Raw genomic sequence first — 72,089 nt, 5'->3', positions numbered from 1 at the left:
TCGAATTACGCGAATTTTAATCGTTATTATACGTGTGTGTGTGCCTTATGTGTTACTTGTGCATGTTTACTTTATGTATTGTGTGGTGATCAATCGAATCGAAATTCGAAACTCAATCGAACTCAATCGAAATCAAGTTGTGATAATTGGTAGAGAAGGGATTACGCGAGATATAAATGATTGTATGTTAGATATAGTGGTTGGGACTAAAAGTAATTTGAATAGGAAACTCTATCGTACTCGTATCGTCTTTAATCGAAATCGAAATATCAGAAATCGTCGCATCGAACGTTCGAACCAGGCTGTGGATCGATCAGGCTGTCAGCCGATCGAACAGCCCAGTCGATCGGACGGACCGTCCGATCGAGCAGGCTGTCCGATCGGGATGCCTAGCCGATCGGCCATCACCTTTCCCTTTTTGGAAGCCTATAAATAGGCCTGTCATTGTTATCCTTTCCACTTTTGGAAATTCTCTGACCGACCAGCTCGTGCTCCCCTTCTTTTCTCAGATTTCTTCCGATTTTGGTAAGTTTTCATCCTAAATCTTGTACTTTCTTGATCAATACACACTCCTACACCTTTCTATCTTTCAAATTTTAACTTTTAACCATGAAATATCAAGATTCAAGCGTTCTAGGATGATGTCATCATGGTGTTCTTGAAGAACTTCATGTTTTGACCTCAATCCACCATGAATAGCTTGGATCTAACCGATTTCCACATAAACAAACTAAGATCTATCACAGATCTGGACAATTACATGGTGGGAAGGATTGAAAGAAAGATTTCCAACTTCCTTTCAACTCTTTTACACTTAATGCCTTCAAACCGGTGGAAACGAAGCTTGAGTCGACTCACCAATCATTCTAATGGATGAGTGGTTCAAGATTCGGATTCTGTCTACGAGGTTCACCGACTTCGGGATAAACATCAAACTACCGCTCCGAACCAGCTCACTGGCCGGACTTGAGTGATTCCTGTCCGAGCAGGGGAAACAAGTAAGAACGGAAGTTCCACAGTTCAGCTCGTTGTCAAACTACCTCAATATAACGTCAAGAAACCAAAACAGCCAAACGTTAGACGAACAGGCCGACCAGGTCAGGATGCTGACCGAACGGTTAGGCTGTCCGAACGAACAGCCCAACCGATCGGACAGGTCAGCCGATCGACCAGGCCAGCCGATCGGCTAGCATATGGCCCCACATTTTGATAATTTCATGAAGTTTAGTATTGAACGAAGTGATGTTAGATCGAATGACTGTTTGGCAACATTACTCTTCGGATCATGAGATACTATGCTTCGACCCTTAATCGATTTTCAACTCGTTCGAAGTATTGGAATGTCACCCGATCGAACATGCTGTCCGATCAGGTGACATCCTACTGAGGACTTGCTACTGAAGTGTCTAACCGATCGGTTAAGCCGGCCGATCGAACGACCCGTTCGATCGATCGACCTGAAAGGTAAGAACACTTCAATGTTCTCAAATACTACAACGAAAACCTCAAAAGGACAAACCATCATACATAAACACATCCTACTCAAAGGAAGAAACAATCCACTCGAACAGCCCAACCGATCGGCCTATCGACCGACCGGGCAGGCTGTCCGAATGGACTGGTTAACCGAACGGTCAAGCCGTCCGATCGGACCTACCGTCCGATCGACCAGACTGTTCGACCCATCATCACTTGTTTCCATTTTACGTGCTACTCATCGTTATGCTATCGAACTATTCAGGCTAACCCTACTCTCAAGCGCTCCCTTCAATCCATCAATGAATCGCTTTGAGTATACCCGATCTCTTTTTGCTTTTAGCACTTTTGGGTGTTACATACGTTACTTATTTCAAAACACAAACGAACACACTACTCAATTATTTGAACGCTAACCGATTCGCATGTATTACGTGACTAAATGAATGCTTGTTGTTATGTTTACACGTGGAATGTTGTCTACCTGCCTTAACGACGTAGTACTATAGTTTGGACTCAGCACTCGTTCACACGGGGGTTGTTAAGGACAATTACTTGCATGGATTACGGTGGTAATCATGTATTGCGAACTGTCTCGGACAGTCAACCCGCAGTCATTGGTATCGATAGATCCATGTCGATAATTAACATGCTTCGTTTTCCTCTGTGTACGTGCTGGTTATGCGTAAACTATTCGAACTCTATTATGCTATTATCAAACTTGTATGCTCACCTTTACATTATATGTATTGACTTTATTTTAACGTATGTGACAGGTGTTTAGGATGCTTGCTTGCTAGGAAAGCGAGGCTAGAATAAAGCTCTAGAGCCCCCCAACAAATAGTTGTCTGTCATGGTCAAGATAGGGGTCTTTAGAAGCAAACAAACTATTTTATTATTTACATTTAAATCTGAGTTGTTGGAACAGAATATTTGACTGATTGTTATCTGTAATAATTTGTTTTACTATTTGGGAAACGGTATGGGACGTTTTAATTAAACTAATTGGTAATGATAGTTGTTGTGGAAACTCCTGGACAATCTGTTTCGCTCAGTGCCATGCCCCGATGATTCCGCCATCGGTTGGGGTGTGACAGATTGGTATCAGAGCCATAACTATAGGGAATTAGGCTGGACACGACCTAGTCCGGGTCGCTGTCTTAGAGACCTAGACTATAGTTAGGAACCAACAGACCAAGCTTACGTGCTATATCATGTTACTCTTCACTATCACTGCACTCGAATTTTCAAATGGAATCAAGCGATTTAGTCAGGATCAGGTGTGAAAACCGTAAACTCTCGACTAACTTACTGGATTAAAGGATTCTTCATTACTTTTTCAATAACAAACGAGGAGAATTATACCAAATTAGGAGTGAAATCCATATTTTGATGAATAATCTCCTCAATTTTTCTAAAACAAGGAAGAAATTGCTAAGCCAGGGGTGAAACCCGAACCTTGGCAACTTATTCCAACTTTTACTCATCTCACCGAAGCTTCGACGGAACTCCAACGACCTGAACTCACGAGTATGACCTAGGGAATACATGCTGGATGCCCAACAATTGAGGCGAAAGCACGATCCCAAAAGTCGAAATGTGACGACAAGTCCATTGTGAATAGTCGAATCGCTTTGGGTAGTCAATGTCTAGTAGCCGCAGACAATCCATTTCACGATTTTTATGTGGTTTCGATTCTGAGTCCGCAGCCGCCGACTCTGATGACTCGTTGATTTTATGTGTTGTATGTGTTTAACTGTTTATATGTTTAAAAATTTTGAGGTTATTCGATTTTTGCTATCACTCGATCGACACGCACAACTCGCATTGCTCTTCTATCTCAAAACGATAACAAATCGCTACAAATCTAGGCGACACTATGCTATGATATACACTATACTATACTCGACATGCTATACTATTATACGATACTATTCGATATACTATACGCGATCACTATATACGAACGACACGCGAGCTTTGAATGATAGGTTTCTGTATTCTGACTGCATCTGTGATTAAATGTGTATGTGCTTCTATGCTTATGTGTCTCTGTGCTCTGCGTGCCTACGTGCTTACGTGCCTCTGTGACTACGTGGATCTGTGACTCTGTGCTTATGTGTTTATGTGATATGTGTTTCGACGCGTTCCTAAGCTTTAGTTAGAACTAGACGTGTGAGGTGGGATTCAATCATGTTGTGTTGAGTCTTGTGACGATGTCTGTTGTAGACAATGTCGTCTGGATCCCGACACCATCTTACTCGCCAAGAAAAGAGAGACAAGCGTCTCGCTGCTATCATCGCCAAGCAAGTAGCAAAAGCTGTGAGCGAGGTGTATGAAAACGTCAGCAAATCGTCTGAGGAGTCGCGAACTGAAGCTCCTAAGGATGCTAACAAGACTGTTTTCAGCTTCAAACAGTTTAAAGCATGCGGACCAAAAGAGTTTACCAGAGAAGATGGCCCTACCGCCATGTTTCAATGGTTTGATTCGGTTGAAGTCACTCTGCGCCAAAGCGGCTGTCCTGAAAATCTCCGCACCCTCAATGCAACCGGCGTCTTCCAGTCCCGAGCTCTAGACTGGTGGACGGCCGAACGAAACAAGCGCGGGAATGATGCAGCTTATGAGCTGACTTGGGAAGAGCTGAAGGCCATCATGATGGACGAATTCTGCCCTCCCCATGAACGCCAAAAGCTGGAGGACGAGTTTTGGAACATCAAGCAGAAGGACGGAGACAATGCTGCTTTAACTGCTCACTTCAAGCAGCTTAGCATCATCTGTCCCGATCAAGTCAAGACGCCAGACATGGCCATCAAGAAATACATTCGAGCTCTACCTGATTGTGTTGCCGACTTTGTTCACGCCGCCAAGACATCATCAATCGAGGAAACTTACTTGCTTGCCGCCGAGATCAATGACAAGCAGGTAAAGTCTGGTTTTTGGGATAAAAAATCCAAGTCTCTGTATCAAGCCACCATCACATCGACCGTCGACACCACCACTGCTCAACCCTCCAAGTCATCACGTCGAAAGAAGAAGCACAACAACAATAGCTCCAGCAACAAGAACTGCGCTGTGACAACAACTGCTGCCCCTCTGCAAGCCGTACAGGCTCAGCAGCAGTCCCATCACCGACCAGCTCCAGTGACCAATGCACCGCCAGCGAAGCGTGCTTACACAGGACCCCACCCGCTCTGCCCGACATGCTCATATCATCATTCGGTGGGAATCGCCTGTCGTTTCTGCGCCCACTGCAACTTCTACGGTCATTTCACTGCGAACTGTCGCTATGGTCCCCGTCAAGCCCCAGTTCAAGCCGCCGCTCATCAAGCTCTACTTCCAGCCCCTCAAGGCCAACCTGCAGCTCAAGCACCAGCGTTCAATGCTCGAGTCTGCTTTGCATGTGGTGATCCTAACCACTTTGCAAACATGTGCCCGAACCGGGTTGTAAAACAAGAGCCCCAACAGCAACAGCAGAAGCAACAAGCAGGCCGTGCCAGAACCTTCAACATCAACGCTCGTCAAGCCCAGGCTGACAACAATATGGTTAATGGTACGTTCCTTGTGAATGGTATTTATGCATCATGTTTGTTTGATACCGGAGCCGATAATTGCTTTGTGTCGTTTGAATTCGAGAAGCTCCTTAGTTGTAAGCGCTCTTATCTCCCCTCGTCATTCGAAGTCGAAGTTGCTACTGGAAGAACCATTGCCGTTAACTCTGTTCTTCGTGATTGTACCCTCGAGCTCAACGGTCACATCTTCCCAATCGATCTTATTCCGATGCAGCTCGGAAGTTTTGACGTCATAGTAGGCATGGACTTTCTTCGCGAAAACCATGCTGAAGTTGTGTGTTTTGATAAGATAATTCGATTCTCGCTCGCAAATGGTGATCTATTATGTGTGTACGGTGAAACAGCTTCGAAAGGTCTCAAGCTCATGTCATGCGTCCAAGCTAGCAAGTATCTCCGCAAGGAATACAGCGCTTTCTTGGCCAACATTGTAGTAGCGGAGAAGGAAAAGAAAAAGAAGGCCGAAGTCAAAGACGTTCCAGTGGTTCGTGAATTTCCTCAGGTGTTCCCTGATGATCTTCCCGGGTTACCGCCAAGTCGTGATATCGACTTTCGTATCGACCTTATTCCTGGAGCTAACCCTGTTGCTAAAGCCCCTTATCGACTCACGCCATCCGAAATGAGGGAACTCTCGAACCAACTCCAGGAGTTACTTGAAAAAGGCTTTATTCGCCCGAGCACCTCTCCTTGGGGCGCACCAGTCCTCTTCGTAAAAAAAAAGGATGGGTCGTTCAGGATGTGCATCGACTATCGGGAGTTGAATAAGTTAACCATCAAGAACCGTTACCCTCTACCTCGAATCGAAGATTTGTTTGATCAGTTACAAGGTGCATCGTGTTTCTCGAAGATCGATTTACGCTCAGGTTATCATCAGTTACGTATACAAGAGGAAGATATACCCAAAACCGCTTTTCGCACTCATTACGGCCATTATGAGTTCGTTGTTATGCCTTTCGGTCTAACCAACGCACCCGCAGTTTTTATGGATCTGATGAATCGCGTGTGTAAGCCTTATCTTGACCGTTTCGTCATCGTATTCATCGACGATGTCTTGATTTATTCCAAGTCGAAAGCCGAACACGCGCAACATCTACGTTTGGATCTCGTGTTACTCCAGGGGAACCAACTCTATGCCAAGTTCTCCAAGTGTGAATTCTGGTTGGAGGAGGTTCAGTTTCTGGGTCACATCGTGAATAGTCAAGGTATTCATGTCGATCCCGCGAAGATTGAAGCAGTTAAGAGCTGGATTACGCCAAAGAACCCGTCTGAAGTCCGTTCTTTTCTTGGATTAGCGGGTTATTATCGATGATTTATCGAAGGATTCTCTAAGATCGCTGTGCTGCTTACCGCTCTTACCCATAAAGACAGGTCTTTTGTTTGGGGAATTGAACAGGAATCTGCTTTTCAAACCCTTAAGCATATGCTTTGCAATGCTCCTGTTCTCACATTGCCCGACGGAAACAACGATTTCATTGTCTATTGTGATGCTTCCAACCTTGGTCTTGGTTGTGTTCTCATGCAATGGGACAAGGTTATAGCTTACGCGTCTCGTCAGCTCAAAATCCATGAGAAGAACTATACAACCCACGATCTCGAGCTAGGCGCAGTTGTTTTTGCATTGAAGATTTGGCGACACTAGCTGTATGGTACCAAGTGTACGATCTTCACAGATCACAGGAGTTTACAACACATCTTTAATCAGAAAGAACTTAATATGCGTCAACGCCGATGGGTAGAACTTCTCAACGATTACGACTATGAGATTCGTTATCACCCGGGCAAGGCAAATGTTGTTGCCGACGCGCTCAGCAGACGGAGTTATTTGCTCAGTATTCGCGATACCCAAGCCCAGCACAACCTCGAAACTCTCATCCGCGAAGCCCAGCATGCTTGTTTTAACGAACGCACTTTGAAGAAAGAGAGGATCTACCACGATGGAGCTCAACTGGTAAGCAAAGCAAATGGGATTTTCTATTATCTGGACCGAATTTGGATCCCCAAGTGGACCGATTTGCGAAAGATTATAATGGACGAAGCCCACAAATCCTGCTATTCTATCCATCCCGGTGCCGATAAAATGTACCAGGATCTTCGTTACAAGTACCGGTGGCCGGGTATGAAACGGGATATCGCCCTCTATGTTGGAAGTTGCCTAACTTGCGCAAGAGTTAAGGCCAAATATCAACGACCTTCTGGCTTACTCGAACAACCTCCAATCCCCATATGGAAGTGGGAGAGTATAGCTATGGATTTCATAACCAAACTTCCGCCCACGCCATCAGGTCACGACAGCATTTGGGTTATAGTTGACCGTCTGACCAAATAAGCTCACTTTTTGCCAATACGGGAAGACTATAAGGTAGAACGGCAAGCCCGAATCTACACCGACGAGATCATTTGTAATCATGGTACGCCTCGTGACATCATTTCAGACCGTGACGCTCGGTTTACTTCACGATTGTGGGAAACGTTTCAAGCAGCGCTCGGTACGTCGCTTAACCTAAGTACCGCATTCCATCCTCAAACCGACGGACAGACTGAGAGAACAATCTGTACTCTAAAAGACATGCTCCGCGCGTGTGTTATAGACTTCGGTGGTAGTTGGAACAAATACCTACCGTTAGTCGAATTCTCGTACAACAACAGCTATCATGCCAGCATACAAATGGCACCATTCGAGGCGTTATATGGAAGAAGATGTCAATCGCCCATTGTGTGGCACGAGATCGGTCACTCGCAATTAACCGGTCCCGAGTTACTACAAGAAACGACTGACAAAATCCTCCAGATTCGTGACAACTTGTCGAAAGCCAGGGATAGACAGATAGCTACGCCGATAGAAGATGCAAGCCCCTTGAATTTGACGTTGGCGACTACGTACTCCTAAAGGTATCACCTTGGAAGGGTGTGGTCAGATTCGGCAAGAAAGGGAAACTAGCGCCTCGATATTTTGGACCTTTTAAGATTCTGGAAAGAATTGGAAAAGTCGCCTACAGACTCGAACTACCGGAGGAACTTAGTAACGTCCACCCGACTTTCCATGTGTCAAACCTCCGAAAATGCCTAGCTGATCATTATCTGATTGTACCGCTCGATAACCTTCAAGTAAACGAAACGCTACACTTCGTGGAAAAGCCTGTTGAAATCATGGATCGCCAAACCAAGCAACTCAGACGCTCGCGCATCCCTATCGTGAAAGTCCGATGGGAAGGCAAACGAGGCGCAGACTTCACTTGGGAACTCGAAAGCGACATGAAGGCTAAGTACCCGCAATTGTTTAAATGAAGATCTGAAGCGTGAAATTGGTAATATCATGCACGGTGCTGTGCAGCTTCGAGCCTAATTTCGGGATGAAATTCCCTAAACAAGGGGAGGCTGTAACACCCCGTGTTTTCGAATGTCAAAGTCAAAGTCAAAGTCAAAGTCCAAGTCAACTTTGATTTCTTTGACTATAATTAGCCTATTTTATGCTTTATTTGTATTATGTGGAGTAAGTGTTGTTAATCAGAGAAATCGAAGTAATCGAATGTTTAATCAACGCGAAACGATTTACGACTGTGAATAGTAGGAAGTAACAATGCGATAAAGTTAATCAATCAATGATAAGCTAATCAAATCATCATCGAACTCGAAGCTTGAATTACGCGAATTTTGATTGTTATTATACGTGTGTGTGTGCGCCTTATGTGTTACTTGTGCATGTTTACTTTATGTATTGTGTGGTGATCAATCGAACCAAATCGAATCGAAACTTGAAACTCAATCGAACTCAATTGAAATCAAGTTGTGATAATTGGTAGAGAAGGGATTACGCGAGATATAGATGATTATATGTTAGATATAGTGGTTGGGACTAAAATTAATTTGAATAGGAAACTCTATCGTACTCGTATCGTCTTCAATCGAAATCGAAATATCAGAAATCGTCGCATCGAACGTTCGAACCAGGCTGTGGATCGATCAGGCTGTCAGCCGATCGAACAGCCCAGCCGATCGGACGGACCGTCCGATCGAGTAAGCTGTCCGATCGGGATGCCTGGCCGATCGGCCAGCACCTTTCCCCTTTTGGAAGCCTATAAATAGGCCTGTCATTGTCATCCTTTCCACTTTTGGAAACTCTCTGACCGACCAGCTCGTGCTCCCTTTCTTTTCTCAGATTTCTTCCGATTTTGGTAAGTTTTCATCCTAAATCTTGTACCTTCTTGATCAATACACACTCCTACACCTTTCTATCTTTCAAATCTTAACTTTTAACCATGAAATCATCAAGATTCAAGCGTTCTAGGATGATGTCATCATGGTGTTCTTGAAGAACTTCATGTTTTGACCTCAATCCACCATGAATAGCTTGGATCTAACCGATTTCCACATAAACAAACTAAGATCTATCATAGATCTAGACAATTACATGGTGGGAAGGATTGAAAGAAGGATTTCCAACTTCCTTTCAACTCTTTTACACTCAATGCCTTCAAACCGGTGGAAACGAAGCTTGAGTCGACTCACCAATCATTCTAATGGATGAGTGGTTCAAGATTCGGATTCTCTCTACGAGGTTCACCGACTTCGAGTTAATCATCAAACTACCGCTCCGAACCAGCTCACTGCCGGACTTGGGTGATTCCTGTCCGAGCAGGGGAAACAAGTAAGAACGGAAGTTCCACGGTTCAGCTTGTTGTCAAACTACCTCAATATAACATCAAGAAACCAAAACAGCCAAACGTTAGACGAACAGGCCGACCAGGTCAGGATGCTGACCGAACGGTTAGGCTGTCCGAACGAACAGCCCAACCGATCGGACAGGTCAGCCGATCGACCAGGCCAGCCGATCAGCTAGCATATGACCCCACATTTTGACAATTTCATGAAGTTTAGTATTGAACGAAGTGATGTTCGATCGAACGACTGTTTGGCAACATTACTCTTCGGATCATGAGATACTATGCTTCGACCCTTAATCGATTTTCAACTTGTTCGAAGTATTGGAATGTCACCCGATCGAACATGCTGTCCGATCAGGTGACATCCTACTGAGGACTTGCTACTGAAGTGTCTAACCGATCGGTTAAGCCGGCCGATCGAACGACCCGTTCGATCGATCGACCTGAAAGGTAAGAAAACTTCAATGTTCTCAAATTCTACAACGAAAACCTAAAAAGGACAAACCATCATACATAAACACATCCTACTCAAAGGAAGAAACAATCCACTCGAACAGCCCAACCGATCGGCCTATCGACCGATCGGGCAGGCTGTCCGAACGGACTGGTTAACCGAACGGTCAAGCCATCCGATCGGACCTACCGTCCGATCGACCAGACTGTTCGACCCATCATCACTTGTTTCCATTTTACGTGCTACTCATCGTTATGCTATCGAACTATTCAGGCTAACCCTACTCTCAAGCGCTCCCTTCAATCCAACAATCAATCGCTGTGAGTATACTCGATCCCTTTTTGCTTTTAGCACTTTTGGGTGTTACATACGTTACTTATTTCAAAACACAAACGAACACACTACTCAATTATTTGAACGCTAACCGATTCGCATGTATTACGTGACTAAATGAATGCTTGTTGTTATGTTTACACGTGGAATGTTGTCTACCTGCCTTAACGACGTAGTACTATAGTTTGGACTCAGCACCCGTTCACACGGGGGTTGTTAAGGACAATTACTTGCATGGATTACGGTGGTAATCATGTATTGCGAACTGTCTCGGACAGTCAACCCGCAGTCATTGGTATCGATAGATCCATGTCGATAATTAACATGCTTCGTTTTCCTCTGTGTATGTGCTGGTTATGCGTAAACTATTCGAACTCTATTATGCTATTATCAAACTTGTATGCTCACCTTTACATTATATGTATTGACTTTATTTTAACGTATGTGACAGGTGTTTAGGATGCTTGCTTGCTAGGAAAGCGAGGCTAGAATAAAGCTCTAGAGCCCCCCAAGTAAATAGTTGTCTGTCATGGTCAAGATAGGGGTCTTTAGAAGCAAACAAACTATTTTATTATTTACATTTAAATCTAAGTTGTCGGAACAGAATATTTGACTGGTTGTTATCTGTAATAATTTGTTTTACTATTTGGGATACGGTATGGGACGTATTAATTAAACTAAATGGTAATGATAGATAGTTGTTGTGGAAACTCTTGGACAATCTGTTTCGCTCAGTGCCATGCCCCGATGATTCCGCCATCGGTTGGGGTGTGACATCTTAACCCGAATGCACGCTTCACAGCCGGTCCTTATAGAAGGAACCCTGCGAGTAATCTTAGTCTTCGAGTTATCATTAGAACTACCGGCTTCCTGAGGCGAGTCAATCGCCTTAAAGGGTTTAGTACCCTCTTTTGAGCATAGGAAGTATTTATTATGTATGACACCCTTTTGAGGCTCGTATTGAGTACCCTTCCTAGCTGTGAAACCTCCCGCCTTTGTATATCTTTGGTAAAAAAGAAAGGCATTTTCGAGCGAATCAAACGTCATGTGCATCTTAGGTTTAATGGAATCGTCGACATCTGGTATAAATGTCCTCCTTCCAGAGTTTGGGGACACGTGAACATCACCAACCAGCTGGTATGTAGAAATATCTACAACAAAAAATCGACACATCTGTCATTTATAAAACAGTGATAACAACATGTTTCTGTATTTGATAAAACACTATATGAAGATAGAACACTATCTGTTTATTGTAAGACACTATAAATTTTAATTAACAATAATATGTTGATTTAAATCACTTAATGATCATAAAACACTATGAACCAGAAAATTAAGATGTCTGTACAGAATATAACACTATTGATTGGGGATAAAACACTATGAAAGGAAATTAAGATGTCTGTATAGAATATAACACTATTGATTGGGGATAAAACACTATACCTATAAATATAAAAAAAAACTAACTCTGTTCATGATAAAACACCAAAACAAAAACTTACCCTAAACATTCAATGTATAAAACACTATGAAAGGAAATTAAGATGTCTGTACAGAATATAACACTATTGATCATGCATATGACACTATACATCTAAATATAAAAAAGATAACTCTGTTCATGATAAAACACTAAAACAACAACTTACCATAGACAATTCAATGTATAAAACACTACATAAACACGAAATCAAAGCATACTAAAAACCTGTAACACCGTATACTAAAAAAAAACTTGTCTGTCAAACATATATCACTAATGATCGAAACATGATAACTCTTAACAGATTCAGTATGACACACATGTACCTGCATCGCTGGAATCCATTGAAATTGATATAAAACTCCAGAATCGCAGAAGGTTAACAACTGTATTGTATCTGCCGATTTCATAAGACCTCATGTATTTATAATTGATGAAGAATGATGCGTACATGAAAATCTTATTGGATCTTGCAAAAAATTACATAATTCGAAACAATCCCTGAAATATCTCATCGCCAGTTTTTTTTGAAGTTATCTTGGAATCAATTAATTGATAAGAATGGAAAATTACTAATACACCTTTTTGAATTAATTAAGATAAAGGACACTTGTCATTCCCAAATTATTTCTCACACTTCTCACAAAAGTTGATTAATGTACAGGATCCTAAACCTATGTACCAACGCATAAACATTTTTCTTTAAGAATTTTGCATTGTGGTTGTTAAATTTGGCTCCAACCAAAACCGTAAATCAATTGAGGATATTAGAAAATTGTTTGTAGGAGAAATAATATGGAGTAATATATCTTGGGGAAAAGAAACTATTATTCCTACAAAATCCTGTTCATATTGTTAACCCTGGGCGTAAGTAAGTTTCATACCCATATAAATAAAACCCAATTATAAATTTTCTAGATCAATAAATATAAAAGAATCAAGTAATATATACTACCTTTCGCAAATTTTGGCTCGTAACAGTATGGGAATTCATTTCTTATACACGTAACGTAGAATCAACCACCGACTGCCAATTGCAACATAAACACCCACGCCTGTTCCGTCACTACTAGATGGTTTAAAGATCACAAAAACACAACTACAACAGTGTTTTTCTCTTGAATCGATCAAGACAATTGCCTTATCCGGTTTGGAGGCCAGAAGAGAAAAGAAACAGCGGCAAGGAAAGGATTAGCGTTTTGAACAGAGCACTTTCATGCTGATAACGTGTTGTTAAACAACTAAACCTAATCTATACTATATAATAAAAGAAACCACTTTTGGGACACTTGTCATCATATAGGACATCTTTTATAGATAATTATTATTTTAGTTCAATCTCTTATAGATAAATATTATTTTAGTTTAATATTATTTAGTTTTATATCTTATATTATAGATGTAATTGTAATAATTTAATTTCATATAATAATTTATAATAAATATTAACATGTAAAACATCTGACGTCAACTTTAATCACTTTTTGAGTATCTTCATATACAATATAATTGTATCGTTTAAGTACGTTATTTTTAGTAATTCCAAAATATAAAAACCAATCAACGTAGTATGTTTTCTCTTTTTTTTTTTGAAAGACTAATATCATTCCACCAAACACTAGCAAGATGCTAGCAGAACAACATACAGGAGACGAAATTACAAGAACTCAAAATTGTTCCAAAGATCCTCCTTTAAATCTAAGCCTTTGGTCCTGTGTTTGATCCAGAGAAAGCCTAACACCTTCACCTCTTCTACAACACTCCGAGCGTTGGTTTTTTTTACCTCTAATATTATTTATCATTTACATATTTACGGAGTTTTAAATAAAGGGTTAAATTTATTGAGACTTCGTTAACAAATTTTGCAACAACAGAATAATCTATTTTTATCACGAAAACCAAACTTTGTATTAATATATTAAATATTTTGATTTTCACTATACAAAATTACATTTACTCGACCCATGTAATACATGAGGTTTTTTAAGATATAACTTTTTATTATTTGATATATAAAATTAGATTTATTGAATTCGTACAATACACGGGGTTTTTTAAGGATATATATATATATATATATATATATATATATATTTATTATTTACTACAGAATATTACACTTATTCAAACCGTGTAATGCGCATATTTATAAAGATATATTTTTTATTATTTGGTAAACAATATTATAGTTATTCAACCCGTGTAATACACGTGGTTTTAAAGATATAACTTTTTTATTTGGTATATAAAATTACATTTATTCAACCCGTACAATATGGTTTTTATAAATATAACTGTTTATTATTTAATATATAAAATTATATTTATTCAACCCGTGCAATAAATGAGGTTTTTAAAGATATAAACCACTTTAGGGACACATGTCACTCATTGGAGCCATCTATTTTTTAGCCTATTAAAATTAAATAATTATTTAAAATTAAATAATTATTTATGAGATATACGTAGAGATATACTATTTAATATATATAATTATGAGATATAAATGGACCTTTTGTAGAGGCGCTTCTGTATATGTGTAGCTGGGCTTCTTATATAAGAAGATCTATTTTACTTACCTAGTACAGAGACCCGTTCAGGAATTCAATGAACCAAGCCCTTTTTTTAACTCAGTGATAGAGTAATCCCATGGTAACGCGTAAGCCCTCGGTTCAAACCCAACAAGGGGCTTTGTTTGATTTTTTTCAGTCGTAGTATTCATATTCATATGAAGAATAGCGATATTCTTAATAGGAATCAAAAAGTAACCAACTGTATAATGAGTTATATTATATTAGTTGTTATCACGAATCAGGATACGTCATCTGTTGAATCACCAAATCTTCCTATTTTCAATTAGGCCAATGAAATCCATTGTAAAGATTAGAAATTGTAAAGATTAGAAATAAATAAAGGAAAAATAAGTGGACCTGACCCATTGAATTATGACTATATCCGCTATTCTGATATTCAAATTCAATAGAGATGAAATTGGAACAAGTTGACCCCTTTTTATTTATTTTCATTTCTTTGGACTCCGCAAGAATTTGTCGATATTTCCAACTCAATCGTCTTGTTCTATAGGAATAAATAGGAATACATTGTCATTTCGTTCCTTCACAGAGAACCATTTATTCTAAGCCACAAGATTAGAATTCACTATCTTTCTTTGATTACAGGATCAAGATTAATTTATATCTATATAATATAATATTTCTATTTAGATTTATAACTATCAGATCGCGGCTTGATGTACCAAAAATTTTCATTTCGTTGCATCCAAGATTTTTGTTCCGGCAATCGTATGAAGAATGGATGCAGGATAAATACTCTCATTTCCAGTCTCCTATTTATTGAATATTGTTATTGTATTAAGTATTGAAGTGAAGTAAAAAATTGGAAACTATCTCTTTTCTAACAAAGAAAAAGAAATATAAAAAGCTTAGTAATTTAGTATACATAAAAATTAGAATAGAAAGAGAGTTCTTTTTCTTAATCTCATGAACAAGATCTAAGAATCTATTTAGTTGATGGAAAAGGATGGGGGCAGGTCTGAGGATCAACCGGTAGTGGGCGAGGGGATTGCTTTTTCCTTGAACAGTTCTTTCAAAAAACGAATAGATCTGATTCATGAGTCATAACAAGACAATTCATGATTCAGATGCTTAATAATAAGTAAGGAATAATCAATTTGAATTCATGAATTTACCTGGGTGGTCAATTTATGGGCCAATCCAATAAAGGATTTTTATCTTCGAAACCCATTGTATTGTAAGGGGTAGTGCACGAGAAAAAAATCATGCAGAAATGATCGACTCTTTGGACGCCCCGAAAATACTATGAGGTGTTCGGAAATGGTCGAAGTAGTTGAATAGGAGGATTACGATGACTATAGCCCTTGGTAAATTTACCAAAGACGAAAATGATTTGTTTGATATTATGGATGACTGGTTACGTAGGGACCGTTTCGTTTTTGTAGGCTGGTCCGGCCTATTGCTCTTTCCTTGTGCCTATTTCGCCGTAGGGGGTTGGTTCACGAGTACATATAGATTAAAAACTTATTTAGAAAATGTACTATTAATATTAAATTATTATTTTTATAATATATTTCCTTAGATATAGGAATAGGTTACATTATAGTTTGAGTAAACTTCCGTTTTGCTCCCTGTGGTTTGGTCATTTTAATGGTTTTGCTCCAATAGTTTAAAAATAGCCATTTTCCTCTCTGATTTTTCTAACTTATCTATAAGACATTTGAACTAAAATAATAATTATCTATAGGAGATGGTCTAATATGATGACAAGTGTCCCAAAAGTGATTTCTTTTATTATATAGTATAGATTTTGCTTCCAGCCTCTAACTCCATCAGGGAGGAAACTGGCGACAAACTCGAAAGATTAGGGAGCAATTATATTGTATATGAAGATTCTCAAAAAGTGATTAAAGTTGACGTCACATGTTTTACATGTTAATATTGATTATAAATTATTATATGAAATTAAATTATTACAATTACATCTATAATATAAGATATAAAACTAAAATAATATTTATCTATAAGACATTTGAACTAAAATAATAATTATCTATAAGAGATGGTCTAATATGATGACAAGTGTCCCAAAAGTTATTTCTTTTATTATATAGTATAGACTTATTCAACCCGTGTAATACACGGGGTTATAACCTAGTAGCAATATAAGGAGAAGAATAAGAGAATGAGGGAATGTAAATGTTATTGATGTATCATACAAATAAAATAGCTAGTATTTATAGGGCTTGACATTAATACAAATACATTAAAGTAATAGGAGTTAAGCATGTGGAAAGTCATAATATTATAACTCATTCATAATACACACTAATTTTTCCATTTTTCCAAACACACTGGGTTTCTATAAACTCACAAATGTAAGCTGGATCCGCCCCTAATGTACCTCTAGCCCGGTTTGATATTAACTTGAGTCAAACTCGGTTTGATAGTTATTTTAGTACACAAAAATTGATAGTCAATCTTAAAGCCACATATTAAACCTAACCTAATCCTAATAGTAAAATCATGTAATAGTGGCCACCAACTCCTTCAATCCATTTTCACACCCCCCTTTCCTACCTTGTTCACAAATCACCAATTTATTTATATTTTTTGCAGGTTCAATGTGGGGTTCTTCACGTCCACTTGCACAGATTTGACTTTTTCAATGCCATTAAAATAACATAGATTTACATCTTCCCCAACAGCTAATACCTGCCACATTCACAAGTCATTTAGATTTCCACGTAGGACTCACCAACCCCCAATTTCTTACCAACTTTTTTGCGTATTTAAACACCGAATCAAAACCGTGATTAACCAGAATCAAATTTTTGTGATTTGGGTTTTTGGTTGGTTGGAGATTAAGGGTGATGGGTAGTCTCGGCGTGTTGAGAAAAACAACAATGGTGTGTGTGCCGTTGATGAGTCATTCCGTCGAACAGTTGGTGGGTGATATGTTTCAGGCCAAGAATGAAGGTGCTGACCTTGTGGAAATCCGGCTTGACTTCTTGAAGGAGTTTGATCCGGTGAAAGATCTCCGGACGATTGTCGGTTGTAGACCGCTTCCGATTGTCGTCGTTTACCGGTATGTGTAATCATCAATGAACTTCGTACAAGTAGTATGTTAACGTCGTATTCTCACCTTTTATGTCTACCAGTGTTTCTCATGGTTTTCTTAAAATATAAGTTATCAGAGCATGTGTAAAGGGACATTATCATAATGCTTCTCCTTTGGGTACGGACACGTGACACTTGGGGCATTATTAGAGGCGTAAACAAGCCCAGAGGCTCGAGAGCTACTCTTTATCGGCTCGGTTAAAAGCTCGAATGAGCCGAGCTTTAACGAGCTCGAGCCCGAGCCTGTAATAGAGCTCGTTTAGTTATCGAGCCCGAGCCCGAGCTTGAATACTTATACAAAACTCGTTTATAATATAATACTAATGACGATAACATTGGCGAGCCGAGCTTTGGCTTGTTTAAGCGATATTGAAGCGAGCTCGAGCTGGACTTTTAACTCGTTTGAGGTTGTTCTCAAAATAGCCCGAGCCAAGCTCAGCTTTGGGTTTTACTTGCGAGCCCAGCTCGAGCTCAAATAAGTAGGGTCGAACCGAGCCGAGCTCGGGCTCGACCCGGCTTGTTTACACCCGTAGGCATTATGAACGTGAAGTTAGAAAGGGCTTAATGGTATAATGCTCTTGCAATGATTACGTAATTATTATTATTTTTTAGAAAAATAAAATAAAAAACAAAAGCAAACAATTCTATTGGACAAACCAAAATCATCTGGGCGTTTCTACAAACACGCCATTCGAAATTTTGGACGAATCACACCCATGGGGGCGGTGTACATAGCGTTTTGGGGCGTGAAATCATAAGAACACGCTCACTTCATGTTACCACTGTACATGGTAATTTTAATATCACTTTTTTCTAAAAAGACAACTTGAAATGTAATTAATTTTTAAATGTAGAGCATGATATTTTATCTTACTTCGTACATATTTATTTTTTTGTGGATTATTACATGTCAACTAGCATATAAAAGATAATTTAGAAACTCAAATTATTCAACGTGTATATGTCTTGTGGTTTAAGCCATTCAAATTTAAATTAGCTGTTAAATTATATTAAAATTCTTTTTTAGTTGGCTTTTGTTAACCTGTCAAAACAAATTTCCAAATACAAAAAGGCTTATCATTTTCACTAATTTTTCATGTAATTATTATATTTTAAAAAAAAAACATTTTAACAGAATACATTGCGAAATGTATAGAAACGTGTTTAACACCATAATTTTTTATTAAGGATTCGTTTAAGCATGGAGAGAAATGGATTAAGTGACTACTTAATTGATTAATTATGTTTTGTAGTTATTTACTTAAAATTGAGTTTTCACTTTTTATTTCAAGCTGATTTGTTTGAATGGTACTCAATCCATTTACGTATTCAAACACAAAACACATATTATTGTGTGACATTCTTGACTTTTGGAAAAAATATTAACGATGTTTAATTTTATTTGTTGCTTGTAGTTTACCTTTCAATTTCATGTGTGTGTATCTTTTTTCCAGCTATTAGAAATTTATTATTATTATTTGCATCTATATAGAAAAAACAAAATCAGAAAAGCCAACTACACAGAATCTGCAGATGCTTTTGTCTTTATTTCTACTTGATTTTCTATGCCAACTTGCAATTTGCTCATGGTTTCCAACACATGTTTTTGGTGATGTTATAATACTGATGTATAATGACATTTTTTATTATTACTTAAATAAAAAAATATATTAAATTTAGGAAAATGTATTATTTCCTAATTATGAAATTAAATTTTAATATATTCAATTTTTTTTTATATTTTTCATAGGTAACTCAGATATTAATTTCATGATTATATAAGTAAACTGATACACTTATTTGGATCCAATGATTTTATTTATTTAATATATGAATAATTGGTTTATCTTTGTGAGGGGTTATGGGCCCCTAGCATCATTGTTAACCACAGTTGCAATATCCAAAACTGAAAATTGTGTAGGACCTTGATACATTACAATTGCACATCACCAGCAGCTACCAATCCCCACATCACCCTTATCAGTTTTGAGAATTCTATCAATTGTAAAGCCCACATTAATAAATATTTTTTTCCTATAAACATTATGTATCAACCCAAGGTTGATGGGTTGAACCTGACACGAACCAAAAAATTATACAACAGCAAACAACAACTAGGGCTGTAAACGAGTCGAGCCAGGGTGGGGTCGAGCTCAAGCTCGAAATTAATTCAGGCGGCTAAACTTGGCTTGAGCTTTACGTCGGAGTTAAACGAGCCTAAGAACGAGCCAATGAGCCGAGCCATGGGCCGAGCCGAGCTTAACTCGAGCTGGCCTTGGTTATAAAAATGAGCCAGCTTGGTGCACGTCATCTTAAATTGAGTTTTTTTAGCTAGTTTTTCTCGAGCTTCTTTCGAGCGAGCTACGAGTCGCAAGCTTTATGAACAACCCTAACAACAACCATACCCAGAAATCATGTCACAAACATGAACCGCAAAATACACATGTATTCGTGGGTTCACACACAAACATGACCCGTTTAACCTATACCCATATCTTTTTATTCATTTCAAATGTTGGCCACAAAAATATCCAAGTATTTTAAAATACAACACATATCGTTTAGCTAAACCCCTCACAAAGATATTGGATATTGCACTTGTGGTTATTATTAAAATAAAAAAATTATGGATCCAAATAAGTGTATCAGTTTTTAAAATAAGAAGATAAAACACATTTTTAAAAAGTTAAATAATAAATAAATGGGATAAATGGACCCATGAACCCGCAGGGTTGACACGAACACATATCGTTTAGCTAAACATGTTCGCAGGTCAACCTGGAACTGACCCAAACCAGTTTCGACTAAATCTAAGCCTGCAAATTTCATGTTAATTTCACGTCGTCTTAAAAAAATCAGATCCCTACTCATAAGCAGTAATAATGGCACCCAAAATAGTATTTTTCCCTGTTTCTTGCATCTGGCTATCAATTCCATTTGGACAGTTTAATTAAATATATTAATCTTATTTTTAGACCAAAATGGGATGGTGGTTTCTATGATGGTGATGAGAAGTCAAGGCTAGAAGCACTTATGCTTGCCAAAGAATTAGGAGCAGAATATATTGACTTGGAGCTTCAGGTAATGATCAAATTATCCAAAAACTTTATGTATACATAAATATCAACTTATTATTGTCTAAGCAGTCAATAGTGGTGCTATAGCGGTTAGCGGACCTCAAGGTGTGTAGTGGTCCAAATAGCGGTGGCCTATAGTGGTTCCGCTATTAGCGGCGCTAAATACCGCTATAGCGGTGGCCTATAGCAGTTATAGCAGTAACGGTGTTTGATTGTGTTAATTCTAGAATTAGATACTTCAAAGTTACTATTAGTATTTGATTTGCAACAGGTTTTTGATAATGGAATGATATTACTATGAATTTTGATATTACTATTAATATTTTTCAAAGATATATTTATATATACATACATGACAAAAAATATAACGTGCGTTATTATCATAGAACGTGCGTGATTATAGTCCCATGCGTGATTATGTGGTCCCATGCGTGATTATGTGGTCCCATGTGTGATTATGTGGTCCCATGCGTGATTATACCCCTGATCCAACGGTTACCATTGTCTCCTACGTGATGTATGATAAGGCTTTTTGTATGTTAACCTTACTCTAGGGAAAGTATAATGTACTTCAAGGCTTAACCTACATTAACATACATGACAAAAAATATAACGTGCGTTATTATCATAGAACGTGCGTGATTATAGTCCCATGCGTGATTATGTGGTCCCATGCGTGATTATGTGGTCCCGTGCGTGATTATGTGGTCCCATGCGTGATTATACCCCTGATCCAACGGTTACCATTGTCTCCTACGTGATGTATGATAAGGCTTTTTGTATGTTAACCTTACTCTATATATAGAGTAAGTATAATGTACATCAGGGCTTAACCTACATTAACATACATGACAAAAAATATAACGTGCGTTATTATCATAGAACGTGCGTGATTATAGTCCCATGCGTGATTATGTGGTCCCATGCGTGATTATGTGGTCCCATGTGTGATTATGTGGTCCCATGCGTGATTATACCCCTGATCCAACGGTTACCATTGTCTCCTACGTGATGTATGATAAGGCTTTTTGTATGTTAACCTTACTCTATATATATATAGAGTAAGTATAATGTACATCAGGGCTTAACCTACATTAACATACATGACAAAAAATATAACGTGCGTTATTATCATAGAACGTGCGTGATTATAGTCCCATGCGTGATTATGTGGTCCCATGCGTGATTATGTGGTCCCATGTGTGATTATGTGGTCCCATGCGTGATTATACCCCTGATCCAACGGTTACCATTGTCTCCTACGTGATGTATGATAAGGCTTTTTGTATGTTAACCTTACTCTATATATATATATATAAATACATAAATTATGCATGGTATAAAAATTACCGCTATATCACCGCTATACCACCGCTATAACCTATATATCATATAGCGGACCTTGACCGCTATTCGATTTTGGACCGCTATAACTGCATAGATTATTGTTACTATTATAAGGTTGTGATTTCAAAGAATCTTAATATTTTTACTTCTATTCAGGTAGCTTCTGATATCATGGAAGAACACAAGCTTGGTCAGCAAAGCAGTTCCAAGATAATAGTATCTTGTTTTGTGGACAGAATCACATCTTTGAAGGAGGATTTAAGCCATCTTGTAACAAGGATGCAATCAACTGGTGCACATATCATCAAACTTGTTGCGACCGCAGCTGATATCACAGAATTATCAAAAATCTTTCATTTGCTTTCACATTGTCAGGTACTTATTTTTGTATAATTTTTTCTAGGGGAAAGTTACTGTACAAATAAAGTTAAGGTACTAAACGTACGAATAGCATGAAAAAGCAAAAAGCACACGGTGGCATTTTTATAATTATCTGCTTGTAGGGTAATTATCAAAATTACTCTACAAATGATACTGTAGAGTAATTTTGTAAAATGTTCTTGTAGAGTAATTTTGATCTTGTAGGGTAATTATCAAAATTACACTACCCCCCCCCCCCCCCCCCCGGGAACAAAATTACTCTACAAAAGATCAAAATTACTCTACAGGATCATTTGTAGAGTAATTTTGATAGTTACTGATAATTACGAAAATGCCACCGCGTTTTTTGTCTTTTTCTTCAGTTCGTACGTTTTGTACGTTAACTTTATTTGTATTTGATCTTTTACCATTTTTTCTATTGCCAAATGTCTTGAAGACTCATGTATGTTTGTATCCATGCAGATACCTTTGATTGCATACTCAACGGGGGAGCGGGGGCTAATTAGTCATTTACTAGGTCCAAAATTTGGTGGTGTTATAGTGTATGGATCACTTGAAGGAAAACAAGTAGCTGGTCTACCAACACTTGCCAGCCTTAGAGAAGCGTATGGAGTTGAGAATATTGATGCGGATACGAAGGTGTTTGGGCTAATCTCAAAGCCGGTTAGCCATAGCAAAGGCCCTATTTTGCATAATCCTACTTTTAGACACGTGGGCTTCAACGGTGTTTATGTTCCAATGTTTGTGGATGATCTTAAACAGTTTTTTAATGTTTATCAAAGTCCCGACTTTGCGGGTTACAGGTATGTGTATATTCTTAAATGTTAACCGTAACATTTCTAAATCAAGTATTGCCAAGTTTGACTTTTGATCATTACTTGAAGTGTTGGAATACCATACAAGGAAGCAGTGATGGAATTTTGTGATGAAGTTCACCCTCTTGCTCAGGTTGACATCAACATCTTAAAAATTTAATTCTTTTTTTTTAATTTAAAAAACTAATCGTTTTTTTCAAAAAAAAAATAAAATAAAATAAATAATAATAATAATAATAATAATAATAATAATAATAATAATAATAATAATAATAATAATAATAATAATAATCATAACTTATGTAATGTTGGTTCCTTTGTACCAAAATTTAACCAACATTGTATCCTTCTCCAGTCTATAGGCGCGGTTAACACTATTGTAAAAAGGCACAGCGATGGGAAACTGATTGGCTATAATACAGATTGTGAAGCTTCTATAACAGCAATTGAGGATGCTCTAAAAGGTACTAAAAAGCAAACTTTAATGTCGGTAATGAATAATGTATGGGTTAGATGGGTCCTGTTCACAGGTTGGCAGGTCAAACCCATCACGAACCCGAACATGACACAAGTTTTCACGGGTTGACACGAACATGACCCTTGTAACCCGAAAATTTATGTATTTTGCATATAGTTACTTTGAAATTACAAATTTACAATCACATATATAAATCTGCATAATATAAGTACGTTTAAACTATTAAACTTGATGCACAATCTCTTTTATTTTATTTTTTTTAATTTCGCACAATATATTCATTTCGTTATAGTCATGACATAAAAGAACACTATAAAAGATAAATAATAAAAATATGACTGGTTTAGTGGGCCAACCGGCCAGGTTGACCCGAAAACAACCCGTTTAGCAATCATGTTCGTGGGTTCGACCAGAAATTGACCAACCCCGTTTAGACTAACTCCAAATACGCAAATTTCACAGTCCTAGAATCATAGTTGTTAAAAGCCATCGTCTCTTGCGCCTAGGCCCGTTTTTCAGGCGAGGCGAGGTAGTTGCGCTTTTAAGTCGAGGAAATTGCGCTTTAATTCTCTACGTGATGGTTCAGGCGTAGATTCCGGAGAGTTTCCGGCCAAATTCTCTAAATTCCGACAAGATTCTAGCCATATTTCTACTTTTATCCAAGGAAAACTACTTTTCTACGCTAATACACTAATATTTTTAGAACCTTTGGTTCTAAATAGATGATATATAGTTTTATATAATAGATTTTTTTTATTTTATTTGAAGAATAGTATTCTTTTTTCTAATACATAATATAGTTTAACTTTTTTTCATTATGCGTATAATTTTTCTCAGGCCCTCGCTTTTTTTGCGCTTTGCGCCTAGGCCCCAGGCGAGGTCTATGCGCCTTAAGTGCGCTTAGCCGCTTAGCGCCTTTAATAACTATGCCTAGAATAAATAATTATCATGTACATTTGCTCATATGATGTTACTTTTTTTCTTTAACTAATAGTAATCATACTTTAATTGCAGCTCGAGGTCTCGTAAATGGAGAAGCATCCCTCCCTTCCCCTCTTACCGGAAAACAGTTTGTGCTGGCTGGTGCTGGTGGTGCAGGGAGAGCTTTGTCATTTGGCGCCAAAATTAGGGGAGCCCGCGTTATAGTTTTTGATATTGACTATGGTATGTGTTTATATATTTATCAACTCTTAATGTTTGACTTTGAAAAGTCAAATATACCTATACCTATATTAACAATGATATTCTTTACTGTCACAACGATTTTAAGTATATTATATATACCTGCTGAATAATGAAAATTAATATTACATTTTTTGTTTTTAAAGATAGAGCAAAATCACTAGCTCTAGCTGTGTCGGGTGAAGCTCGGCCATTTGAAGAGTTGGCTAACTTCAAACCAGAGAAAGGTGCAGTCCTCGCCAATGCAACACCAATCGGGATGCACCCAAATAAAAACCGAATCCCTGTTCCCGAGGTTTGTTATCCTCCCTCATATTAACTGTTCTTGGAAAATTTGAATGCTCTTGTTGGGGTTGTATTAGTGACGACAAGTGCCTTCTTTCTATTGTTTTAGGAAACCTTGAGAGATTACTCTGTTGTCTTTGATGCTGTTTACACCCCTAGAAAAACTACACTTTTAACAGACGCCGAGGCTGCGGGCGCTATTATTGTTAGTGGGGTCGAGATGTTCCTCCGGCAGGCGGTTGGGCAGTTCAATCTTTTCACTGGTGGCAAAGGTACTTTTAAAAAAAATGATATTTAAAAAAAATGATATATTTATAAATAAATTGATCATCTCATGTTCTAATGTGGGTCCTTTTGTGTTTTTATCATCTGATATGTGGCTTCTTGTTTGTTTATTGCAGCACCTGAGGAATTCATGAGAGATATTGTTTTATCAAAGTTCTGATTGATTGATTGATTTAGAAGAAAATATATTGATTTATGATTAATAATCAAACAGATCCTAGAGTTCAGTATCAAATGAAGAGATTTTGATATGAACATGGGTTGCTGTTGTTCATTGTTTGGATACAATCTGGTGTATATTTGTAGACAGACCCCTTATGTTGTACCAACTCTTGATCATCTCTTGATTTTTTATTTAATATTTTTTATCCTTGTACTCTTATTTAAGCTAGACCTCTTTACATATATAACCTTGGTTTAAAAAAAAACCAAGAAAGATCAATGGTACTTAGAGCATCCACGTCGCAGATCATGTGGATGCGTCCGAAATCCCAAACCAACCCTCAAAGACTTGATTTGCCTTGAAAGTGTGGTGTGCAAGCCGGTCCGGGAAGTTTGGTCCGTCACCGAGGACTTGGTCCGGATGGTTTATGGTGGGTCCCTTCCTCATGATTGTTGAGGTTAAGTAAAGAGAAAAATGTTCGGATAGTCCCTGTGGTTTGCCATTTTTCACCTTTAGTCCCTAACTTTCTAAAATTACATCTATAGTCCCCACGTTTTTTAATTTCGTTCCCGGATAGTCCCTGGCGTGAATGGGGGTTAGTTTTTGGTGTTAGGTGCGTATGAAACAACAAAAATACCCAATACCCTTACCGTCAAATTAATAATTAAAAAGTTAAAAAAAATTAATTAATATTTTACAATTTACAGTAGAAACTCTATAAAATAATACACTTGGGACTACCAAAATTTATTAATTAAAAGAGTTATTAATTAATCGATAAATTAATAATTATTAATTTATATATTAATTAATATTTTATTAATTTATAGTAGAATACTTAGTTTACAAACACCTTTCAAGCTTCCACTTAATTATTGTATACAATGCATGTATATCAAATGAACGGCCCAATTTGAAAGAAACCTTCAATCTCCCACCTTATTATGCTTCTTGTGTTCAATGTATCACTTTATGGACATTAAAAATATTTTCTATATAAATACAAAATCAAAATAGGTTAACAAAAACAAATCATACACACAACATGGCTTCCCATCTTAAAGGTGTGAAAAAAACAACAATGACAGACGAGATTCGAAGAGCATTATGCAAGCACAACAAGGATAACCCAAGTCTCACTCAAAAGCAATTGCAAGAATGGGTTCATAGTAACTACGGTTTGCAGGTGAGTCAAGCGACAATATCGAATACAGTTAAGCGGTCTTTAGAGTATCTCTCACTTGCTCCCGAAAGAGGCGATGTTAAGCGACACAAACCGGCAAAATTTCCTGACCTAGAAAAATCTCTCTATGAATGGATTCTTCAATATCAAGAACATGTGAATATGACAGGTGAACTAATCATCGAGAAGGCGAAAAAGTTCATGAAAGATATGTATCCAGTGGATACTCCAGACTTTACTTTTTCTATTGGTTGGCTTGGAAAGTTCAAAGCAAGATACGAAATGTTGAATTATTTTTTTTGCCACCAAACACAACTTCAAAAATTCAACCTTGTGACGCGGGGATCATACGAGCTTTTAAGATGCATTATCGCCGTCGATTTTATAGAAGTCTTTTGGAGGGTTATGAATTAGGGGTTCCAAATCCAGCAAAAATAAATGTATTAGATGCAATGAATCTTGCAATTTCAGCATGGACTATGGATGTTCGTGCAAATACAATTGCGAACTGCTTTCGTCATTGTAAACTTCGATCAACAGATAACATGACTTTTGAGAACTCGGATGAAGGTGGTGAAAGCACTCAAGAACTCCAGAATTTGATCAAAGAGTTGGGTTATCGCAATGCAATGGATGTCGAAGATGTTCTGACTCACCCAGAAGAAAATGTTGTTGCACAGTTGTTGACTGATGAAGAAATTATTGAAAGCGTTATTGGAATTAATAAAGATTATATCAATGAAGAAAATGATGAAAGTTCTACAATAGAGCCCCCTTCGCGAAACGAAGCTATTAAAGCGGCAATCACATTGAACAATTTCTTGTTGAGCTATGAGAAAACAACACCAGAAGTTCTTACCATGCTAAGGAAAATTAGAGACGAGATTCAATGGGAAATTGATTTCAACAAAAAACAAAAGACAATTGAGTCATTTTTCAAGAAACCTTCATAAATCATTCATGTAATATGCTATATATAAGGAATTATTAATTTATATTTTATGGGTAAAGTTCTTGTACAAATAATCTTAACATACTAAACATACAAACTGAAGGAAAACTCAAAAGGACAAGGTCGCATTTTTGTAATTATCAATAACTATCAAAGTTACTCTACAAATATACCTAAAAAACCTAAAAAAAACCTAACCCCCTCCCCCCCCAACCCCCAAAAACCTAAACCCCCCACCCCACCCCCACCCCCCAAGAACCTAAAAAAAACCTACCCCCCACCACCCTCAAAAACCTAAAAAAAACCTACCCCCCCCACCACCACCACCACCACCACCCAAGCTAAAATGCTAAAAACTAAACCCCCCAAAAAACCTAAAAAATCTAAAAAAATAAAAAAAAACACACAAATTATTTTATTTTTTTTTAACATCTTTTACTAAAAATTCGCTACTTTTAGGTTTTTTTTTTTTTTTTTTTTTTTTTTTTTTTTTTTTTTTTTTTTTTGCTAACAAAAGATAGCGATTTTTTAATAAAAAATGTTAAAAAAAATTGTGTTTTTTAGGTATTTTTGGTTGAGTTCACATTTGTATAGTAACTTTGATAGTTGGTGGTAATTATTGGATTTTATCACCCCTAACTATTGGCTATTGGCCGCTGCCACCCCCAACTATCACTTTGACGCCTGTCACCCCTAACATAACACTTAGTGTGTTTTGTCACCACGCCGTTAACTGATTACTAACTTTTGATCCTGTTACTATACTTTTAGGAGTGTCTTAAGATCCCTAAAACCTTCCTAAATCCCTATGACACCCCAAAAGTAGAGTAACAGGATCAAAAGTGAGTGATCAGTTAACGACGTGGTGACAGAAAACACTAAATGCTAAGTTGTGGGTGACGGACGACAAAGTGATAGTTGGGGGTGGCAGCAGCCAATAGCCGATAGTTTAGGGTGATAAAATCCAATAACCCTTACAAAAATGTCACATTGTCTTTTTGAGTTTTCCTTCAATTTGTATGTTTAGTATGTTAAGATTATTTGTATTTGATCTTTTGCCTATATTTTATATGGGGTCTAAAGAAATTATCAAAAATGTATTATCTTATAATTTTAGCGAATTATTAATTTAGCACCCTATCTCCGAGTCGGAACCAGCAAAAAATATTATCTTAGAGAGTTTATTAAATAATCGAGTATTAATTTATCGAGTTTCTACCGTATGTAGTAGGACCCACCACCCACCCTACCTGTCACACCCCCAAATTCCACCTGCGGATAACACCCGCTTCGAGGGCGTGACTGACCAGGATCCAGCCACCAATTATACTGAATAATTAAGTTGATGATCAAAGTAATACTCACTAACCATGAGATTAGCAAATATCAAGTTCAGAGTTTAAAACTTAAATAGCGGAAGCAGGAGTTTAATAGTTTAACAAAGTTCATAGTTCATGATAATTAAGCCCAACACACGGGTTTCGACAAACACTACACCTTCCCAAGCAGCCGCTCCTCAGTCACTGGTTACCTGCAAAGCATGCAGTAAGGGGGGTCAACAATAATGCTGAGTGAGTTCACTAGTTGCCCAGTTTTAAATACCAAAAACTCGTTTCACCAGTTAATTTATCCGTTTATACATGCCATGGGGAGCTACCCCAAAAGTTAGCGACTAAACTGTTTTTTTTTTTCCAATACCGAACACTAGGTAACCGTTTGCGTTTCCGCAGGATGCCCCGATGTCAATGTTCTATCATCATTGACGGATGCCTGAGTACATTAGTTCACGACCGATCCCATACCATGGCACGGTGTGAGGTTGGTAAAACCTAAATAGCGCTATCAACTAATAACCCGTTCGCCTGGCCCCGGCGACTAATCGGTATTATGTAGTAGGGACTTGAGTGATAGAGTTGCGTTTAGTGCCGTTTGGTTGCATTCCGTATAAACAGTAATTAACTAAAAGGTTTCCCAATGACAAGGGAAAGAAAAGTAAGTTTGTTCCGAGTAACTAGGGAAGGAATGTAAATGGTATCCCCTTTACAAGGGGATAGGGTTGTTTTAGTCTCGTGTCCCAAACCACCGGGACGCATGCTTTTAAGTTGTGAACTCACCTTGGGTTGCTCGGTAGATTATTTTACCCGGTCAAGTATGTTGGTCACCACGTCCTAGCATGGTTACCAAGTATGGGTCAAGTTGGGTACAAATAAACACATAGCGAACACGTACGGCAAACACATATAGCAAACACGTATAACATGCGTAACAACAAACAGTTGGGTTATTGGGTCAGCCCTAAACATACAATCAGCAGCAACAACACGTAGCCCAGTCAACAGAAAGCCCAACAGTCAAAGCCCAATAACACCAAAATAGTCCAGTCGAGACAGGGTGGTTGCGACTCGCAACCGAGGTTACGACTCGCATCCGAGGTCACGGTTCATCACGTTTTGGTTACGAGTCGCAACCAGAGGTTCCGACTCGCAACTAGCGGTTCCGACTTAGCAGCAGTGGTTACGACTCGCAACCGGATTCGATACGCGTTGGTTGCGACTCGCAACCGGGAGATCTCGACAAGACTTGATGTGGTCTCGAGTCGCAACCAAAGGTTACGACTCGCAACCGTGATTACGTGCAGCAAATCTTCTAGAACCTGCAATGTACTGACCAATAGAATTGCATTTTCATGTAACAGTGTACTATGCCCACTAAACATGTTTTCTTGTCTAAAATGTGCACAAAACAGATCAAACAAAGCATATTTGAAATATTTAAGCAACCTTCAAGGTGTTCTTCATTTATCATCAACCACATTCAAACACATTCATCATACATATGAACCCTCGAAATAGATCCGAATCAAATTAGGCAACATATAAAACAGTGCATCCTTATTAACAAAGGTTATAATACCGAATCTAACATAAATCATTACCATTATACCTACAAACCTAAGAATCATGCAATTTTCTCTAACCAACCCTTATTACAAACCGGAACAAGAATCAACAACCATCATTATATGTCACACAACATTGATATCTATCCGAAATGTACACATGTTAGCCGATTACTCACTTTACACATATTGAATCCACATAATGTAACATCAACTTGCATACAATAACAACAACCAACATTTATCATCTAGCAACCATATTTATCTCACTAACCGGTTGGAAGTAGGGGTACAAGGAATCAATGAACCAAGCTCCAAATGATGATCTCGAGCTAGAATCCGAGAGTGATCTTGTTACCGGTTGATCCGAGGAAGAAGGAAAGGAGAGGAAATGAGGGTGTTGTGCTAGGGTTTTGGAGTTAGAGAATGAGGGTGAGTGAGAGGAGTGTTTGCAAAAATGGTAAAATGCAAAGGTTGGCCGGTTATATTGAATGGGTCAAGGGTTGTTTCCGGGTGGGCTAAGGGGTGTCAAGGCCCAAACGGCCCATCACTACTGTTCACTCGAGACCGAGCATGTCTCGAGTCGGGTTGAGGTTTCGGCTCTAATATATAGCACACACATATATATCTATATACACATATACATAAATACACATAACATGTAACACGATAGTTCAAATTTTCATTTTAATAGATTATGTACACACATGCTACATCGAAAGGTTGTCCGGGAAAACCCGAAGTGTCACATTATCCCCAAGTTTTAGGAACTTTCGTCCCGAAAGTTAAGGCAGCCACTGTCAAGCTAGTATAAGTGAAAGCGTTTCAACGGGGTGTCACATCATCCCCCCGTTAGTTTGGAATTTCGTCCCGAAATTCGGTTGTAGCTTCAGTGCTGGGGTTTTCGTTTGGGAACAGCTGGGGATACTTGTGCTTCATCTGGTCTTCCCGCTCCCAGGTATACTCTGGGCCACGTCGCGAGTTCCAACGGACTCGTACAAGAGGTATTTGGCTACGTTTGAGGATTTTGATCTCTCGATCAGTGATTTCAATCGGTTCCTCAGTAAAGTGTAGTTGTTCGTCAATAGTCAGTTCCTTAAAAGGAATTACGAGCGTTTCATCTGACAGACACTTCTTCAGATTGGATACGTGAAATACGTTGTGTACCGCGCTTAACTCTTCAGGCAGGTTCAATCTATACGCAACCTTACCGATTTTCTCGGTAATTTCGAATGGTCCGATATATCGCGGATTTAGCTTGCCCCGTTTACCAAAGCGAACCACACCCTTCCAGGGTGAGACTTTAAGTAGAACCCGGTCACCGACCTGGAATTCCAATGGTTTCCTACGCTTATCAGCGTAACTCTTCTGACGGTCACGAGCTGCCGCCATGCGTTGTCTGATCTGGGCAATCTTTTCCGTTGTGTCTACCACCATCTCTGGGCCCGTGATTTGACTATCACCGATTTCTGCCCAGCAAAGAGGTGACCGGCATTTACGACCGTACAATGCCTCAAAAGGTGCCGCCTGAATACTAGTGTGGTAGCTGTTGTTGTAAGAGAACTCTACTAGCGGTAGATGCTTCTCCCAGTTCTTGCCAAAATCGATAACACACGCTCTAAGCATGTCTTCTAGGGTTTGGATGGTGCGTTCAGACTGTCCATCCGTTTGCGGGTGATAAGCGGTGCTCATGTCCAAACGTGAGCCAAAGGATTTGTGCATAGCTTGCCACAATTCCGAAGTAAAACGAGCGTCTCGGTCGGAAATAATTGAGGTTGGCACTCCGTGCCTCGAAACTACTTCCTTTAAGTAAATCTCCGCCAAGGTAGAAAACTTGTCTGTTTCTTTAATAGCCAGAAAATGCGCGGACTTGGTCAATCGATCTACTATTACCCAAATAGTGTCATTTCCGCGTTGGGACCTAGGTAGCCCTGTAACAAAATCCATGGAAATTTGCTCTCATTTCCATTTCGGGATTTCTGGTTGTTGAAGTAGACCTGCTGGCTTCTGGTACTCTGTCTTGACTCTTGCGCAAGTCAAACATTTGCTGACGTATGCTGCTATGTGGGCCTTCATGCCAGGCCACCAATATGTAGTCTTCAAGTCGTGGTACATCTTGTCCGAACCAGGATGTACTGAGTAGCGGGACTTGTGGGCTTCGTCCATCACGAGTTCACGTAAATCTCCATAGAGTGGAACCCAAATGCGCCCTGTTACATAGTAAGCGCCATCTTCTTTCTGTTCTAATCGTTGTCTCGATCCTCGCAGAGACTCAGCCTTGATGTTTTCCGGTTTCAATGCTTCAACCTGAGCATTCCGGATCTGGGTAGGGAGGTTAGACTGGATGGTAAGTTGCAATGCTCGCACGCGCTTTGGTATAGTGTCCTTTCTGCTGAGGGCGTCTGCCACGACATTGGCCTTGCCCGGATGGTATTTGATGGCGCATTCGTAGTCATTCAAGAGTTCGACCCATCGACGTTGTCGCATGTTCAATTCCTTTTGCCTAAAGATATGCTCGAGACTCCTGTGATCGGTGTAAATAGTGCACTTGGTACCGTACAGGTAATGTCTCCATATCTTAAGAGCAAAGATCACTGCTCCCAGTTCCAAGTCATGCGTTGTGTAGTTCCTTTCGTGTGTCTTGAGTTGTCGTGAGGCGTAGGCAATAACTTTCTCGCGTTGCATTAACACGCAACCGAGCCCGTGGATAGACGCATCGCAGTAAACCACAAAGTCGTCAGTGCCTTCAGGTAACGAGAGAATAGGAGCGCTACAGAGGTTATCCTTAAGCCTCTGAAAAGCAGATTCCTGTGCTTCATTCCACTTGTAGGCGATGCCTTTCTGAGTGAGTATAGTGAGGGGTTGTGCAATCTTTGAGAATCCCTGAATGAATCTGCGGTAGTAGCCTGCCAAACCCAAGAATTGGCGAACTTCAGTGGGAGTCTTAGGCGTAGGCCAGTTCTTTATTGATTCGATCTTAGCGGGGTCGACGTGAATTCCGTTCTTATTAACTACATGGCCGAGGAAATGGACTTCTCGAAGCCAGAAGTCACATTTAGAGAATTTGGCGTACAGCTGCTCGTTGCGAAGGAGTTCCAGAATGAGGCGTAGGTGTTGTTCATGCTCCTCTTGACTTTTCGAGTAGATCAGGATGTCGTCGATAAACACAATCACGAATTTGTCGAGGTAAGGCTTACATACACGGTTCATAAGATCCATGAACACTGCCGGCGCGTTGGTCATTCCGAAAGGCATAACAAGAAATTCATAGTGACCATAACGGGTCCTGAACGCAGTCTTGGAGATATCTTCATTACGAACTCTCAGCTGATGGTAGCCTGATCGCAGGTCAATCTTGGAGTAGTAGCTCGATCCTTGCAACTGATCGAATAGGTCGTCGATGCGCAGGAGAGGGTAACGATTCTTGATGGTAACCTTGTTCAACTCACGATAGTCGATGCACATTCGGAACGTGCCATCCTTCTTCTTGACAAAGAGTACCGGCGCTCCCCAGGGTGATGAGCTAGGACGGATAAATCCTTTATCCAATAGTTCCTGTAGTTGCGTAGAGAGTTCCTTCAGCTCTGCAGGAGCTAAACGGTACGATGCACGAGCTATGGGTGCTGCTCCGGGAGCTAGCTCGATTTGGAATTCGACCTGACGGTGGGGAGGGAGTCCAGGTAGTTCCTCAGGAAATACCTCGGGATAGTCACGTACTACAGGAAAATCTTCAATCCTCTTTTCCTTTTCGTGGGTGTCGGTGACAAGTGCTAGGATAGCGATGTGCCCTTTTTGTAAACACTTCTGGGCTTTTAAAAGCGAGATAATGCCTGTGACTTCTCCACCTTTGTTGCCTTGAACGATGAGGGGTTGGCCAGAACGACGAGGTATACGAACTGCCTTCTCTTGACAGAGGATCTCTGCGCGATGTTTGGATAGCCAATCCATACCAATGACGACGTCGAAGCTTCCAAGCTTGACAGGGAAAAGATCGATACTAAACATGTGGCCAGACAATTCTAGTGTGCAGTCGTGGAGCACGTGCGTGGCCTCGATGTTCTTACCATTAGCTATCTCGACGATGTGCTTAGAACTTAATAATGCAGGCGGGTGCTTAAGTTTCTTACTAATGCGAAGGGATACATAACTGGCATCGGCACCGGAATCAAATAACACAGAAACATAACGATCATCAAGTAGGAACTTACCCGCCACGACGTTGGGGTCGTTCCTTGCTTCTCCAGCTCCAATCACGAAAGCTCTTCCCCTTGCACCATTCCCAGCATTGTTGTTTTGCTCATTGTTCCCAGCTCCCTGATTGTTGTTGCGATTCTGATTCAGCTCACGGCAGTCCTTTCGCATGTGCCCTGTTGCCCCGCATTTAAAACATGCTCGGTTGTTTCCCTGCTGCTGCTGCTGTTGAGGTTGTTGCTGATTCTGCCTTGCTGGGAACTGACTTCTACAATCCTTGGCTTCGTGCCCCATCTTGTGGCATCGCTGACACTGACCCTTGTTACATGCCCCATTGTGGTGCCTGTTACACTTGTTGCACTTAGGGTAGCTTCCCCGGTAGCCACCCTGTTGCTGAGTGCCCTTGTTGTTGTCAGTTTTCCTTTGCTGAGCTGGGGCCTGAGTAGAGTTAGCATCTTTGCCCTGATTTCCATCCCACTTTCGTTTGCCATCACTGGAAGTTCCTTCCGCAGCACTGATCCTTTTGGGCAACCTGCCCTCTTCCACAGCCTGGTTGGTGAGTTTGTGGGCAAGACGAACCACGGGCTGTATGGCAGTGAGGTTGGCCGAGGTTACGTGGCTCCTGATTTCCGGGACTAAGCCCTTGATGTACAATTCGATCCTTCGGTACATGGGTCGGGACATGTTTGGGCAAAGAGCAGCATAGTCGTTGGACAGCTTGGTGTAGGTCTCGATCTCTGACCCAACCATCTTGAGTTCATAGTACTCGTCCTCGAGTTTGTGGATGTCATCCCTATGACAGTACTCTTCCTTGATCATATCCTTGAAATCTTCCCATGCAGTAGCGTTAGCAGTCTCCAAACCAAGCATTTGAATTTGCGCCTTCCACCATGAAAGTGCGCTTCCCTCAAGAGTACCAGTAGCAAACTTCACCCAATTAGCAGGGGGACACTCGCAGACAGCGAAGACAGCTTCGACCTTCTCGATCCAGTGCAGGAGACCTATGGCACCCTCAGTGCCATTGAATGGAAGAGGCTTGCAATCCATGAAGGTCTTGAAGGTACGGACACGTGGTTGCACAGGCGCAGGCTGACCTGTTGTGAGGAGTGAAGCGAAATAGGTTTAGAGGCGAAAAGACGATGTGGCGATAGGATCTAAACATCCTAAAACAACGAGCTTACCTATAGGGTGAGCTGCGAAAGCTGCAGCCACCGTGTTGAGCAAGTTAGTGAACTGAGCCTGAGTCATGTTGACGTTTCCTCGTCCGCGTCCACTCATTGTCTTCATAACCAGAAAACATAGTATGAGTGTGGTGTCGTAACATAGCGAGAATGAGATAGAAGAGGGGAGGCGTATCTATCTAATCAGGCAAACTAGTACGCATAGTAAAGCAGAAAGCATAAGACAAATAAGCAAGTAAATATGGGTCCGAGCTAAGAGGTCAGATAAGTCGAGCCTTGCACTTGGAGTGTAGTGTCGTCACGAGTCACGGGTTATAGTCTAGTTTTTCTCAAAAAGATTTTCCCTTTTTTAAAACCAAGTTCACTATAACCAATGGCTCTGATACCAATCTGTCACACCCCCAAATTCCACCTGCGGATAACACCCGCTTCGAGGGCGTGACTGACCAGGATCCAGCCACCAATTATACTGAATAATTAAGTTGATGATCAAAGTAATACTCACTAACCATGAGATTAGCAAATATCAAGTTCAGAGTTTAAAACTTAAATAGCGGAAGCAGGAGTTTAATAGTTTAACAAAGTTCATAGTTCATGATAATTAAGCCCAACACACGGGTTTCGACAAACACTACACCTTCCCAAGCAGCCGCTCCTCAGTCACTGGTTACCTGCAAAGCATGCAGTAAGGGGGGTCAACGATAATGCTGAGTGAGTTCACTAGTTGCCCAGTTTTAAATACCAAAAACTCGTTTCACCAGTTAATTTATCCGTTTATACATGCCATGGGGAGCTACCCCAAAAGTTAGCGACTAAACTGTTTTTTTTTTCCAATACCGAACACTAGGTAACCGTTTGCGTTTCCGCAGGATGCCCCGATGTCAATGTTCTATCATCATTGACGGATGCCTGAGTACATTAGTTCACGACCGATCCCATACCATGGCACGGTGTGAGGTTGGTAAAACCTAAATAGCGCTATCAACTAATAACCCGTTCGCCTGGCCCCGGCGACTAATCGGTATTATGTAGTAGGGACTTGAGTGATAGAGTTGCGTTTAGTGCCGTTTGGTTGCATTCCGTATAAACAGTAATTAACTAAAAGGTTTCCCAATGACAAGGGAAAGAAAAGTAAGTTTGTTCCCAGTAACTAGGGAAGGAATGTAAATGGTATCCCCTTTACAAGGGGATAGGGTTGTTTTAGTCTCGTGTCCCAAACCACCGGGACGCATGCTTTTAAGTTGTGAACTCACCTTGGGTTGCTCGGTAGATTATTTTACCCGGTCAAGTATGTTGGTCACCACGTCCTAGCATGGTTACCAAGTATGGGTCAAGTTGGGTACAAATAAACACATAGCGAACACGTACGGCAAACACATATAGCAAACACGTATAACATGCGTAACAACAAACAGTTGGGTTATTGGGTCAGCCCTAAACATACAATCAGCAGCAACAACACGTAGCCCAGTCAACAGAAAGCCCAACAGTCAAAGCCCAATAACACCAAAATAGTCCAGTCGAGACAGGGTGGTTGCGACTCGCAACCGAGGTTACGACTCGCATCCGAGGTCACGGTTCATCACGTTTTGGTTACGAGTCGCAACCAGAGGTTTCGACTCGCAACTAGCGGTTCCGACTTAGCAGCAGTGGTTACGACTCGCAACCGGATTCGATACGCGTTGGTTGCGACTTGCAACCGGGAGATCTCGACAAGACTTGATGTGGTCTCGAGTCGCAACCAAAGGTTACGACTCGCAACCGTGATTACGTGCAGCAAATCTTCTAGAACCTGCAATGTACTGACCAATAGAATTGCATTTTCATGTAACAGTGTACTATGCCCACTAAACATGTTTTCTTGTCTAAAATGTGCACAAAACAGATCAAACAAAGCATATTTGAAATATTTAAGCAACCTTCAAGGTGTTCTTCATTTATCATCAACCACATTCAAACACATTCATCATACATATGAACCCTCGAAATAGATCCGAATCAAATTAGGCAACATATAAAACAGTGCATCCTTATTAACAAAGGTTATAATACCGAATCTAACATAAATCATTACCATTATACCTACAAACCTAAGAATCATGCAATTTTCTCTAACCAACCCTTATTACAAACCGGAACAAGAATCAACAACCACCATTATATGTCACACAACATTGATATCTATCCGAAATGTACACATGTTAGCCGATTACTCACTTTACACATATTGAATCCACATAATGTAACATCAACTTGCATACAATAACAACAACCAACATTTATCATCTAGCAACCATATTTATCTCACTAACCGGTTGGAAGTAGGGGTACAAGGAATCAATGAACCAAGCTCCAAATGATGATCTCGAGCTAGAATCCGAGAGTGATCTTGTTACTGGTTGATCCGAGGAAGAAGGAAAGGAGAGGAAATGAGGGTGTTGTGCTAGGGTTTTGGAGTTAGAGAATGAGGGTGAGTGAGAGGAGTGTTTGCAAAAATGGTAAAATGCAAAGGTTGGTCGGTTATATTGAATGGGTCAAGGGTTGTTTCCGGGTGGGCTAAGGGGTGTCAAGGCCCAAACGGCCCATCACTACTGTTCACTCGAGACCGAGCATGTCTCGAGTCGGGTTGAGGTTTCGGTTCTAATATATAGCACACACATTTATATCTATATACACATATACATAAATACACATAACATGTAACACAATAGTTCAAATTTTCATTTTAATAGATTATGTACACACATGCTACATCGAAAGGTTGTCCGGGAAAACCCGAAGTGTCACATTATCCCCAAGTTTTAGGAACATTCGTCCCGAAAGTTAAGGCAGCCACTGTCAAGCTAGTATAAGTGAAAGCGTTTCAACGGGGTGTCACACTACCCACTTCATCTCCCCCACTCTACACCACAACCACCATCTCCACCTTCAACCACCACCACCATCTACCCCCCCCCCCACCGTAACCACCACTGCCACTACCATCCCCGCCACAACCACCACTGCCGCCATGAACCCTGGTGCAAAAAATACATGAAGCTTTATCAGGTGATTGGGGAAAATTGGGAGAGGCTATACTGGGATGAGGGTTACTCCAAAAAAACATGCTCAAGAGCGTGCACCTTATGATTCCGCGAAGAAGACAAACAAGACTTTTCACCTTACATGTTCAACTGCACATTATTCGATTACTTTTTCTTATTTCAAACTATACCCACACACAAGCTACCCCTAGCCTTGACTTACATTAAACACTACCCATTTATCTTAATGGCTTGACCCTATAAAATATATGTTTTGTATACTAGGGGGAACACCCGTGCGATGCACGACATGCATAATAGTTATTGTTTTCTCCTGGAACGACGACTGATATAGATAGTGCGTGACACGGTACGAAAGTGCGAATATAGTATAGATTTTTAAAACAAAAACCGCTTTTTTTTAAAGTTAGCCGTTTGACCATGGTTATTTTGACCAAAGTCCACTCCTCGTTCGGCGCTTTGTGGTAGCACTACCAGTCAAAAAAAGGCCCAAAACGCCCGAGGGTACAGTGTTCCCCCGCGTTTTTAAGACGCTTTGAGAGAGGTTTGCGCCCCACCACATGTGGTCTCACAAAACTTCAATTCTATGGACGTGTGGTTTCTCAACCCTCTTCAAAAGACGTCACAGTTTTCAAATTTTTTTATTTTTATTTTTTCTTTTTCATTGTTTTAGATGGTGTAAAATAGATGTTAAATATATATATTATACTACATACACATATACATATAAATTCAGTTTTGACATCTAAAAGTCAAATTGCAGGTTTTGTTCCCTTTTATAGATAAGAAAGCAGTTTATTATTTATTACTAAAATGTTGTATTAACTTTATTCTGCAACATATTCTTTATAAACTATGCTTACCTTGACACAACCTAATAGCTATATTTCCTTATTAGAAGTCTCTTATAATTGAAAATTAGTACATATTATTACCTTGCTGGTGAACACATTTACTCTATGTTTAGGGAACAATTTGATTAGGTTGCTGATATTGAATTGAATATCACACCAAATTACAATAGCAGTTTATATTGCTACTATTCACCCAAATCAAGCACCTTAAATAAGTCAGTGTTTCTCTATATTCAAAAAACGAACTATAACTGACGATTTAAATTGCAACAGTCAATTCAATCCAAATACTGCAATAGAAACATAAAATCTACCACAATTCGTTGGTTAATCACGTATAGTTCTTAATCGATTAGAATCAGAAAAAAGGAAATTGACTCACCGTAACTTAAAATCAGGAAGAAGGCGAACAAAGGGGAGGAGTTTTTCGAAATCAATGACCCCTGTCTTTCATTGTTATTCCTTGAATGAGGTAAGCAAGACCCCATACTACACACTACATACACATACATAAAAATTGGGTTCTATATTATTTGTATAAACACCGATTGGAAACCCTCACATTGCATTTGATGAAACCCTAATCAATATAAACACACACACTAACACTCACGAATCGAATCGAATTTATAAAAGGAAAAATTCGGGCTGTTTTTACCTCTTGCTGCTCCAAATCTTCATTACCATACATTATCTTCATCTTAGAGATATATATATTGCACTTAAAGGTCTCAACCATCAAAATACGATCCAAGGGCTAAGAAGTGGTTCCTAATTATGCAATGGTTATCATTTGAACCTTATTCCATGAGACTTGAGGTAAGATGCAAAGAGCATTCTTTTGAGTTTTAAACCATCTGTAATTAAGTTCATTATTTAATCATTATTGTTGCAATTATTAGGTATTATAGATAATAATACCCCATGAAATTACCTTTTAGTAATTTTCGTTTCTAATTGGTTAGCATCTTTTAAGTTTTAAAACCATTTAGAGTTATAATTAAATTCATAATAACGTTGATTAAGTTTTTTTATATTTCATTATTATTATTATTATTATTATTATTATTATTATTATTATTATTATTTCATATGATGTTCATCAACTATCTGATAAAATTGCAAAAAAAGGTTGTAACCTTATTTGTATGATGTTTAGCAATTACTAAACCAAATAATAATGACTTAATTATAAAATTCAATCAAGTAATCGGTTACGGAGAACTTGAAATGGAAAAGCAATGTAAATATGAGGAAGGTGATGATGTTCAACTAAGTCAAATGATTTAATTCTTTATCAAGTATTTAACAATACTTAATTTATAAAGTTATCAATTTAATTGTATTTATCAATTTATACTCATGTAGAAAGACTAATTCCCTTTACTAACTTCATTGAGTTGTTGTACTATAAGCATAATATGTTGCAATTATTTAAATTTGGTTGGAACCCTTGTGAAATGCTTTATACGATAGTATAGATAAACGCAATCAATTTAAATCTTTTGCGCGGGTTGAAAACATCCGAGCCCTTAAAGTTTGCTGCACAATCCTGTCAAACAATACCTCCTTAAATATTTCCTCTGCATCTATATTGCCTATATATAGTATCAATTAAATCACACAAAAGCATCATATGTTTAAAAAAAATAGTAAAGTAGAAATTAAAAAAGGAAATACCAATAGGCCAAATAAATGTCTATCTCCAAATGAATAACTTTTCTCGTACCCACCCTTTTACACCTCCATATACATGAAGCTGCAAAAAGGAAAAAGACTATAAATTTATGAACAATTAAACAATACATTGGTAAATGGTTCCAGATACTATAGTCATGCAAGGGTACTTTGATGAAGTATGAAGTGTCTGTCTTTTTGTATCCAATAACCTGTGTGTATACTTTATATGTAATATAAAATCATAATTTGAAAAAAAAAACACTAAATCACCAAAAACATAATAAAACATTAATATAAACTCATAGATTATGTAAAAGAAAACTGTTATCCCATTTGAATATTTTAAGAAACAAACCAAAGTTTTTTCGAATAAATGTTGAAATGGGTATAAAAGAACACACCTTTCCACCAAGATAAATAAATTTCATATCAACTTATCTCTTTCTTTTCGACTCTAACTCGCACAATAGTAGACAAAGGAGTTGATGTTGAGTGAAATGGTGAATTTATAGCAATGATAGGAGATTCCTTAATCGGTCAAATTTATTACATATTGATTGAAATTGGACCTTTGGAGTGCTTTTGCGGTTTATCCCAATAGGTTTCGTTTATTAATTGCATTTAAGAACCGAACTTATTATTGTATTATTATAATTAATTGTGATTATATTCTCATTTAATTATTTTTTTATTTTTTAATATTAATGTAGAAAGACCATTTCACCCCTTACTAACATCATTAAGTTGTTGTACCATAAGTATAAAAGATTGTAATTACTTAAATTTGGTTGGTATCCTTATGAAATGCTTTATAATATAGTATAGATAGATAGATATAGATATAGATAATTATTTTTTTATTTTTTAATATTAATGTAGAAAGACCATTTCACCCCTTACTAACATCATTAAGTTGTTGTACCATAAGTATAAAAGATTGTAATTACTTAAATTTGGTTGGTATCCTAATGAAATGCTTTATAATATAGTATAGATTAGGTTCTAGCATTAATGTACTGTACTATATGTTAATATGGTGTTTCATGCATTGCTTTGTTGCAAATTGTGTTGTTTTATTTGTAAATTATTATTATTATTTATAATAATCTAATTAATTTAGCCAAAATCTTGTTAATAATATATTAGAATATATATATATATATATATATAGTTATTTTAATACTTTTATTATTTTAATATTATAATAATAATTCCTTTTTTTTACTGTTTAACTTTAATTTAATGATTTTTTAGTATCACGGGGTGGGATAAGCTTGGTGTCAACCGGTACTGGTATCGAAAATACCGGTACGGTCTTGTTTGGTATCGGTACAAATAGTAATTTTAATATTTTAATAATATATATATAGTTTTTTATATATTTTTATTATTTTAATATTATAATAATAATTCTTTTCTTTACTTTTTAACTTTAATTTAATGATATTTTTATGATACTTATGATCTTTCGGTTTAAATTTTATCTTAATTAATTAAATTCTGATACTAATATCATGGATAAGTTCTTAATATTTGATATCATTTGGATCCCTTTACCTATTTTTTTATTATATGTTTTCTTTGAAAATATATTGTTGTGTTTTTATTACGAATTATATTTGAGCTACTTTTAATATATTAGTTACTTCGAAATTTAAATTTATGGTTACCTTGTCAAAGATCATTTTATAGAATAATCATAAGTTTGGAATAATTATCTTTAAACCAATTATTAAAACAAATTAAGATTAAAGTTAACTTTAAACTAATCTACCTTTATCTATAATATATTATTTAGTATAATGTGTTATTGATGATATTAATTTTAATGATTATTGATATATAATTATTTTATTTTATTTTTTATCTTATCTCTTATTTATTTAATATAAATTAAATGCAATTAATAGGATTTTTATAGGATGATGCATTTAAAACAACCATAAATTTTGGTTTTAAAATAGAACATATAACTAAACTTTAGAATATATATAGATTTTATCTTAATCTATTAAATTCTGAGAAAAAAAAACCACTAAATCACCAAAAACATAGTAAAACATTAATATAAACTCATAGATTATGTAAAAGAAAACTGTTATCCCATTTGAATATTTTAAGAAACAAACCAAAGTTTTTTCGAATAAATGTTGAAATGGGTATAAAAGAACACACCTTTCCACCAAGATAAATAAATTTCATATCAACTTATCTCTTTCTTTTCGACTCTAACTCGCACAATAGTAGACAAAGGAGTTGATGTTGAGTGAAATGGTGAATTTATAGCAATGATAGGAGATTCCTTAATCGGTCAAATTTATTACATATTGATTGAAATTGGACCTTTGGAGTGCTTTTGCGGTTTATCCCAATAGGTTTCGTTTATTAATTGCATTTAAGAACCGAACTTATTATTGTATTATTATAATTAATTGTGATTATATTCTCATTTAATTATTTTTTTATTTTTTAATATTAATGTAGAAAGACCATTTCACCCCTTACTAACATCATTAAGTTGTTGTACCATAAGTATAAAAGATTGTAATTACTTAAATTTGGTTGGTATCCTTATGAAATGCTTTATAATATAGTATAGATAGATAGATATAGATATAGATAATTATTTTTTTATTTTTTAATATTAATGTAGAAAGACCATTTCACCCCTTACTAACATCATTAAGTTGTTGTACCATAAGTATAAAAGATTGTAATTACTTAAATTTGGTTGGTATCCTAATGAAATGCTTTATAATATAGTATAGATTAGGTTCTAGCATTAATGTACTGTACTATATGTTAATATGGTGTTTCATGCATTGCTTTGTTGCAATTGTGTTGTTTTATTTGTAAATTATTATTATTATTTATAATAATCTAATTAATTTAGCCAAAATCTTGTTAATAATATATTAGAATATATATATATATATATATATAGTTATTTTAATACTTTTATTATTTTAATATTATAATAATAATTCCTTTTTTTTACTGTTTAACTTTAATTTAATGATTTTTTAGTATCACGGGGTGGGATAAGCTTGGTGTTAACCGGTACTGGTATCGAAAATACCGGTACGGTCTTGTTTGGTATCGGTACAAATAGTAATTTTAATATTTTAATAATATATATAGTTTTTTATATATTTTTATTATTTTAATATTATAATAATAATTCTTTTCTTTACTTTTTAACTTTAATTTAATGATATTTTTATGATACTTATGATCTTTCGGTTTAAATTTTATCTTAATCTATTAAATTCTGATACTAATATCATGGATAAGTTCTTAATATTTGATATCATTTGGATCCCTTTACCTATTTTTTTATTATATGTTTTCTTTGAAAATATATTGTTGTGTTTTTATTACGAATTATATTTGAGCTACTTTTAATATATTAGTTACTTCGAAATTTAAATTTATGGTTACCTTGTCAAAGATCATTTTATAGAATAATCATAAGTTTGGAATAATTATCTTTAAACCAATTATTAAAACAAATTAAGATCAAAGTTAACTTTAAACTAATCTACCTTTATCTATAATATATTATTTAGTATAATGTGTTATTGATGATATTAATTTTAATGATTATTGATATATAATTATTTTTATTTTATTTTTTATCTTATCTCTTATTTATTTAATATAAATTAAATGCAATTAATAGGATTTTTATAGGATGATGCATTTAAAACAACCATAAATTTTGGTTTTAAAATAGAACATATAACTAAACTTTAGAATATATATAGATTCTGATTAGTTAAACCGATCTTCAACTAAATCTGTTGTTAACTGAACAATACCTGATTTCTAAGCAAGTTAGACATGACGCACGAAAACCTGATTGTTTCTCTGTCTTCACTATTGATTTATTGACATTTTAAATTCATGGATTCTGTTTTGCAGCAGAAGGCAACCTCATGCTAAGGGTGTAAGGGGTGCTCACCTCTTAGGTGAGTCCCCCCTCTTACACATAACCAACCATAAAATGCCACGTCAACTCCCCTCTAACACTCCCCTAATACCCCTTTTTGATGGCGGCACTCCCCTCTTAGGTGAATTGTTTTTTTTTTTTTTTTAAAAAAAAGAAGAAAAGCATTGATTGGTCAAGATCTCCCTCTCTCCTCCCTCTCTCCTCCCCTCTCTTCGGCAACTCCCCACCTATTTCACCCTCTCTCTCTACTCTCTCTCTAACTCACCTAAGTGTTGGCAATGCTCACCTAATAGGTGAATGGAGTCACCTAAGGGGGTCAACGAGGGTGCCCCGGACACCCTAAGGGCATGTGTAGTCATAAAGCCCTTTTAGGGGCGTTATGTGACATGTGGCATGCCACGTCACCCCGGGGCTTTATGGGGCGTTATGCAATTTGAGGCCGTAGTCATAAAGCCCCTGTGTAATCATTACTCATTTTTTAATTTTTATTTTTTTAATTCATTTGTAACTTTTTTAAAAATAAAATTCATTTAATTAAATAAAAAAAGTACAATAAAATTAAAAAAAACATTAAACTAGAAAAAAAACATTAAACTAGCATAAAAAAAATTACACAATCAAAGATTATATTTTTTTTCAATCCGCTCCTTTTGTGCCAACGCCATTTTCAAAGCTTTTCCCGTTAAGTGGTCATGCGGTTTGGAGTAGAAGTCAAAGTCGTGAGCCCATTGTCGATCCCGCATAATCTCCGTAACTTTTTCGTTCTCCTCCAAACGTTTGTTACCGAGTTCGTGTATGTCTTGAAGCCGCTTGTTTATCTCCGAAAATGCGTGACTCATATCCGTTCCCATAGACATCGACGACGACTCGGGTTTTTTCGCCCGGCTTTTTCTTCCGGGCGGTCTTGGTAGCTCCTCCACCGGCTCGTCATCCGGAATTTCCTCGTTCAAGCCGATGTTTCGAGCGTCGGAGGTTGGCGTTTCGGGTTCACCCGACTCGTTTGTTTTGGACCTCTTTGATGGCCGTGTATTTCCCGAACGACCACTTGGAGTAGATACGACGGCCCATTTGGGGCTATGGCGAAGGATTTGCCAACACTTCATGTACGGGAAATGGCCATTAGCGTTCGTATACTCGACCAATGCCTCTTGCGTAATGTCTTCATCGCTACTTCCACTTTTCCATCCGGAATACAAGCGTTGGTACACGGTTTGAAAGTTTGTGCACTTCTTGTTTATATCGGTCCACTTCCCCGATATAGAGTCCGGTAGGCGGTATTCCTCTCCTCTACCCATGAGCTCGAAAAAGAGTTCTCTTATTCGGTTCCAAAATACGGTTTTACTTTGATTGTTTGCTACAAACAAAACAATATAAAATGTTAGTTCAAAATTTAAAAAATAAAAACCGAAAATAATAAAAAACAGAAAAAATAAAAAACAGAAAATAATTAAAAAACAGAAAATAATAAAAAAAACAGAAAATAAATAACAGAAACTAAAAAACAGAAAATTAAAAACAAAAACCTGAAAATAAAAAACAAAAAACTGAAAATAATAAAAAAACAGAAAATAATAAAAAAACAGAAAAGAAAATATAAAACTGAAAATAAAAAACAAAAAACTGAAAATAAAAAAAACACAAAATAAATAAAAAACAGAAAATAAAAAACAGAAAATAAAAAACCGAAAATAAAAAAAAAACAGAAGAAAAATTTAAAAACAGAAAAAAAATAAACATACCTATGACCGGGTCCTCCGAAACATCGATGAAAGCGCGGGTTAACGCATACTCCTCTTCGGGCTCCCACGTTATCACATTTTTTTTCGCTCGGGTGTTGGTTTCCACTTTCTTTTTATGTGCCCGTTTTGCTTTTCCTTTTCCTTTTTGCGTCTCCGGTTGCGTGTCCGGTACCTCGGGTTGCGTCTCCGGAACAACATCGGGTTCGTGTAGTGGGGAGCCGAAAGCTTGAGCCGACCCAAACGCTTGAGACGACCCCATCCCATCCGTGTTTTGACTTGGGTTCCACCCGTAGAGATTAGGGTCCCATGATAGCGGTTGGTTCAAAAGATTCATGAACCCGGGACTTTGTTGATTGTAATCGAGAAAACCGGAGCCGAAAGGGTTGGGTCTAGTGGGAACCGGTGCCACGGGACGAGTAGGATTGCCACTTTGGTTTGGGTCCGCACTAGATCGGGGAGGAATGAAGCCCCGGTTGAATGGATTCATTGTATAAAATATTAAGAATTGTAAAAAAATTTGGGAGAGATGAGAATGTTTGAATGTGTATGGTAAAAAAATAAAGAGATGAGAATGATTTTAAAGGAAAGTTGAAAAAGAAATTGAATTTTTTTTTATTGAATTTGACCGTTTGTAACGGTCATAATTTAAAAAGTTCTCCTCCTCGCGCCGCGATAATTTTCACGCCTTTATTTTTTTTTTGGTCATGGCGCCCAGGGGGGCGGTGTGGGCGGCGCCATAGCGGCGCTATGGCCCATGCTCGCGCCCCACTACGTTTAACCTAAGGAAACAAAAGTATTGTTTTGCTAACCTGGTAAGCTATATGTAATTTTACTAAAACCTGCTTGACTTTTGAAAGTAGAATCATACTTTTGGGAGAAATAGGCAGCAGGGAGATTCAAAGGCGGCGGCGGTGGTTGTGGTGGGGATGGTTGTGGCAGTGGTGGTTACGGTGAAGGGGGGGGGGTAGATGATGGTGGTGGTGGTGTGGAGTGGGGAAGATGAAGGGTGGTGGGTCCTACATAAATTATAAAATATTAATTATAATTTTTTTAACTTTTTAGTTTTGACAGTAAGGGTATTTTTGTCATTTCACACGCACCTTGGTCTTGACATGTAGCATTGATGCTAACTTATACTAAGGGTAATATTGTCAAAAAACTCACTCACATGAACTGTGTGTTCAAATAAAACGTCATAAAAACACCTAATTCAGAAAAACGCCATGAAAATACCCAGTTGAAAACGGCATAAAACACACAGTTCAGAAAAACGACATAAAAATACCTAGTTAAAAACACCATAATGTTGGTGCACTTGTGTCTGTACTTTGTCTGTATTTTGTAATGTATAAAACGATGTCTTTTGTCTGTTGTGTTTACGTCTTTTGTTATGTTGTTTATGTGTTGGAATGTGTGTTTGACCAAGTCAACCATCCTCCTGGTTTGACTTGGCCAAACAGTCAACACTTAGTATGTAAAACTTGTATGCTTCGAAGGATGTCATCGAAGGATGGATTGTATCCTTCGATGACCTCGAAAGATGATCTTTCGATGGATACTTATGGACCTCGAAGGATATACCATCCTTCGAGGTATGTTTGGATCCTTCGATATCTTTCGATGGTAATTCTGGTCGATAGATGATCCTTCGACCAGAATACCTGATCCTTCGTGCATGGTTGTCTGATATGGGTATATATATCCCATGTGGGTTTCATCTTCACAGTTAGTCATTCGGATAGTTTGGAGAGCTTTTGTGAGTGAACCCAAGGTCTTGTAAGAGAGCATTTCAGTTTGGTCAAGGGCTGTAACCGTGTCCACTGAAATACAAGAGAAAACTTTGATACTTTGCTTGTCTACTCTTTCTCTTTGTAATCTTTGCTTTCATCTAAACTCCGGTTTGCACTCTAGCTTGGATTCCGCACTTGCTAGTGTGTTAAACATAACAAGGAATAGGTTTATCCTCAACCTCCGAGGGACCTACAAGTGGTATCAGAGCCGTGGCTCTTTTCCTTGTTAAAACCGGGTTTGTGCAAGACTTTGGTTGTGTTTGGACAAAAACTTTCTTGGTTTAGCACCCGTTTTTAGTGTGTTTCTTGCATTTTTAACCATAAAAACGTGTTCTAAACTAACCGGGTGTGTTACGGGAAGGTTTGGGTAACTTAAAATCTTGTTTTGAAAGGGTTGCTAATTTTTCCGGCCAAAATTCCGGCTGAATTCCGGTACTGGTTGTGGATAAGAAGCTTCCTTTTTGGGCAACTTTTTCAAAGTTGGTGAAAAGTTGGTGCAGAAACATCCCTTCTGCCGAAAGTTGGTCCACCAACCACATCAACCTGTCACCAACTTGTCAACGTCTGTGTCAGTGTGTCAGACGTAGTCGAAAGATACCTTTCGAACTCGAAAGATCATCCTTCGATCAAGGAGGTTCGACAGATAACCATCCTTCGAGCATCCTTCGAAGTCAGTGAGTTATCTTTCGAGCCAAGGAATCTTTTCGAAAGATATATCCTTCGAGTTATTGTTTCCCTTCGAAAGATAAGGATCCTTCGTGTAGGAGAATCTTTCGAAGTGATTGTTCGAAACTCAACAGTGATCCTTCGAACACTGTTGATCCTTCGAACAAGTGTCATCTTTCGAGCATCTTTCGAGTCTTATCTGTTTAGACTTAACAACTTGTGATTTTCAGGTCTTTCGATCCAAGTTCCTTCGACAGTTTGTTATCCTTCAAAGTTTTAACATAGTTTGTGAAAATTTATTTTTTTTAAATCAATTTTCACCTAATATATTAAATATAAAATGGGAACAAACGGTCAATGGGATCCATCTGCGTGGACTACAACAACTTTGACTCCACAGTCATCATCTACGCAATCATCAACCACGCAATCTGCGCCAGAGTTCAACAAAACTGCATGGATGCAAGCTATTGCCCCAACTCAAGCTGCAATGATAACTGCAAATCAATGGGCATTGGTCACTAATCAAAGCAGCAGCATTCAAGCAATGATGCAGAACGATAGTGAAACTGGTACAAGCACAAAACCGCCAAAACTTAATCACATCAATGATTGGGGATGGTGGAAAGAAAGGCTGAGAACTTATGTTCAGGGGCAAGGTCAAGATCTATGGATGTGTTTCTTTACTCCATTTGAAAACGAGTTGGAAGTTGCAGGATCAAATCCAGAAACTTACAGCACGATGTCTGATGATGATAAGAAGAAGTTTGAATTGGAAAAGAAAGCATTCATGATTCTCACGCAAGCTCTTCACAGAGATATATACCACCAGTTTGTTTACTGTACAACAACTAAAAGCTTGTGGGATATGCTTACATTGAGATGTGAAGGAAATGCTCAATCAAGGAAGATCAAGTAGGAGCTGCTAAAGAAAGAGTTTGAAGGTTTTACCTGCATGGAGAATGAAGGTCTAGCAGAGTTGTCTACAAGATTTCACCATCTGTTGAGTGAAATGTTTGCCTTCAAAGTCACTGCCACTCCACAAGAAATGGTGAAGAGATTTGCTGATGGCTTACCAGCAAAGTGGAGCAGTTATCTTGATATTCTCAAAGAAAACGGTGTTCTGGATACAATTACCGTTTATGAGCTAATTCAGAAGTTGGAAAACAAAGATGTTGAAGAAAAGCTCAAGGCGAAAAGAACAATCACTCCTCAGAATCCAGAGATGTATTTTGGGATTGCAGGTGGTATTACTGGAGAAAAGCCAGCTTCTCAGCATGCTAAGCTTCAAACAGCGTTCATCTCCAACACCGGACCTTCAACAGCTAATCAGTTTGATCCTTCAGCATACACAATGATGTATTCAAGACCAGATTCTTCTTCTCAACAACAACAACAACAGACAGCTCAACAATTCACACCACCGCCTTTCTTGGATCCTAACAGAGCTCAACAGCAACAACCACAACAGCAAGGATTTTATGGAAGTTCTTCAAGCTTTCAAGCTACTTCCAATCCGAACACTGTCAGATTGGACACTTCAAACTTTTCAAAAGTCAGTGTCGAGATAGCCAAGGAGCATATGGAGATGTTGAATACCTTGGTTAGTGCTTACTGTGGATTGGTTGCAGGTCAGATTGGAAATATCAATCTAACCAACGAAGATTACCAGCAAGTTGACAAAGAAGAGTTTGAGATGATGGATATAAAGTGGGCTCTTGCTAGTGCTATCCGTAGAGCTAAAGAGTTTATGGAGAGAACGGGGAGAACCAACTTGGAAAGCAACAACAACACCAAGTATGGTTTTGATAAGAATGCTGTCACCTGTTTTAACTGTGGTGAAAAGGGTCATTTCAAGCGGGAATGTCAGAAGCCACCCAAGCAAGGCAATCAGAATCCTTTCAGGAATCAAAGACAGCCTCAGCAACAACAGAACAATTCTGACAGACAAATAGTTCCCGTGGGAGGAAATACATCTGGAACCACAAACTCTAATCCCCACAGAGGATTAGTTGTTCAAGCTGATGAGATTTGCAACTGGAATCTTCAGCTTGGTGAAGGAGGAAATGGTGGAACAGCATGTTATGCTAAGGTGGTTGAAAAGGTTGAAGAACCCGTGTCTGCTGGTGAATCTTCAGAAGATGAAGATAGCTCGGGTTATAGTGGAAGTATGGATGGGGAATCACTTGATGCTGGTGATTTATCAAGTGAGGCTTTAGATCTGGAGGTTGATGAGCTATTGGCTGATGCTGAAGCTTTATGCAAGAGAAGATCTATTCTTTGCCAGAAAGCTGCTGGAACTTCCGAGAAGCTTTCTCAATTTTTCTCTGAAGATGGATCTTTTTCTTTTCATACAGCCTTTATGGCTCATGTTGAAGGACAAACCTCTCAGGTATGTGATTCTAAACCTGACTCTATTCCTGCTGCTGTTGAATGTGCTAAATGTCTAGAATATGCAGAAAAGGAAAGTCTGTTTGAAATCACACACAAACACAATCAGGAATTGATTGTTGATCTTTCTAAAGCAACTGAGGCCAACTTGTTTTTAACAAGAAATGAAAAAGAGTTTAAAGCAACAATTGCGTCATTAAAACATGATGTTTCTGAACTTCAAAAGGCTGTTTTGAGAAAACAACATGCTAATAATAATTTGATTGACACAATTGAAAAACAAATGGTAGAGTTAGCTACAGCTAGATGTGAATGTGAAACAATCAAGCAGAAATTGGAAAGCTATTCCAATTCCCGCTATGTTTTGGATCATATTATTGATGTCCAAAGGAAAAAGGGGGATGCAAAATGTATTGGTTACAAATCATGCCCTCCCCCGATGAATCACAATTATTCCAAATTGCCTAATGACGAGGATATGCCCCGTTTTGAACCTACTGTGCCACTCGGTCTAGATGACTTTGCAGCAGGCCTCGGGTTCACAACTGGTACATCATCCTCGGGGCAATCTGAATCTGAGAATGTGAAAAATTCATCGTCTGTTAAGGAACAGAGTTCTCCGATTATTAAGGATGCTGATTCTTCGGACGATGAATCTGAAGAAAATGAAAAACCACAGTCTAACTCGGTTACACCAGACATTCCAATTGAGAATCACATCTTGTGTGATCCACCAGTGAAACCGAGTAAGGCTGAAACATCAAAGGCAATGAAGCCCAGTGTACCTAGCAGTGAAAAGAATAACTTGTTGTATACGCTCAAGGGAGACAGCAAAATTTATTCTGACAGAGATTTTCCAATCAAAAATGTAAATCAAGATTTAATTGAGAAAATTTTTGAAGGACGAACTGATAAGTTTTTGGGAAACAAAGGTAACAAAGTGACGGTCACTCAATGTGAACCAATTCCGTGTGAGCTAATTAGAAAACAATACGGAAACCAAAAACTGCCAGTTGAGCGAAAACAACAAGTGAATTCTGGAAAGGGTAAGGGCCAGGTACAAGAAAAGAGGGCTCAAAACAAGAATGCTCAAGCACCAAAGGCTCAGCAGCCTAAGACTGAACAACCAAGGGTTCAACAACCTAAAGTTGAGCAGTCTAAGGCTCCTCAACCTAAGGCTGCACAACCTAAAATTCAACAATCTAAGGTTGAGCAACCTAAGGTTCAAAGGGTACAAAACAAAAGAGCTCCAGCTAAGAAAAGAGAACAGAAAGTGAACTTTGTTGGATCAAAGGGTACGGACAAACTTGAAACATTTCAAAATAAATCTAACATTGATTTTGTAAAACAAGTTAGAATTTTAAAGAGAAATGATGAGAACAATTATACCCAACACACCAATGGATGTGACTTAGGTCCAAGCACATCTAGATCACAAAGTTCAGTATCTGGTTCTTCGTCTGGTCATCAACACGCTTCTCCGAGGTTTGTAGAGCGGAGAATGTGTTTTGAATGTGGAACAGTTGGGCACATTGTAAGATATTGCCCATATTTGCAAAAATTGAAAGGAAAAACAAGTGCTCCCCAAGAAACCAATTACCAAAAACAACCGGTTTCCCCGAAACAAGACCCACGTGTCTTGAAAGAAAGGGAAAAGAAGGTAAAACAAAAGAACAAAAGGGTAATTGAGAAGGCCTTAAAATCAGAGGTCAAGGATGAAAAACCTGTTCAAGCTAAATCTACAAATGTAAAACCAGTAAATACAAAAACAATTAAAACAAATACTGGTACAGGACAACAAGCTTGGAAACAAAAACAGGTAACTAAGTCAGGGGGAGCACCAGAGGTTTTATTTCCTAATCATCAAGTGATTGAGATCATTTTCCTTGATGATCAAGGACGACCCAAGTCAACAAAGGCTTGGGTCCCCCTCTCAAACTGATGTGTTAATTGCATGTGCAGGCGGCTCCAGGAGGAACTATCAATAGTCTTTGGATCGTTGATAGTGGGGCTTCCAGGCACATGACTGGCGACTATCGTCTTCTTTTCGATGTGCGAAGTATAAGAGGAGGATATGTTGCGTTTGCTGGAGACAAAGGAGGGTATATCACCGGCGAGGGAATGATCTCAAATGGAATTGTGAGTTTCGACAAAATCAATTATGTGCAACAGTTGGATCACAATCTCCTGAGTGTTTCTCAAATCTGCGACAAGAAGTTCACCGTGCATTTTGATGATGCCGGTTATTATGTGCTGAAGCCAGGTTTCAAGATTCCCGCTGAATGGATTCTCTTATCAGCACCAAGAGTTAATGATTTGTATGTCCTTGATATGAGCCAAGCAATAACTCAGTCAAAACAAGTTACTTGCTTTATTTCAAAAGCCACTGAAAAGGAGACGATCTCTTGGCACAGACGAATGGGTCATATTCACCTCAGAAAAATGAATCACCTAGTCAAAAACAACTTGGTGAGAGGTGTCAATGTGAAGAACTTTCAACTTCAAGATGTCTGTGTGCCATGTCAAAAGGGAAAGCAGACCAAGAAATCTCATCCATTGAAGAAGGTTAACACTGTCAACATGCCACTCGAGCGTTTGCACATGGACCTTTTCGGCCCAGTCAAACACAAGAGTGTGCACGGAGAAGTTTTCTGCTTGGTAGTTACTGATGACTACTCAAGATTTTCATGGGTTGACTTCATGGTCCACAAGAGCGAGACTCCAGAAATTCTGAAGAATTTGATCATCTTGTTGGAAAATCTGTATAATCTAAAGGTGAGGCGAATTCGAAGCGACAACGGTACCGAGTTCAAAAACAGGGTTATGGATGAGTTTTGCACTGCAAAAGGAATCCTTCATGAATATAGCTCTCGGTACACGCCACAACAAAATGGAGTCGCTGAAAGAAAGAACAGAACCTTAATTGAGACTGCAAGAACCATGTTGGTTGAGTCTCAGCTTCCAGTTCGATTCTGGACTGAAGCTGTTGCCTCGGCTTGCTACACGTTAAACAGGGTTCTCACAGTGAAAAGACATGGGAAAACGTGCTTCGAACTCCTACACAAGAAGACTCCTGACTTGGAATATCTAGAACCTTTTGGTGCACCATGTACCATGATTGAACCTGATGGGAAGTTTGGTGCCAAAGCTATCGAAGGTTACTTCCTTGGGTATGCTACTCCTAATCTGCGAGTATGGAACCTGACTACCAAAAGGATTGAAGAATGGGGTGAAGTAAGAGTTCAAAGATATTCTAATCCTTCGAAGCCTTCTGGAGATCCATGGATGTTCGACTATGATGGTCTTTTCGACTCATTCAATCTGCCGACATTTGATGATGACAATGCAATTGCTCAAATGTTGTCTGAAAGCGAGAATGCGACTGGCTCTCAGTTAGCTCGTCCAATCATTGTTGACTCACAAGCTTCTTCTTCTGTCAACAATCTCGCTTCAAATGAGGTGTTTAATGATGCTGTCGATTACAATTTGTCATCGGAAGATGAGGAGTATGTTGATGCAAATGATGGTGAAGCACTGCGTCCGGTTCAAGGTACTTCAGAAGCAACGGATCCAGTGTCTGCGCCAATTATCCAAGAAGAAAATGCATCATCTTCTACAACTCACCAGCTTCAGAATGATATCGGGAATTTAAATATCACTAACTTGAGGTCAGATGTTGACGTTCCTCCAGTTACTGAAACCCGAATTCATAACATTCATCCTCAGCAGAATATTATAGGTGATGTTCTCAGTGGTGTAAGGACAAGAAATCAAATCAGAAACAACGAAAATGCTGGCTTGTATGCTGAGATACGAGAATCGGGACAACAAAATGATTGGTCTTTCGCCTGCTATGTTAGCCAAGAAGAGCCTAAATCTTGGAAGGAGGCATTGAAAGATGATTCCTGGGTGGAAGCAATGCAAGAAGAACTTCAGCAGTTCGAGAAGTTGGGCGTATGGAAATTGGTTGATAGGCCCGACAACTACAAGAAGATCGGAACTCGCTGGGTGTTTAAGTGCAAAAAGGACGACCGTGGGATTGTTGTCCAAAACAAAGCAAGGTTAGTGGTTCAAGGCTTCAGTCAGATTGAAGGTATTGACTACAATGAAGTGTATGCACCTGTTGCTCGTCTGGAGGCTATTAGAATCTTTCTAGCCTACGCATCCTTTAAGAAATTCAAGGTGTACCAGATGGATGTTAAAAGTGCTTTTCTACACGGAGTAGTCGAAGAGGAAGTATATGTCGAGCAACCGCCGGGGTTTGAAGATCCATTACATCCTGACAGGGTTTTACTTCTTAACAAGGCATTATATGGTCTTCATCAAGCACCTCGGGCTTGGTATGAAACGTTGTCTACCTACCTACTGAGCAATGGTTTTAGACGGGGTTTGATCGACTGTACCCTCTTCATCAAAGAAAAAGGTGAAGATCTTCTGTTGGTACAAGTGTATGTCGATGACATTATCTTTGGTTCTACCGATGATAAGTTATGCAAGGAATTTGAAAAGGTGATGCAAGATCGATTCGAGATGAGTGCGATGGGTGAAATGACGTTCTTCTTGGGTTTGCAAGTTAATCAGTCCGAATCTGGAATTTTTATCCATCAAACCAAGTACGTCGGAGACATCTTGAGCCGGTTCCAGATGTCCGATACGAAGCCAATTTCTACTCCTCTTCCGCAGAATCACGGGATTACTCCGGATGAAGAAGGGGATGCTGTGGATTCTTCACTTTATCGTGCTATGATTGGATCTTTAATGTATCTCACTGCATCAAGACCCGACATTATATATCCAACTTGTCTTCTCGCTAGGTATCAAGCGAATCCGAAGGTCTCTCACTATGCTGCTGTCAAAAGGATCTTTCGTTATCTGAAGAGTTACCCTAACACCGGGTTATGGTACCCTAAGGATGATAACTTCGATCTTAAAGCTTTCAGTGATTCTGATTTCGGCGGCTGCAAGAAAGATGGAAAATCAACCACAGCAAGATGTCAGTTCTTAGGCAATCGCCTAGTCACTTGGCAATGCAAGAAGCAGACATGTGTGGCTACGTCTACATGTGAAGCAGAATACATTGCTGCGTCTAGTTGCTGCTCCCAGGTTCTATGGATCCAACAACAGATGCGGGACTACGGTTTTGAATTCCTAACTACTCCTATTTATGTTGATAATGAGGCTGCCTTACAGATCACCAGAAATCCTGTACAGCACTCGAAAACGAAGCACATCGATATTAAATATCACTTCATACGTGATTGCTTTGAAAAGAGACTTATCGATGTGGTTCATATTCATACCGACCACCAACGTGCCGACCTTTTTACCAAAGCATTTGATAAATCAAGATTTGATTATTTACTTTTGGTAAACGGCATTAAGGTGAAGCAAGAGTAACCGACATCAGGAGATCGTTTTTGTAAATATTTTTCTAAAAACCAAAAATCCAAAAATATTTTTCTTTTTCTTTATTTTTGAATTTTAGGGGGAGAAAGTTTCAAGAAAAATACAAAAACATTGAAAAAACCACAAAAATACAAAAATATGTCTTTAATTTATTTACTTTCTGCATTTAAGGGGGAGAAAATTCAGAAAAACACAAAAACAATAGAAAAACAAAAATGAGTTTCTTGGTAATATAAGAGAAAGTGATATTACATCAGAGGTCGGTTGAAACATGCTTCTAGAAATCAAAAGAAAAAGAAAATGATAAGTAGCTCTACTAATGATGTACCGGTAGACTCACGATCATTTTAAAGTATGCAGGAGATATAAACATAACAGACTGAAAACCGCGTGGGAACCGTTCATTGGCATATGGTCTTGGTAAAATATGTCTTTAATTTATTTACTTTCTGCATTTAAGGGGGAGAAAATTCAGAAAAACACAAAAACAATAGAAAAACAAAAATGAGTTTCTTGGTAATATAAGAGAAAGTGATATTACATCAGAGGTCGGTTGAAACATGCTTCTAGAAATCAAAAGAAAAAGAAAATGATAAGTAGCTCTACTAATGATGTACCGGTAGACTCACGATCATTTTAAAGTATGCAGGAGATATAAACATAACAGACTGAAAACCGCGTGGGAACCGTTCATTGGCATATGGTCTTGGTACCGAAATTTCGTTTGATAGATTGCCGAGGTTCTGAGATATTCGGGGTTTATGCTGTTTATCATCTGGGTATCATGGTTGTTTCTATAAAAGACAAAGTCTAAGTTCTTCCATGATACCATACATACGTGTACATATCTCATACTGCATTCGACCTCAATAAGTGATAAACAATCACATGTCCATCAAAATAAGTGATAAAATATCACATTTATCCGGGAGTCAAGTTCGTATCTCTGCTGTACGGAAGTACTGACCTGTTCACGGACTTGCTCCTGTGCCCTCATGCATTGAAACTCAAGTTCCTCATCAATAAGTGATTCTATCACATAGGGCTTGTTTTCAAACTCAAATAAGTGACTTGTTCACATTGTAAATATATACGTTAAAAACGGATGATAAATGGTATACTTCCCAGTATGATGAACTCTCGTGCATACCTTGATACGGGAATGTGTCGTGAGTGGATGAACACTGGTCGGTAAGTATAAATCATACCTTAAATGTATCTCATTGTATTATGATTACACTTGATCGCTGAGTTTAAGTGGACAACAATATCGGTAATTGTGGTAGAATACTTATCCACCTCTGTAAAAGAATTTTAAAAGGAAATGTGTTTTTGACAAAAGACCGCAAGCTGATATGATTCTCTTCGCCAGAAACTCGCAAAAATATTGTTGTGTTTGTACATATTTACTTACTGTTTTATTTACTGCTTTATTTTAAAAAAAAAACAGTTTTTGTCGTTTGGTGCATATCAGCACGACATTAGCGGTGATGTCGTTTGATAACATTCAAAGGATTTTAAAATTGTTGCCTTTTATTTTATCAAACCACAAAATCCAAAAAGATTTTCAATTTAACTTTATTTTTGATTGAATGATGTTGGTGCTCGATCCGATACCTGACAAGCCGAGATACTTCATAAAATTAACCTTGCAGAACTTCATAATGGACAACTTTTCAAAATAGTCATTTCTGAAAAACCTCCAAAATTTAAAGGGTGTAAATTGGAATTTCCCAAAAATCCAAAGTGTTGGTAGGAAATCTGATCCTTCGAGGAAGCAATGGCCCTCGAAAGATCAGATGGTCAAGAAAGTCAATGAAGGTCAACTGTTTCAGTCGAAAGATGTGCTGGTCAACGAAAGATTTGACAAATTGATCTTTCGAGTTGACTAGATCTTTTGAAAGATGGATTAGATTGAAAGATATCTTTCGAAGGATTCCAAAATATCTGGTATCCTTCGATCCAGATCTTTCAAATATCTGGATCCTTCGAGCCAAATAGGGATCCTTCGAGATCAAGATAATCTTTCGAGACAACTGTTCATCTTTCGAATGGTCTTGAGTCCTTCGAGGCGGTTCGACTTTCGAGGTCAGGGTATATAAAGGGTCTTCTTCTTCATTCATCATTATCAGTTTCAAAAATTCATCTCAAAACCTCTCATCCTTCCGAAACTCTGCCGAAATTTTCTAAAAATTGTTGATTTCAGGATTTGTAAGCATCACTCGGTAGGATGATCATGTCTTAATCCCTTAACAAACATTGAAACCAACAACTTCATGAAGATTTCATTGATCATGTTATTTAATGTTCTTACTTTCAGTTTGTGAAACTCTAAATGATGTATGATGAATGTAGTCAACAGATGTTATAAACATGATAGTTATAAGATTCTTATGATTGTAATGGTTATAACAGGTTTGTGTTTGAATATTGTTGTCGAAATGTTTGGTTTGGGATAAACAGGGGATGTTTAGGGTTTATGGTAAAATTTGATGTATGTGTCTGGTTTCATGTCCGGGTTGGGTTAAAATGTTGATGGTGTGAAATGGTTATTAGTGTTGTGTTTGTGTGATATAACATACACTTGAATCCAGTTTAAACATCACCGGAAAACACTAGAACCCCACCGGAAAAACTTGCCGATGAACAGTTGCCGGAACGGAAGATGATGACTCATCACCTCGATAGATGTGCTAAACAACATCCTTCGAGGTGAATCTCGAAAGATGGTAGATATCTCGAAACATCATCCTTCGATTGATCAGCCTTCGAAAGATCAAGATATCTTTCAAAATTTCTTGATTATTCGAAAGATGATCCTTCGATAAGGTTGACATCTTTCAAGATAAGTGACATCTTTCGAGCTTAGTCAACATCTTTCGAACTGGTTACCATCCTTCGTGCCATGATTCAATCTTTCGATGGATAATTGGATCCTTCGAAGAGTTCAACACTTAGAATATTTTCAAGAAATTGAAAATTTTCTAAGTGTGGAATTCCAATGTTGACTGTTTGACCTTTTTCTTATTACGTGTCAATGTGATGTGCAGAAATGGCACCGAAAGTGAAAAAGGAGCGGGCAAAACCAACAAAGAAGGAGAAATCGGAAGTTGAGGCTATGTCTGAATCTAGACATAATATGGCTGCATATTTACAACCGGAAGGCAGTATCAGTCCGGAGTTTGCTGGCATCATGGAGTACCTTCACCGCTCGCGCATCAATTATGCTATCACAACGCAATACATTGCCTATCAGTCGCACATCAAGGCATTCTAGAGTTCTGCTGGGATTGAAACGGTAGATAATAAGGAAGTGATCAGGGCTACTGTTGCTGAAAAACCTGTGGTTATTACTGAAAACACTATCAGAGAACGTCTACGACTTGGAGATCAACCGGAAGATCCTACTTCTATAGATCTACAATGTCAACGGGGGTTACTGATGAGGATTAAGTACAGCGAAAATGTTTTGGCTAATCAAATCAACAAGAAGTATATGCCACTTCGGTATAAGTTCTTGCTACATATTCTGATTCATTGCCTGAGCAACAAGCGTTCTGGGTATGACTTGTCACCGATCGATTTGACTGGATTGTTTACGGCGTTGATCCTGAACAAGCCGTTTAACATATCTCGCTATATCTTCGACAACCTAAAGGAAAACGCTCGAAGGCCACTTCCGTCTGCAACACAGCGAACATCCACCAAGTTCTGGTTATATCCCAGGTTTCTGCAGATGATGATAGATGATCAGATTCCTGATCTTGCTAAAGCCGAGGCAGATGTTCTTCCTGTGAATCCGATGATCGAACGCACTCTGCTGATATTCAAGTCTATGGCCGCCTATAAGGAATCGGACCCAATTAGGAAACTGATTGGTCATCTTAATATTCCTAACTATGAGGCACCGCAGCACCACAAATGGCGACATGACGCAAGTGATTCTGACGATGAATAACCAAGGTTGATTGCTTTGGCTGACACTCAGCTTGGAGCTAAACATGGAATCAAGGCAACTAGAAGGTCTGCTGGTAGTTCTAGTGCTGCAGCACAAGTTGAGGTTGACGTAAATGTTGCTGCTGAAGAGGTTCAGGAAATGTCTGTAGATCCTGATGTTCGTGTTAGTACTGGTGGTGATGGTGGTGCTGTAGTTGTTGAAACGGGTGGTAGTGCTGGTGGTGCTGGTGGTGTTGCTGGTCAGTCTGGTACTGTTGCGACTGACAAGGGAAAAGGCAAAGTAGATGAGACGAGGAAGCTAGTTGATGAAAGCAGCTCATCTTCTGAAGAGGAAGGAGGTTCTGATGATGGTGGTTCTTCGTCTGAGGATGATAATCCTCCTCCTCCAGGGATGATGAAAGTCTTTGATAAACGCGGGAACCCTCGATTTGTGCGTATCAAGAAGACGGGTGATTCTGGAGACTCTGACAGGGATGAGGATTATGTCCTTACTTCTCCGGGTTTTATCAGAAAGAGGAAAGCTAAACGACAAGGTACTCGTGCGTCAAAGAAAGCTGCTGGTGATTCCTCTGTTCCTGTCTCTGTCCAGCCTTCATCTGCTCCTGAGCAGCAGGTTCCTTCCTCTGGTGATCAATTTACTGAAAAAGAGACGCTGGAGTTAATGTCTTCTCCTCAGAGGTCTTCTGGGACACGACAGGTGACTGTTGATCAACAGCCACCTGAAACTCCCACCTCAGGTACACATGCTCGACCCCCTCTCACTATTACTGGTCCTACAGGTGCCTCGGGTCAGGCTGGTCAGTCTGGTTCTTCAAGACCTGAGCCTTTAAGGCCAACTCTGGCAGAAACCTTGTCTGGATTTTCTGAAGCTGACAAGATACAATTCCTGATTGAACAAGTCAGTGAATTGGGATCTATAGTTGGTCGACACACAAGAACTATTGAAGAATATCGTGTCCAGCGTAAACAGGATGCAATGGCACACAATCATCTGTGTAAAATTGTTGAAGCTCAGAATATTAAGATCAAGGAACAAGCTGAGGAAATCGAAAGGTTAAAAGAGGCAAACAGGGCACGAGATAGAGAGGTGGAAATTATGAAGAGGCATAGTACTAACTTGGAGACTCAGGCGAAGGCGTTAAGGGAAAAGGTTAGTAGTCGTGATGATAGACTGATGGAAGCCTTCAAACCCATGTATACAAACTTCAATAAGGTTCATTCGATGGTTGGTACATTGTGGAATGAAAGGTGCAAAACCTTAGGGATAGTTCCTTCAAGACGTGAGGATGATCAGGATGATGATGCTGCTAATCCAGATCAAACAACTGCCTCAGGCTCCGGTGCAACTGCATCCGGTGCTGCAGGCGGATCTGGTACTCCTCAAGATACTCCGTCTGCTCCTCCTACAGCTTCTACAGGCCCAACTGAGCAGACTGAAACACTGGAAATGTCTGTAAACCCTGAACAGATCAGCCTGGAACCGGAAACATTTACTACAGATCTCCCTGAATCTTCAAGTGCTCAGAAACATCATCCTGTGACGGGTGAACTGCTGGAAGAGGGAGAGTTTATTTCTGAGATGACTGATGAACAGATTTTGATTTTGACTGATTTGGATGAAGTTGCTGTGTGTATGATAGATGCTACTCCGCTGGTACAGGATCAAACTGATTTCTCCACAATTGAAGAAATCTTCATCAGTTCTGATCCTGAACGTCCTGTATATGTTGGAAAGGACAATGCGGAGGTGAATGCCCTTGATGATGACTTTGTTGCTGAAAAGACTGCAGAGTTCGCCAATCTTTCTTCTGATTCGCCATCAGCTCAGGAAAGCCGTGAGAAAACAGTTAATGAATGGCGAGCGGATTTCCTTGCTAGGAATCCTCCTCCGCTCGCTCCGTTGGAACAGGCTAACTATATGATGCTGGAGAAAAATCAGGCTCGGGGTCGCATCATTAGCTGGATGTTTGTCAAAGATCTTCACTGCATGGTCGTGAAAAGAGAAACGGGTCTTCAGTATTTTAGAACTCTCCTCAGTATTCTCACACTTCCATATTATGATGTTGCAGTGTTAGCCCAGCTAGATGTAATCAATCGAGCTAAAGAACAGATGGTGGATCTATTCGCTAAGAAAATCAGGTTAGAAAGGAGATTGGGTTGGAAGGATCCTCTGTACAAGCCTCAGTTTCCAAGATACGAGCAGATCAGGTTCACACTTGATCCAGAGACAAACACAGCTCGTTATCGTTTGGTATACGATCCTCCCAAGGTGATGAAGAAGATTCCGTTACTGAAGATGAAGACCGACTTTCTTGAAAACTTCCGTTGCTGGGTTTACGATGCTGATACTGGAGAAGCGGTGATCCTCTTCAGGGATAATCAAGAGAACTTCAGGATAATAGATCCGATGTGGATTACAAATATGTCCAGATCGGATATTATTGTTTTGAAAGATCATGAGATAAACTACTTAGTTCAGGATCGAGATCAAGCTATGAAGTTTCAAAGGATGGCCCGATATTGCTTCAATCTGCTGGTCAACGCAGGAAGTGCATGGTCATCACATCATTTGACCGTGGAAAGGACGTCCGAGACTTAAGACACGAAGACCAAGACAAAGCTACAGCCAAGGGGGAGTTTGTTGGTGCACTTGTGTCTGTACTTTGTCTGTATTTTGTAATGTATAAAACGATGTCTTTTGTCTGTTGTGTTTACGTCTTTTGTTATGTTGTTTATGTGTTGGAATGTGTGTTTGACCAAGTCAACCATCCTCCTGGTTTGACTTGGCCAAACAGTCAACACTTAGTATGTAAAACTTGTATGCTTCGAAGGATGTCATCGAAGGATGGATTGTATCCTTCGATGACCTCGAAAGATGATCTTTCGATGGATACTTATGGACCTCGAAGGATATACCATCCTTCGAGGTATGTTTGGATCCTTCGATATCTTTCGATGGTAATTCTGGTCGATAGATGATCCTTCGACCAGAATACCTGATCCTTCGTGCATGGTTGTCTGATATGGATATATATATCCCATGTGGGTTTCATCTTCACACTTAGTCATTCGGATAGTTTGGAGAGCTTTTGTGAGTGAACCCAAGGTCTTGTAAGAGAGCATTTCAGTTTGGTCAAGGGCTGTAACCGTGTCCACTGAAATACAAGAGAAAACTTTGATACTTTGCTTGTCTACTCTTTCTCTTTGTAATCTTTGCTTTCATCTAAACTCCGGTTTGCACTCTAGCTTGGATTCCGCACTTGCTAGTGTGTTAAACATAACAAGGAATAGGTTTATCCTCAACCTCCGAGGGACCTACACATAAAACACCCACTTCAGAAAAATACCATGAAAAACTCAGTTGAAAAGGCCGTAAAACACTCGGTTCAGAAAAAACGTCATGAAGATACCTAGTTAAAACGCCATAAAAACACCTAGTTCAGAAAAACGTCATGAAAATACGTAGTTAAAAACGCCATAAAACACTCATTTCAGAAAAACGCCATAAAAACACCTAGTTCAGAAAAACGTCATGAAAATACCTAGTTAAAAACGCCATAAAACACCCAGTTCAGAAAAACGCCATAAAAACTCAGTTCATTTTTTTCGAAAAGTATATCAATAGTATACTTGTTGGAAAGATAAAAAATGCTGAGTTTTATGGTGTAATTTTTTTAGAAAAATAATCACGTATAAAAAAGTTACCGGCGTTTAAATATGATGGGGGAAATGACATGTGATTAGCATGTGCACCCTTGTTTGGATCTTCCAATTTTACCATTCCTGGTAGTTATAAGGTTCCTATTATTTACAAAAATGTCACCGCATCATCTTAGCCACAAATCACAAAATCTTATGGCTGAAAATCGTTCTCACTGTTCTCAAACTTCAAATCGTTTTCTCTTAATCCCATTCCTATATATATTATATATATATATAGAGAGAGAGAGAGAGAGTTAGGATCTTGTAAAAAAGGCCCAACGTGTGAGAAAGGTAAGAAAGAATCTCAGCCATTAGATCTTTTGATCTAATGGTTGAGATCAATAGGGACCAAATTGCAAAATATTTTTGTTAATTTGGACAGAATTGAAATATATAGGGGCAATTGTGTCTTTTTATCTTCATTTTGTAAATCAAATCACTGCAATTTCGTTCTCTCTCTCTCATACAATCACAATTTCTCTCTCTATCTCTCTCTTTCTTCTTCCATATTCAATCAATCGGAAGATCAAACATGACAGCGGCAGCAGCGGTGGTGGAGGTGCGAGCGGCAGCGGCGGTGGTGGTGGTGCGAGCGGCGGTTGTGGTGGTGCGAGCGGCAGCGGCGGTGGTGGTGGTTCGAGCGGCAGCGGCGGCGGTGGTGCTGGATCGGCAGTGGTGGTGCAGCGGTGGTGGTGTCGGAAGTGGCAGTGGTGGTGGTCGTGCGATCTCTCTCTCTACATCGAACGGTGCCGGAAGTGGAGAAGATGATACAGAGGTGTTATATTCTTTACTGAATTGTGTTATTTTCTTTTCTGAAAGGTGTTATTTTTTTCATTAATGGTGTTTTTTTCTTTTCATTAATGGTGTTTATTTTCTTTTCTGAATGGTGTTATTTTTCTTTTCTGAATGGTGTTATTTTCTTTTCTGAATGGTGTTATTTTCTTTACTAAATGGTGTTATTTTCTTTCTGAATGGTGTGTTATATTCTTATATTCTTTACTGAATGGTGTTATATTCTTTTACTGAATGGTGTTATATTCTTTACTGAATGGTGTTATATTCTTTACTGAATGGTGTTATATTCTTTACTGAATGGTGTTATATTCTTTTACCGAATGGTGTTATATTCTTTACTGAATGGTGTTATATTCTTTTACCGAATAGTGTTATATTCTTTACTGAATGGTGTTATATTCTTTACTAAATGGTGTTATATACTTGCTGAATGGTGTTATATAATTATTGAATGGTGTTATATATGTGCTGAATGGTGGTTGCAGTGTTATTCGTAGTGTTTTTTTAGAGTTCTTTAAAAAATCATGTTCCTATAATTAAGGTGGCGGTTATGGTAAGTTTTGAATTAATTGAATTAATTATAAAATTACTTGTTTACCCTTTTGAATTAATTTTGGTGGACAACCTTGAGCTCTGATTACCAACTTGTAAGATCCTTGTTAAAAAGACGGGATTTAATAATATATTACATGGATTTCATACTAAAATTTGAGATTTACAAAAACTTTCATGATTTTAGAACCATTCATGATCATAATATTCAAGTTAATTCTAGTAATTAAACATTTAAAACTTGACTTCAAGTGTTTACATATTAGTTAAAACAAAATGGATCAAGTGCGGAAGCTTTGTTTAGTGCGTTCGGTTCTTGATGATTGCTTGATCAACTTCCGGAAGGTCCCCAACATCTCCTAAGGTCAAAACCAAATCAAATGTTAGTTTTGACAATGTTAAAAAGGGTATAAACAAGTTTCATGAGTCAAAATGAACAAAAATTAAAAATTTTCGGAATCAGGGGGCTAGACGCCCCACCTAGCCCTTTTTTTTCACAGCAAGTTCCGTTATTTTGTTGCTGCACTTGCCCAGCTAAACTTTTATCAAAACCAAACTTAAAATCATCATAACTTATGATCCGTAAGTCTGATTTAACCGATTCTTTTTCCTACGCGACCATAATTTAATTACGAACACGTTTATCAACACAATTCACGTAAATTTCCAGTTAAGAACAATCGGCTTATAATCCGATTCCTTGTTTATTCGACCCGTTTGTCTATAAGTTCAACAACATGTTTGGTTATCGTCTTATGTTTTTAGGTCATTTCACCTATTCCCGTATTTACCAATTATGGCGATTCGCTTCCCACTCGTGGGTTGCTTATGCCGTAACCATCATGCTTATTTCAAGGATTAAACATGCTTTCTTAAATCGTCTGACAAGTAAAAATTCCGAGCTTTAATCCCTCTTCAAGGGTTCATGTTTTTACATCTAGTTAGCGTGTCCGCTTCACGGCTTACGCTTTGTTTATGACCAATCAACGAGTGATGGTCATTGACTTCGACATTTACTACTCAACTTGTTTTGACCCGTTTGAATGCCGAATGGGTGTCACCATTACAAGACACATCCAAACTCTATTTCTTACTCATGTTTTATCCCGTATCGCTTGTCTAATGCACTTTGTCACTTCTGTGACTTAGTGGCTTTTCTTGTTTACCAATTTTCAATATAACAACATAAAACCAACAATTAAACATAATGTAACGAAACTATAAGTCGCGTACCTTCAAAGTGTTCCTTTCAAGCGCGTGTCCGCTTGAAGACTCGGCTCCTTTTCCTATAAAGTTCAATCAACACTTTGTTTAGAACTCCATTCATGTATTATAACGCATAATTCATCTTATCATTTAAATATGCATTTCGTTCGAAATCACCATATCTAGCTTTCTTTTAGGCATTTCAACAAACACCTAAAGGGCATAATTCTACATGATTTATTAACAAGTTCATAACTTGTCATATAGCCCAAGTTTTCATCAATTAAACTATCTAACATAAATATTAGCATCTATAATTCTGAAATAACCTCACATATGTCAAATTACACTAGAACAACCCTAAATTTCCTAGTGTTTATCAAGTTCTACATAATCCACTAATCACCTACAATGGTGTCCATGGATTTTACTAGAATTAAGCATGATTTCAACATGTACTTGTCTAGGGTTTACTCCTAGACACTACAATGTTCCTATTTCATCTTTATAACACACATGCATCATCAGATTTCGAATTTCACAAGTTCATCTAAAATTTAAGATGGAACCAAATAGTAAAATTTTGCATACCTCATGATCCCTTCACCGAGGTGATCACTAATCTATGCTTGGATTTCGATTTGGCCTTGATTTGCCCCTTCAATTTGGTGAATTTTTGTGTTTTAGGGTTGAAGCTTGAGACCTCCTCCTTGGTCTGATTGAAATCGCAGGACACACCACGTATGTGTGTGTTTTGTGTTTAATATTTGATATAATTGAAACTTTAATTCATTTGCCCATGTCGAGTCCCTCCACTTTACACAAGTTTTTATAAAGGGTATTTTAACCATGTTTGTTCTATCATTTCAAGCTTCTTAACTAACTAGGTTATTTATTCCTAGTTATTTTATCTTGACTATTACCGTCATTTAATTTATAATCTAGAATCTATATTTTTGGGGTGTTACATGCAAGTAGAATGCAAGCAATTACCATAGTTATGTGCATCCACATGTTATGGAACCTTGATGCAAATGGTTAGATTTAGGTAATCAACATTGTTTCCAGCAAAACACAAGCACTTACCACACAGTTATGTGCATTTACATGTTATCGGGGCATGTTGCAATTACACAGCCAAGCTTATGCGGTCGGTATCTTATATCCATGCATACTCTCAAGCGTCAAGTATCAAGTTCAAGCTTAATTCAACCTACACACTCTTATCTCAAATATGGGTAAAAGGTATCTATTTTCGATTGAATTTGTACACCCTGCAAACCCTCCGCCTTTAGTTGAAATTGTACATCGTGCAAACCATTCTCCTCCTATTTGATGGACCATTGACCTGGACGAATGAAGACTCGAACTGAACTACTTGCGGAAATCGAGTACATCCCTAATTCAGATAAGGAGTACGTCGCTAACCCTGAAGAGGAAGGCGTACCTAATTCAGAATTCGCATATTACAATAATCAATAACCTAGATTCATCTTCTTCGATTGTTGGTCAATCGTTGTTAGTCTTGTTCCGTTTTTCCCTTACAACTCCTAAATCAGTATCTCTTATTATCTTATGATGAAATCGCACCAAAAGGAACGAAGTGGGGTTGGGGAAGAAGAATTTCAGGTTTTTGAATTTGATTTAGGGTTTGATTTTGAACTTTCTTCGGTCAGTTACAGAGATTTATGATCTCTCAATGACGATTTTAACCTTTTCGGTATGATTTAAATATATTAATATGATTAATTTAATCATATAAATTAGTTTCACCTGCGTTGATCGATTGAAGATCGTACGGTTGTGGGCATCGCGTACATAATGTAGGATAAGAGTTATTGTACGTTAATCCGCCTATATATATATAGGGTAGGGTTCATGAGTGAACAATGGTGTATTTGTGAACAAAAATGAACAAATCTTGTCCATTGATTATGCAAGATGATGAGATTTTATATTAATGGCATTTTTGTAATTCTTTTATGTTACTTGGTTTTTAGTTAAAATGATATGAGGGCTAATTCGTAATTTCCATTGCAAATATCAGTTACTAGATTATCAAATCACAAATCAAAATAAAAACCTAATCTTGTTCTCTCTCTACACCAACTTCTTTCACAACCCCCTTCAAGTAACGGCGATAACATCTTCACAATACCATATTTCACAGTGATTACATCTTCAAGATAGATATCAAATGGCGATTCAAACTTCCAGCGACTAATTGAAGGTATTAAGCTTAGTGTTGGTCTTTTTCTCCTCTTGTTTTCTATCTGCTTGTGTAGATTATAGTGTTCTTACCCATTTGTTCTTGTAAAAGCTAGGGTTTTAGTTAATTGTTCATCAAAAGATGCTTTTTTTTTTGTTAATAAAGTTCATTTTAGTTGCTGGATTTTCATTTAATTTGTGGGTTTGTGGTTAATTTGTTCTGATTTTGTGAAGGGGATGTGTATATGTTAGGGTTCACTCGATTAACCAAGAATAATATATAGAAATAATCTGTTCGTATAGTAGTTGATTTGTTCAGATTATGCGAAGAGGATGAGTTTATGCTAGGGCTTATACACACATGTATACTCTGTTTTTTGGGTTTGATCGATTATACACTATACTATGCTTTTTTGGGTTTATTCGAGTATACACAAATGTATACTCTGCTTTTTGGTTTTATTCGATTATACACATATGTATACTCAGTATTATGGGTTTACTCGTTTATACACATATGTATACTCTGTTTTTTATGTTTATTCGATTATACACATATGTATTATGTTTTGTTGTTCTTATGTGTATAAACACCTTGTGTTGTAAGAGATTGGTCATATGCTACTAGTTTGGAGTGTTGTTTTATAGTGGAAAAGATATCATTATACATATATGTATAAAGACAATCTTATGTCTGATACACATCTATTTTAGAACTAGGTTATCGTTGAAACTGTCTGAAATCTAACGCTGTGTTTTGTTTTTGTTATTGTATTTTTAGGGAAGTTCAACAATTCGAAAGAGTGGAGTTTGATGGGGTAAATTCATAGATGTTGGATAGTGATTGGGCGACCATTAACAATGGTGTTGACTGTGGTGTGTTCTCCATACGGCACATGGAAATGGATGGGAGTAGATAATATGCTCGCACTTTTATTTAGTTTGAATTGATTTAAAAAATTTAGACTCCACGGTCATAGATAATATGCATCCTTGTGAGAGTCCGGTAAAAGTTTTAAACGGTAACAATTTTTTCTTGAAGTCGACTCCAATGAAAGTGGTAAGTGCTTATCGTGATATGATTCATAAAAGTCCTTATATAGATGTCATGTACATAAGTGTACTTTTACAAATAATACGTCATATTATTTTGTGTGTAGAAAGATGTTGTAAAAGCGTGTTGGTCATCCACGTTGCTATGAGATTGAAGATGTCCAGCCTATTCATTTAGAGATTAGTTGGGAAACTATAGGAAACTATGAAGACTGCGGTGTATATGTCATGCGTCACATGGAAACATGGATAGGGATCGTTGAAGGACGTTGGGACGCTGGGTTTCCAACTGAAATCTCAAAAGCGAAAAACAAAATAAGACAACTTAGGAAGATGTTTGTTGTGAAACTGATAATATCGCATGCGAACATACCTCACGATCGAATTACGAATGAAGCTAATCACTTTGCCGGTATCAAGAAAAAGAAATAGATGTGATGTTGCTAGTGGTTTATTTTGTGTAGTGTTTGGTCTGGTGTTTCAATAGTAGTTATGGCTTATTTTGCTTGTTTTGGTGAAACTAGTAGTTATGGTTTATTTTTTTATTATGTTGGTGGACGTCGTTTTGAACGAGTTATGGGAGAATATTTTATTTGGATGATGTTAATTTCAGTTGTTCATTAAAAATCGATATCATGTAGGTGCATTTACACTTGTGTACATACTGTTCGCATATAAAATACATATACCGTTAATTTGTATGTCTATAACGTGCTAATGTGCCAATTTGCCTTTTAACAATAACGTAACACACAAATGTATTTTTTTCATGAAATTAAGACAAATTAGTATATTGTATTGATTAGGGCTGAGCAGTATACGGTTCAGAACCGCTAGAACCGGGGAACCTAACCAGAACCGCTAGATCCAAACCGTATTTTTGTATATAGGGTCCGGTTCCGGTTCTTTAATTTGGGTAAAAACGTTCCCGGTTCGGTTCCGGTTAAAACCACGGTTCTGGTTAAAGAACCGCCAGAACCGGTTGGGATTATAAATATTTAAAACCCTATTTTATTAATGGGTTTTTCCAATGTTTTAAAAA

At 38.2% G+C, this 72,089-nt stretch overlaps 3 protein-coding genes and 1 long non-coding RNA gene across 4 annotated transcripts; 2 read left to right on the top strand and 2 right to left on the bottom strand.

Moving 5' to 3' along the window:
* The first annotated feature begins 17,100 nt into the window (after positions 1-17,100).
* On the top strand, positions 17,101-25,857 carry LOC110878297 (bifunctional 3-dehydroquinate dehydratase/shikimate dehydrogenase, chloroplastic). Its single transcript, XM_022126574.2, has 10 exons — positions 17,101-17,601; positions 20,609-20,714; positions 22,214-22,432; positions 22,901-23,241; positions 23,323-23,386; positions 23,609-23,717; positions 24,746-24,895; positions 25,060-25,208; positions 25,308-25,470; positions 25,600-25,857. The coding sequence occupies exons 1-10, from the start codon at positions 17,387-17,389 to the stop codon at positions 25,641-25,643; spliced, it is 1,560 nt and encodes a 519-aa protein (XP_021982266.1). The 5' UTR covers positions 17,101-17,386; the 3' UTR covers positions 25,644-25,857.
* An 870-nt stretch (positions 25,858-26,727) lies between these two features.
* On the top strand, positions 26,728-27,761 carry LOC110874571 (CENP-B homolog protein 2-like; the record flags this gene model as incomplete). Its single annotated transcript, XM_035977008.1, has 2 exons — positions 26,728-26,998; positions 27,094-27,761. Coding segments are annotated over exons 1-2 (939 nt in total), but the record flags the coding sequence as incomplete, so codon positions are not given.
* Positions 27,762-41,313: 13,552 nt separating this feature from the next.
* LOC118482063 lies at positions 41,314-41,776 on the bottom strand. The gene is made up of 2 exons (XR_004867011.1): positions 41,631-41,776; positions 41,314-41,548 (listed from the first exon to the last, which is right to left on the bottom strand). It is a non-coding gene; the product is annotated as an uncharacterized LOC118482063 (long non-coding RNA).
* Positions 41,777-46,168: 4,392 nt separating this feature from the next.
* Positions 46,169-47,808, bottom strand: LOC110878298 (glutathione S-transferase T3-like). Its single transcript, XM_022126575.2, has 2 exons — positions 47,322-47,808; positions 46,169-46,936 (listed from the first exon to the last, which is right to left on the bottom strand). Exons 1-2 carry the CDS (start codon positions 47,806-47,808, stop codon positions 46,200-46,202), a joined length of 1,224 nt encoding a protein of 407 aa, XP_021982267.1. The 3' UTR covers positions 46,169-46,199.
* Positions 47,809-72,089: the final 24,281 nt, after the last annotated feature.

Source organism: Helianthus annuus, chromosome 9, assembly GCF_002127325.2.
Source record: "Helianthus annuus cultivar XRQ/B chromosome 9, HanXRQr2.0-SUNRISE, whole genome shotgun sequence".
Taxonomy (NCBI): domain Eukaryota; kingdom Viridiplantae; phylum Streptophyta; class Magnoliopsida; order Asterales; family Asteraceae; genus Helianthus; species Helianthus annuus.
This window is presented reverse-complemented; position numbering and strand designations above follow the sequence as displayed.

What these genes read in the sequence shown, in the direction of transcription:
- LOC110878297 (XM_022126574.2), top strand. Translation starts at nt 17,387, where the DNA reads ATGGGTAGTCTCGGCGTGTTGAGAAAAACAACAATGGTGTGTGTGCCG. An exon ending in ATATTGACTTGGAGCTTCAG is followed by an intron (nt 20,715 to 22,213) that starts GTAATGATCAAA and finishes ACTTCTATTCAG; the next exon opens with GTAGCTTCTGATATCATGGA. An exon ending in ATTTGCTTTCACATTGTCAG is followed by an intron (nt 22,433 to 22,900) that starts GTACTTATTTTT and finishes GTATCCATGCAG; the next exon opens with ATACCTTTGATTGCATACTC.
- LOC110878298 (XM_022126575.2), bottom strand. Translation starts at nt 47,808, where the DNA reads ATGAATCCATTCAACCGGGGCTTCATTCCTCCCCGATCTAGTGCGGAC. An exon ending in TTCGGAGGACCCGGTCATAG is followed by an intron (nt 46,937 to 47,321) that starts GTATGTTTATTT and finishes TTTTGTTTGTAG; the next exon opens with CAAACAATCAAAGTAAAACC.